Source organism: Papaver somniferum, unplaced genomic scaffold, assembly GCF_003573695.1.
Source record: "Papaver somniferum cultivar HN1 unplaced genomic scaffold, ASM357369v1 unplaced-scaffold_18, whole genome shotgun sequence".
Lineage (NCBI taxonomy): Eukaryota > Viridiplantae > Streptophyta > Magnoliopsida > Ranunculales > Papaveraceae > Papaver > Papaver somniferum.
In genome coordinates this window covers 209,239-281,327 of record NW_020627707.1, presented here as the reverse complement: position 1 = coordinate 281,327, position 72,089 = coordinate 209,239, and the positions used below count along the sequence as shown (strand labels likewise).

At 35.5% G+C, this 72,089-nt stretch overlaps 2 protein-coding genes and 1 non-coding gene across 3 annotated transcripts; 2 read left to right on the top strand and 1 right to left on the bottom strand.

Moving 5' to 3' along the window:
- The first annotated feature begins 17,996 nt into the window (after window positions 1–17,996).
- Window positions 17,997–18,731, top strand: LOC113337794. Its single transcript, XM_026583380.1, has 2 exons — window positions 17,997–18,347; window positions 18,396–18,731. The coding sequence occupies exons 1-2, from the start codon at window positions 17,997–17,999 to the stop codon at window positions 18,729–18,731; spliced, it is 687 nt and encodes a 228-aa protein (XP_026439165.1).
- An 18,054-nt stretch (window positions 18,732–36,785) lies between these two features.
- Window positions 36,786–36,949, bottom strand: LOC113338153. The gene has a single exon (XR_003354648.1). It is a non-coding gene; the product is annotated as a small nucleolar RNA snoR143 (small nucleolar RNA).
- Window positions 36,950–55,060: 18,111 nt separating this feature from the next.
- On the top strand, window positions 55,061–57,181 carry LOC113337793. The gene is made up of 7 exons (XM_026583379.1): window positions 55,061–55,309; window positions 55,593–55,632; window positions 55,758–55,918; window positions 56,008–56,215; window positions 56,332–56,504; window positions 56,611–56,790; window positions 56,903–57,181. Exons 1-7 carry the CDS (start codon window positions 55,061–55,063, stop codon window positions 56,993–56,995), a joined length of 1,104 nt encoding a protein of 367 aa, XP_026439164.1. The 3' UTR covers window positions 56,996–57,181.
- Window positions 57,182–72,089: the final 14,908 nt, after the last annotated feature.

Below are 72,089 nucleotides of genomic sequence, written 5' to 3'. Positions count from 1 at the left end.
AAATTTGGCATATGAAAATTCTTCCCAGAAATAATCTTTTTGTATGGAAAATGGCTGCAGATGTGTTGCCATTTCGGGCAAAAATGCATGGTGTTCTATAGCATGTGGATCCTTGTTATGTTTTATGTAATGATCCTCATGATGAATCTTCTGGTCATATTTTTACCTCTTGTTCCTTTTCTAGGGCAATGTGGTTTGGATTGGGAATTCAAATGCCTAGTTTAATAATGATTTCCTAGCTTGGATTAAATCTTGGTTTTCAACTTCTTTAAAAGATTGGAAGGAAATTTTTAGTATAGTTTTTTGGCATATTTGGGATCATCGAAACTCTGTTGTGTTTAACAAATCCAAACCAAATCCAATTGAATGTATTAATACGATACAAAAGTTCATGAACGAATGAGAGGTGTATTCATGTAAGAATGAATGTAAAAAACACTTAGGAAGAGACCAAAATAGTCGCAGTCAGGATGTTTTGGATGAACAGAAACAAAATGCGTTTTATGTTGATGCTTCATTTGAAAAATTAGATGGCTCGTATGGAATTGGTATTGTTCACTGGTTAAATAACATGATAACTGACATTCAATTCTTTTCAGGAAATACCACAAATGCGGCGTCAGCAAAAGCACTAGCTATTCAAAGAGCAGTGGAATGGGCAGCAGAGTTAAATGTCCTTTTCATCAACATCAGAGCAGACTGCAAAGAAGTTGTATCTGTTTGGAACAATAAGTCAGTTGACTGTGACTTGAGAACGCAGACAATTCTTCAGGATGTGCCAATCTTTTTGGGTGCTAACAGGCATGTTGATATTAAATATGTACCTAGAGATATTAATGGTGAAAAAGTCTTTTGTATCTAATAATCCTCAGATTAATATGTTAAAATCTACTGTATTAGAAGGAATTATAAAGGGTCAAAACGTTATGATGTATAACGCTTAAGTTCAATATATTATTTTTTCCATAAAAAAAAAGAACGCATTACACAATGGAAATAATGAGGATTATATGATGGAGATGCGATTGATAATATCTTGCCACGTGAGTATCTAAAGTGAGTGGGTCTAATTGGATGTATATATTACTGGTTGCTTCTAGTACAGAGAGACGCCACACGCTCCCCTCTCCAGTAAAGGCTACAAGTAAGATCTGCTCTGCTGAAAAGTGCGACAATGGAAGTGTTTGCGATAAAGCTTGCCTTTTACATTCTGACGTGAAAGTTTGTGAACACATCATCAATAGAAAAAACAAACAATGACACTTTTACTTTTTTGTGGGGAATACCAGAGTCCAACTTGTTTTGGTCACTCCGGGAAAGAAGAAAAAAACATTGTCTTGGTCACTTGAGGAAAAAATAAAAACAAAAACTTGTTTTGGTCGCCGGGTAATCGGTTGAATTGGTGAAAATACTACTCTTGGAATTGAGTTTCCAAAACTGCCACCCTAACCCCAAACCTACTAAAAATGTCACTATATGATATTTATACCCCTAATAGTAGAGGACCTTTAGTTGTTTAATATTATTTCCAACTTTCAAAATTAAAATAAGTGTTCTTTTGTGTCGTTTTCAGTGCAAGGATCCTGAAAAAAGGTCAGGACCCGTTACTGGACTCTAACATAAATAAAAAAATCTTATTTTTTGAATTGAAAATTTAGAAATAATTTTTTTAATGGTATTTAAGTATTATGGGTCCTTTAAAGAGGGTCTAGACTCTGAACTACACCTTTTTGGATCCTACTCTAGTCTTCTAATAGAAATAAGAATATTAAAATAAGATAATTTTTGTTAATATTTTATTGTTATGGTCCAGGACTCGTTACTTGACCCTTTACTGGATCTTGGGTTTAATAACAAAATAATCCAGTTAATGGAATTAAATAAGATTTCATGGGTCCGGACCCTCGGCATGTAGGCCTGGACCATGTCGCTTCAGACTAAGGACCTTTCTAACTTGACCACGTAGGCGTCATGTAGGTGACAGGTAGGATGAAGGAAGTGGGAACCTTTTTACCAGGGTCTGGACCTTTTCCTTCTATATCGGGACCCTACGCCAAGGACCTTTCTTAGCTCGACCACCTAAGCACCTCCGTTGTCAGATGTGTTTTATTTAAATAATTCTTTTAAGTATAATGATAAGCATGTAAATGCTACATTTTATACCCATATTTATATTAGTTAGGATACAATATTTTAGTTACTAATACTATTTTAGTTCTTTTATAGAAAGTACAGTGAATTCGATCATCCAGCGAATAAACAACGAAATGAGAGACTTAATGGTGTTAGCAACCACAATGATCAAATATGTTGGCCTGGTATTTCTATATATCAGCAGCACTTATTATGATGGCCTGGTATTTCTATATATCAGCAGCCGGGTTGGCCTGGTATTTCCATATATCAGCAACCACAATGATGAAATGGGTTGGCCTGGTATTTCCATGTATCAGCAACCACAATTATGAAATGGGATTGGCCTGGTATTTCCATATATCATCAACCAAAATGGTTGGCCTGGTATTATCATGTATCAACAACCACAATGATGAAATGGGGTTGGCCTGGTATTTCCATATATCAGCAACCACAATGAAAAAAATGACAAAATATAGCTGGCCTGGTATCTCCATATATATCAGCAGCATAGAATTGTTTCATAGGCGAGGCACAAATGCATCAAAGGAATTGAAATCAAAGTGGGGTTGGCACATGCAAACTGAAAATGAGAAGTATTTATCTTTCTTACTTTATTATAAATATATTCCACCGGGAAAGATAATTTATTTTCCATGTGAAGAATTAATTGAGGTATATTTACACGTGAAATTATTTTGGAAATAAAATAAATCTTGCTTCATCTGGGAGATTTTGGAAATAAGGAGAGTTTATTATTTCATTGGAAGAACGAGGTGACAACAAATAGAAAATACTACTTATAACTAATAAACTCTCCTTATTTCCAAAATCTCCCAGATGAAGCAAGATTTATTTTATTTCCAAAATAATTTCACGTGTAAATATACCTCAATTAATTCTTCACATGGAAAATAAATTATCTTTCCCGGTGGAATATATTTATAATAAAGTAAGAAAGATAAATACTTCTCATTTTCAGTTTGCATGTGCCAACCCCACTTTAATTTCAATTCCTTTGATGCATTTGTGCCTCGCCTGTGAAACAATTCTATGCTGCTGATATATATGGAGATACCAGACCAGCAACATTTTGTCATTTTTTTTTCATTGTGGTTGCTCATATATGGAAATACCAGGCCAACCCCATTTCATCATTGTGGTTGCTGATACATGATAATACCAGGCCAACCATTTTGGTTGATGATATATGGAAATACCAGGCCAACCTCGTTTCATAATTGTGGTTGTTGATACATGGAAATACCAGGCCAACCCATTTCATTATTGTGGTTGCTGATATATGGAAATACCAGGCCAACCCGGCTGCTGATATATAGAAATACCAGGCCATCATATTTGATCATTGTGGTTGCTAACACCATTAAGTCTCGCATTTCGTTGTTTATTCGTTGGATGATCGAAATCACTCTACTTTCTACAAAAGCACTAAAATAGTATTAGTAACTAAAATATTGTATCCTAACTAATATAAATATGGGTACAAAATGTAGCATTTACATGCTTATCAACACCCCCACACTTATATTTTGCTAGTCCTCGAGCAAAATAAAGAATTGACCCGCTACACAACTGGTCATATCATAAGAGAGAGTTAGACCCGCTACACAGCTGGTCATAAAATGAAAATTTGAAATACCATACCAGGACCTGCTACACAGCTGGTCATGAAAAATACCATACACAAGACCCGCTACACAGCTGGTCATAACCCTAAAAATCATAATGATTTTTTTTTAAGACCCGCTACACAGCTGATCATCGTTTTCTTTAAAAAAAAATTTTAGACCCGCTACACAACTGGTCATAACATTTTTTTTATTATTGAAAATTCCTAACGAAAGTGCCACACCCCCACACTTAAACATTAAATTGTCCTCAATGTAATGGAGTCATCCAGCGTAAAAATTAAGGCGGGAAATTTTAAAATACAATAAAAGTAAAAGATAGAGTGCGGGGAACAAATCTGATGGGTTGACTCCCATGAAGCGAAAGGTATTTGTTTCACTGTTGTAGGATCAGAATCTCGCAACAATTATATCTCAGCGAAATTATCAATAGTATTGCACAATAGCGTCGCAGAACAATTTCAGAAACGACGTTAGCAAGGATCATGAGAAAGATGTGATAGTCTTGCGAAGATTAGAGAGCTTGCGAAGATAATATTTGTAAGGTTGCGAGAATGTTGCAAACCATATCCGAAAATAAAGGACAGATTAGCTGTCATCCATTATGTATTTCCTTATAAATAGTCATTCGAGTCGTAAAGGAGAGGGAGATCTTTTTGAGTAAAAAAACAAGTAAATAGGAGAGATAAAGTCCAGAGCAAAGTTCATTCTTGATTTATTTATCTTTCTTGTAAGAACATTCAAAAATTAATCAATAAAATTAAGAGTGTAAAAACCTAAAAATGAGTTGATGAACAATGAAACCATATGAGGGGTGTAGTGTAGGATTTCCTGCAACTACATAATGGCGCTAGAAACAGGGACGAGTAGAAGATTATTCTAGAAAAAACTAAAGATTGATATTGAGATTTGTGAAAATTTAAAGTAACTGATTAAGAATTTTTCATAATTTTTTGAAATACTGTTAGCATTGAAGAAATGGCTAGAAGAAGAAATACATCCGAACAACCAACTACTATTAGAAGAAGCAAAAGAATTGCTGGAAGAGAAAGAAGTGAATGGGAGAATCTACTAGAATGAGAAATAATAGAGAAAATCTAATTCAATCGCCAATTCAACAAACATTAGTTCAAGAGAGGAATACAGATTATGACAGAGTGAGCGGACACACTTGGCTATCAAATTCAGCAGAAGAAATAGAAGAAGAGCAACAAAATAGAAATTATAGACAGGAAGAGATAAATCAAGAAGCAGATGAAGGAATAATTCATGGAGGTGAAGAAATTGGAGCGTTAGAAACATTGAGACGAAGAATACATGAAGAAAGAAGAGCTGAGGCAGAAGAACGTGCAAATTTAACAAGACAAAATCACGAATTAGGGATGGAGAATATTAGATTGCAGAATAGAAGATCGAGAAGTATTACAAAATCACATTCCAGATCAACCAGAAGAAAAATGAGGCAAAATTCACCTACGATCAATGTTGGAAACAATATTCAAGAAGAAATGTCAAATCCTAATGAAGAATATCGCGAAAATAGAGAAAGAATTGATGATCGTTACATTTCACAAAATGAAACTTTTGATGATAGCAAATTGGAAGAAATCAAGAGAACGGGCAAATTCAGAGACAAAATAACCAAGATGGTGAAGGAAATCAAGAGGAGGGGAGAAGTACTTTACATGTGAGAGAAAATCAAAGAAATCAATAGACAATTGAAGAAGAAATTGAAAGGCATAATGCTGAACAAGCACGTTTAATCTGCGAATGTGAAAGGCTGAGAGCGGAAATGGAAGAGCAAGAGCTTCAGGAAACAATTCGCCAGAATAATCATGACAACCGAGAAAGAAGGCGTATACAAAACCGGAATAATGATAATCTCAATGAGGAGTATGATAGAGTGAAGAGAATGGTTGAAAGACAGCGAATTGAGTTGATAAGAAATGAAAAAAATTATTGAGGGGAAAATGAACGACATCATCATTTGCGAATTCAAGATATGGATGAGGAAGAGAATCGCAGAAGAAGACGAGATAAGGATAATGAAGAAGAGATACAAAATTTCGCAAGAGAAGATAGACGTGAACGCAGAAGAAGAGAAGCAAAATTAAAGAGACCAATGGGTCAAGATTCAGGAGTAAATAAACAAATCTTGAAAGAATTAGAAGAAATGAGAGGAATGATAAATAACAGAGGAGAAGTAGGTAGAAGACAATTGGATGAAGCAATAGAGGAAGCGGCGAAAACTCCATTTACAAGGGAAGTACAATTAGGAGGAATACCACCGAAATGCAATTTTACCGCATTAACCAGAGTTTTCGATGGAACAACTTGTGCAATTCAACACATTAAATCTTATGTGAGATGCATGTTACAATGGGAAAATCATGATGCGGTATTGTGCAAATATTTCGCATCCAGTTTAACAGGAGAGGCGTTAAAATGGTTTGAAGGTTTATCAAAGAATACAATAACCTCCTTCAATCATTTGCAGACCACATTCTTGGGAGCATATATAAGTAAAAATTCCTCACGACCTGGTATAGAAGATGTGTTTGGATTAAAACAAAGGATTGGCGAAAGTTTGAAACACTTGACTAAAAGATGGAGAACTATGTGTAGCGAAATGGCTGGCCGTGTAGATGAGAGATATCTCATATTATCATTCATCAATGTTATGTTTGCAACAAACCTGTTGTATTTTCAAATTTCAGAGTCAAGAATACGATTACAATGACTGAATTGCGAGAAATTCAAGAAGAATACATTGTTTTAGAGGAAAAACAAAATGAAATGGAATCATATCCAGTTGCGAACACCAGCTCACAAGCATCAAACGCAAGCTTATTACCCAAGCTAATAAATATAGTGGTGAATACTTCGCAAGTACAACAAGAAAAGATGACAGGTAATAATCAGCAGAAGTTGGTAGCTATGGGAAGTCGAGATCAAAAAGATTATGAAAGAGAAAGAAATTTCTACAGTCGTGGAGGAAATAACAAGATTCAAAGACTCGATCAACCGCAAGAAACTTATGGAGGTCAAAGACCAAACTTTAATAGAGGACAAGGAGGTCACAAGGTAGTATGGGAAGAAACCAAGATTCCACCTCTAAATGCAAGTGTGGAGAAGATATGGGAGGCTATAATCTTTATGGAGAATATACCAACACCATGGAACATGGGAACGGAACCGCTCTCAAATCACAGAAGTCATGAATTTTGTTCTTATCATCATTTTCATGGACATACCACAAATGATTGCAGAAATGTAAAGAGAATTATTCTGAGAATGATAGATCAAGGAAAACTAAACCACTTTCTGGTAGGGCACCCACAATCTCAACCATTACTACAACCACCAACAGAGCATCACAGAGTAAACACGGTGAAAGAGAAGGAAACATTCTTCGTAGAAGTTGGAGCAAAAGCAAAAAATATATTCTGTCACTCTATCGTACGTTCATACAAGACAGTTGAAGATTTTCATGAAAATTTTTTGAGTAGAGTGTTCGTAAGAGACAGTGATGGAAGAGAAATTATGAATATTGCGGAAATCTCGCCGCTAGAGGAATGACAAAAACAGACTATTTCTCTTACCGCATAAGAAGTCCCTGAAGTTGAATAAGTACATGACAATCCATTAGTGGTAAAATTAGAAATTAATCCAAAACCGAAAGAAGATGAAGATGATGAAGCTGAAGACTCATGGGAAATTAATAGGATTCTAATTGATACTGGAAGCTCTTGAACATCTTATTCTATCATACTTATAAAACTATGGGAGGAAGAGATAATGATCTTATACCATCTACATATAAGATATATGGTTTTAATGGTACTTCCAACAATCCTAAAGGGGAGGTTACTATGCGAATTCCATTGAAGGGAATATCTTCTGAAATCCTGTTCTGTGTTGTTGACATAGAGTCACCCTACAATGCATTAATTGGTCGACCTTGGCTACATGGGATTCTAAGTGTAGCTTCAACTTTCCACCAATGCATCAAATTCTCTCACCCCAGCGGTGTAGGGATCATAAAAGGAGATTGGGTTGAAGGAAATAAATGTTACGAAACTGAGGTAGAATCCCGCGAAGGAAGAGCAAACAAGAAGGAAAGTTGGCGACGCAAAATCAAAGAGACACAAAGAAGTGAGAGATTGATGGTGGATGCAATCGAACGAAAAGAAGTAGAAATGTTGCGAAACTAATGCTAGATCAAAATAAGAAATGGTGAACATACCACTACCAAGGAAGCAGTAGCAGAAAATAACAAAGAAGCAGAGAATGACAAAGGTAATAAAAATAAGAAGTGTATGAAGGAAAACTAAACGACTTTGTGGTAGGGCATCCACAATCTCAACCATTACCACCACCACCAGAACATCATAAAGCGAATACGATGAAAAAGAAAGAAACATTCTTCATAGAAGTTGGTGCAAAAGCAAAAAATCTATTCTGTCACTCTATCGTACATTCATATAAGACAATTGAAGATTTTCATGATGATGTTTTAAGTAGAGTGTTCGCAAGAGATAATAATGGTAGAGAAGTTATAAATATTGCGAAAATTTCGCAATTAGAGGAATGGCAGAAACATATCATTTCTTTTACCGCAGAAGAAATTCCCGAAGGATAAGAGGTGCATGACAACCCATTGGTAATAAAATTAGAAATTAATCCAAAACCAAAAGAAGATGAGGATGATGAAGCTGAAGATTCATGGGAAATCAATAGAACATCTTATTTTATCATACTTATAAAACCATGGGTGGAAGAGATGATGATCTTATGCCTTCAACATATAAGATATATGGTTTTAATGGTACTGCTAACAAGCCTAAGGGGGAGGTTACTATGCAAATTCCATTGAAGGGAATATCTTCTGAAATCTCATTCTGTGTGGTTGAGGTAGAATCACCCTACAATGCATTAATTGGCCGACCTTGGCTACATGGGATTCTAGGTGTAGCTTCAACTTTCCATCAATGCATCAAATTCCATCATCCCAATGGTGTAGAAATCATAAGGGGAGATTGGGTTGAAGGAAAGAAATGTTACGAAACTGAGATAGAATCTTGCGAAGGAAGAGAAAACAAGAAGGAAAACTGGCGACACAAAATCAAGGATGTACAAAGAAGTGAGAAGTTGATGGTGGATACAATCTAAAAGAAAGGAGAAGAGATGTTACAAAATCAATGCTAGCTCAAGATAAAAAGGATGAACATACCATTACCAAGGAAGCAGTAGAAGAAAATCATAAAGAAGCAGAGGAGGGCGAAAGTAATAAAAGCAAGAAATGTATGAATGATTAAGTTGTTGCGATAATCTCGCAATAAGTAAAATTCTCAAAAATACATTTGATTGAACAACAAAATTGAGATTGCGAAATTCAGATACAATATTATGAATTGCGAGACTCTCGCAGAGATAATGAATTTTACATAAAATAATCAGAAAAGAATGACAAAAGAGAAAGATGCGAACCTTTATGGCGTACACCCTAGTTCGCGAATAAAATTTCGCAAGAGGCAAATGTAAGACCTAAAGTACGTCAAATTAGGAGGTACCTGTTACATGGCTCAGGGAAATGCTACACCGCCATCGGAACCTGAGTCATGGAGATTTAGGGTCAGTAAAGCCCATCCGGGAGAGGCACCTTGGATTCTCAACTTAAGCATATGACTTAGGTTGGGCGACTAAGGTAATAAGGACTCTCCCAAGGAGTGCAGATCTGATCAAGGCGCCGAGGTACACGGTTGAGTCAAGAGTGCCGAGGGCGTTTGAAGCGTCCTTGCCATTCTTGACAAGTCTTGTCTTATACTGCACTCGGCCTGAAGAAAACCCCACTTAGGGTGCAGTCTCGTAACCATAAGCCCTATAGGTAAAAGGGATAAGAGGCTGCGAAAACAACTTGTTTTTGTTAAGACTGGATGGGAGGAACTAACCTTGTATGGTAGAAGTACGCCTCCTTGAAGGGGCAACCAGGGGGAAGATAAGGGTGGCACCCTCCATTAGGGAGCTGATAAGTGTCTTAAGACGCAAATGTCATGAGGCTTATTAATCGCAAGGATAATTAAGGCTTGTCATATTTGTGCAACAATCCTGAAGAGGCAATAATACAAAAAAAAAGATAAGATGAGATCAATGGGTTTTCGCATGAAAGTGCGAAGATGTCCAGCGATTTCATCGCAAGACGGCAATGTCATGGGGCTTTATTTTCGCAAGAATATTTAGGCCTGTCATATTATCGCAATATTCCTGAAGAGGCCATAATACAGAAGAAAAAATTAAGGCAAGATCAAGGGGTTATTGCATGAAAGTGCAAGGACGTTCTGCGATTTTGTCGCAATGACAAGAGGTGGCATAATAAGACCTTTAATTAGGAAGGCAAAATATGACCACACAGGAATGAGATTTTGAAAAGAAACAAAATTTACTTCTCAAAAGGTTGCGAAATTATACAATAAGAAAAAGTTTATGATATCTCTCATTTGGATTCAAATAACAGAGGCAGGTATGGGAATGTATGAAACTAGAAAATGTTATTTGTCTCCATATGAGAGATTTACTCAAAAATTCAAGAATTAATGATTATATTGATTAACTGTACTGCAAAGAAGAATTGTTTTAATTTACGCAGGTCAAAATGAAAGAAACACAAGTATACAGAAAGAAGAAATAAATGTACAAGTGTTACAAAGAATCAAAGAAGAAATAAAGATTATTTCTTGGTTAATCCTTCATTATCTTCATCAGAATTATTTCCTTCTTCACTTGCGTCAGAATCCTCATCACCATCAGAACTTCTATCACTATCAGATTCTTCATCGTCAGCTTCACTATCAGAGATAATCAAACTGGGAGTATTCTGTGGGATTTCTTCTAAAAGACAAGGGTAATCAGAATGTGGGATATTATGGTCATCACAAACCATCTGGATGGTTTGATTGCGAAAATGCATAGCGTCATTCTTAAAATTCTCAATGGTGATTTTGATTTGATTCTTCAATCTAGAATACTTGTCGTTGCGAGAAGAAAGATTCTATGCGAATTCTTCTTTTTCAGCTTCAAGTTCTTCAATCTTTTCACGATATTTAATTTCAGAATCTGCGAACAAAAGACAACCAATTATTAACTTGATGAAAATCCATAAGAAGCAAAAGATTAGTAAAGAAGAGAAATTATCAACCTTCTCTGTCAGAAATCATGTCTCTAATCAAGGTTGTATGTTCAACTTGGAGACTAACATTTACGCCTAAATCTTTTCTAGCATCATCTAAAATTTTCACAGCCCATACAAATTCATCCTCACTACTTATGAGAAGATGAGAACGAATTTGATTTTCCCTTTCGCAGAGTTCAATATTCTTGCGGTTAGCTTCATCTCGCTCAAGTTGAACTTCAAGAAGAGCCTCTTGGAATTTCACTAAAGCCTTTGCACCTTGATCAGAGATACGATCTTTATCATTTATGAGACCGTTAATTTTGGTTTTTAATTCATTGGTTTTCTCTTTGGAATCAATAAGAAGACGCTTAAATCTGTTGGCTAAGCCTAAACTGGATCTATGATCAATTTCTAAGAGGCGAAATTTCGATCTAAGTTCATATAGAGAAGGAGATGAAATTCTATCATTTGAAAAGCTATTTAAAGAATTGTTAAGACGTTCAAGAAGGGTATCATTATCCAAGGCATTAGGAAATGAACGAAGAAGGGTGGCTTCATCAGAAAGACCATAGATGTCTGCAAAAAGGATTATTTAAATAAGATAAAACAACATGATGAATGAATAAAGAGAAAAGAGAAAAGTAACATACCATAAAGCTGATTATTAGCTTGTTGAAGACTAGAAATTTTATTCTTATACGAGGAAGAATCAATTTCTAATTGTCTATTTTTCTCACGAAGACTTTTAACTTCAGCTTCCAATTCTTCATTCTTTTTGTGAAATTGAAGATTTTTCTTTTCAAGATTTTCGCGTCTTCTCTCCAGATCTGAGGCAACAACAAAAGAAGATTTTCCAGCCTGCGAAAAGAAATAAAAAATATTAATATAGAAAGAGATTTTGAGTTATAGCAATGAAAAAGTAAAAAGATAAAAGTATACCAGACTATTGAGAGAATGCAAAAAGTCAGGAGTCACGGATCTAGAAACTCCACGAAGAGAATTATCGCTATCCAGCAAAGGGACATCACAAAACTTTCTCTTATGACCTTGTAGAGAATCAGAAAAGAGGCCAAAAAGCTTAGCCATAGAAGATTCAGGGGGAGAATCTTTAGGTGCAGCAAGATCATCGTTATCCTCATCACCCTTATCATTTTCAGAACTTTCGTTAGGAAGAGCATTTGAAGGAGAAGGAGAACGAACTTTTCTTTTCTTTGGAGGAGGACCACTTGATTTTTCCCTGCGAAGAGTACCTTTACCCTTATCACCAATCTTTGCAGCATCAACAGACTCTTCTATTTCAGCAATAACCTTCACACACAGATAGAAATAAGAAATGAAAGCATGGAAGTAACAGTACTATTCAAAGTCATAAGAGAAAGTTTCTTACCTCATCTGTGTATGAGCGAAGACCTAATAGAGTACTAGATTTCCCAGTCCTGTTATAACTATCCTTTAGTTTTTAGAACTGCCAAATGTCGCAAGAGTTAGCGAACAGAATAGTAAAAATCAATAAAGAAATATAAAATGAATTAAAGGAGAGAAACATACCTCTTTCTCTTTCTCGGGCCAAGAGAAGACCCAAGGTTGATATGCAGCGAGATTCGCAGGAAGAATGTTTGATCCAGAAATGTAGGGACCCTTTAGCATTAAAGGAAAGATACACCATTTGTCATCTTTGGACTGGCGAGGAGTTGTATTTTTACCAGAATGCCAGTCAATATCTTGCATAAGAATTTTGGCTTCATCAATGTTATCTTTTCTTCTTAATCGAATGCCCCAGCGAGTATTCTCCTTCTTCATGGAGATAAGTTCGTAGTTTTCAAAGAAATTCGCCACTGTATATTTCTCAGCAACTATCTCTAGGTCTGTGAATTTTGGATCTCTAAGTTCTGTGGAGTAAAGAGATCCTCTACCAGCACCACGATTAGCGAACTCTGGCATCAGACGGATGCAATCCCCACTTAATTGGAAAATGGCTCGCAAAAATTTCGGATGAGCGAGAATTTCATAAAATAAAGGAATGTCTGGGTTATAAAGAGGAATAGGAAGACCTGCGAGAAGTTGACCTAGCGAAATTATGATTGATTGATCATCACAATTTTGATTGGAGAAAAGCTTGATAGAAAGAATTGATTTAGCATTCACACCAGGAATGGGGGAGAGTGAAAGACCTTTATAAGCAAGATCTTTTTGGACATCTTGTAGATTCTTCTCATATCTATGACCACTTGGAGCCATGTTTAAATACATAGTATGGGAATGTATGGAAAGTAAAAGAATTGAAGGAAGAAAAAATTACAGCAGCAAAATTTACAGAAGAATGAGATAGTTGCAGAGATGAGAGAATAAAAATAGAAGAGAAAGTAAAAAGAAAAGTGGAAATAGGGGGGAGAAGAGTATATAAAGAAAATTTACTTCTCGAAGAAATAAACACCATTAAAACGAAGAGACTTGAACGGTTGAAAGGTAGTGGTTACAGAAGACGTGTCAAGAAATAAATGGAAGAGAGAGTACATGTGATAAATGTGGAATATAAAAAGATAAGCAGTTGCGGCATTTCTAACATCATTCTCTACTTTGCAGAGAAGATATGAGAAGAGGCAAGATGTAGGATCAGGATCTCTCAACAATTATATCTCAGCAAAATTATCAATGGTATTGCACAATAGCGTCGCAGAACAATTTCAGAAACGACGTCAACAAGGATCATGAGAAAGATGTGATAGTCTTGCGAAGATTAGAGAGCTTGCGAAGATAATATTTGTAAGTTTGCGAGAATGTCGCAAACCATATCCGAAAATAAAGGACAGATTAGCTGTCATCCACTATGTATTTTCTTATAAATAGTCATTCGATTCGTAAAGGAGAGGGAGATCTTTTTTGAGTAAAAAAACAAGTAAATAGGAGAGATAAAGTCCAGAGCAAAGTTTATTCTTGATTTCTTTATCTTTCTTGTAAGAACATTCAAAAATTAATCAATAAAATTAAGAGTGTAAAAACCTAAAAATGAGTTGATGAACAATGAAATCATATGAGGGGTGTAGTGTAGGATTTCCTGCAACTACAACTGCTTGCCAGTAGCACGTTCTCAAATAATGTGGAGTTGGTACCCCAAGGTAAGCTGCGAATCATATATATAAAGCCTGAAGAGTTGGGGATCAACCCAACTAATATGATTAGTCATAAACATGAACCTGCAGTAAAAAATATTAGTACCCAGAGAGATAAAACTGAATTGAAACTTATTTAAAACATAATTCGAACCTTGAATATGAAGTAAATCAGGTTCGCAGATAATTAGTAAAGATTGTTTAAAGAATTGAATAGTTTTTGTACTCCCTAAATCAGGTTCTAAGTCAGCGGAAATAACTTCCACGACTGATATTTGTACACAAACATATGTTGGTTCAAATGCACTCTCTGAACAAGGCCTCAATGGAGTAATAATATCACGACTTATAGACCCATTATCATCTAAAACGGTTTCATTATCAATATCATCAAGACGAAAAAATTCAGAACTTAATGGCTTATGGGTCAAGGTCGGAGCATCCTCGACTGATGGAACTAGTCGAGACTCGGACAAAACTAGAGGTTCTAGTTTGGGTTTCCATTTATTAGTGTCTAACAGCGGTGTGGAGTCTAACAAGGCATTGACTTTACAAATAACACTATCGTCATCAAAATCATACCCAAAATGAGCTAAGCAAACCTCTAATGGATCTCCCAAGTGGCTCTTTCAAATGTCTTGCGAGTGCATACTTTCTTTTCGCCCGCATTTCAGACTAAAGTACCTAAAAAAAATCTAACAAACTGCGTAAAAAGAACTAAAAGAACAATAAAAATAATTTATGTACAAAAATTAAAAATAAGCTATACACAATGATATAACCTAGTGAGTATTTTGCTACCACTCCCCGGCAGCGGCGCCAAAAACCTGTTATTGTTTTTAGATAACCAAAATCAATGATTAAATGAAACCCAGTTATATCCGCAAGCGCACGGGTCAATAGTAATATAGATAGCAAATGCGGTTCGTTCCCACAGGGAGTGTAAAATACTCTACCAACTAATACCAAAAATTAAATAATCAACAAGATAATGTTTTAAGGATTTTTAGAAATTCGGAACAAAATGAAACAATAAATAATTTTAACGAAAAAACAGAATGATAGAAGGTTGTTAGGATTTTTGTTTTCCACCAATTAATTATGCAAACTATACTAATCTTTAAAAATCTATTCCATGCATTTTCAAATATTGTTTCTCCGCTCTGGTTTTCTTCGCTTCATGAGTAGTGATTCTAAAGCATTACCTATCTATCCTTGCATACCACGTCTAGGGATTTAACCGAAGCACGAAATATCAATTCAAAAGCATAAATAATCAAGAAAATCACATGAACAATAAAATACCAAGTTATATGAAGAAAAACTACTAGTCATTTAAATCATTATTGAGCATATAAATGTAGAGTTTACACAATTAAATTCGTTTCTACCCAAACCCTAACATAACTCTAGCTAGCCATGGCTTTCTCAAAAACCATAAACATATTAAAATCAAACTTTAGCTAAAGATAAACGAAGAATCGAAAACAAAACTCCAAAATCCTTCTCCTGTTTCTCTTCCAGCTCTGTGGCCGGGCGCCCCCTCTCAAATAGTCGACACACCTTCTTATACACCTTCCTCTCCTTTATTTCATTAATCAAAGTATCAAAATAAATTATTCTATGAAATATACTGCATGCAAGTTGATGTCGTCATCAGTATCTTTCCCAAAGTAATGTTGCCACATCGCTCTTCCAATGAAATAATAAACTCTCCTTATTTCCAAAATCTCCCAGATGAAGCAAGATTTATTTTATTTCCAAAATAATCTCACGTGTAAATATTCCTCAATTAATTCTTCACATGGAAAATAAATTATATTTCCCGGTGGAATATATTTATAATAAAGTAAGAAAGATAAATACTTCTTATTTTCAGTTTGCATGTGCCAACCCCACTTTGATTTCAATTCCTTTGATGCATTTGAGCCTCGCCTATGAAACAATTCTATGTTGCTGATATATATGGAGATACCAGGCCAGCTACATTTTGTCATTTTTTTTTTCATTGTGGTTGTTGATATATGGAAATACCAGGCCAACCCCATTTCATCATTGTGGTTGCTGATACATGATAATACCAGGCCAACCATTTTGGTTGATGATATATGGAAATACCAGGCCAACCCTGTTTCATAATTATGGTTGTTGATACATGGAAATACCAGGCCAACCCATTTCATCATTGTGGTTGCTGATATATGGAAATACCAGGCCAACCCGGCTACTGATATATAGAAATACCAGGCCAGCATAATAAGTGCTGCTGATATATAGAAATACCAGGACAACATATTTGATAATTGTGGTTGCTAACACCATTAAGTCTCGCATTTCGTTGTTTATTCGCTGGATGATCGAATTCACTGTACTTTCTACAAAAGCACTAAAATAGTATTAGTAACTAAAATATTGTATCCTAGCTAATATAAATATGGGTATAAAATGTAGCATTTACATGCTTATCATATAAATATGGTCAATATAAGCGGTGCTTTTCTATTGGTTAACTTGGACGACAACTTTCTATTGGTTAATTTGTGCGGCACCTTTTAATAATTCTTTACCCTCATTTGCTCATTGTTCTTCTTCCTGCTCTTTCATCTTCTTGAGGTTCTACTGCTCTATCAGGGACACCTCTTCTTATTATTCTATTTTTGTTCTTCTTCTTTCACCATCTTATATATTTCTTGTCCTTTTTATCGTGTTCATATCATGGCAGCTGCTACACCATGAAAGCTAGGGTTTTATATTTTACTAAGCATCCAACTGAGATAGAGAAGGAAGGAGGTATATACGGTGTTCAATAGGTGATCTTAACTTCTAGCTCTTTAAAAGTTGATATTAAATTTTGTTTAATTTCAATTACAAACTCAAAGTTAGGATTTTTAAATATGTACATTAGGGATTTAAATCCATGTTTATTTATATAGTTCACAGTGAAATAAGGTATGGGTTATCTTTAATTTTGTGGTTTGGTTACTTAATTTATGTAGGGTTTATGATACAGGATGATCTTAATTTTGGCCTCTGTTTATTTAGGATGTGTTAACTGCAGCTAAATTTTTTTATGGTTAGGTTACAGGGTAAAGTTGTGTGATTTCAATGTTCATTTAGGAATTGATTGGTAATTCACTTTTTGCTTAAGAAGTTTATATTGTATATAACTGATAGTATGTTTTGTGAAATGCAGTTGCTTTTAGAACCCTAAATTGTCGTCGCCATAATGATAAGCAAAGTTATTCTCATCCACTACAATGGTGAATGGGTGCACAAAAAAGGTAATGATGACTACAAAGGTATGACACATCTTGCGGGGGTACCTCATAAGTACACTTTTGAGGATGTGAAGAAGAGAGCAATGGATGATTTAGGTTTCGTGCACAAACCTTTTATTGATGTGTATGGCCTCATAGATGTCTCGGTAACCTTATTTAAGCAAAGGATTAAGATTGTTAGTGAATAAATGTTGAGTTTTTATGTTGGCCAGACATGTGGAGTCCCAAGATTTTACACAATAAAATATGGAGAAGAAGTAAAAGTAGATATTCCTCCCGTAACTCCCAAAACAACTACTGGAGATTACAGCGGATCCAAGATGCTTCCCCACACTCCCTTGACCCCTCTTAACAATCTCACGTCGTGTTCCAGTGAGGATTATCAGTCCAAGAATGAAACCATCATGGGAGATAATGGTGTTAAAGGTACGTTTATTTGTCCCTCTTATTATTGTACTTTTGTATTATGTTTTTCCTGACCAAATAGTCACACTAATGTTGAATGTTTTATTTTTTCAGCGAGTAATAGTGGTCCAAAGGCTAGGAGATGTCTTGAACCAGTAATGACTCCATCAGCCAAGAAACTCCGATGTCTTCATGATACGCCAACAACTCCAGCGCCGGTTCTGGATATTCCTAACCCCCGAAGGATATGAAGTACAATGATATACATGTGGGTAACACTTTCAAAAGAAAGGGGGAGATGAAACTTATACTTGCAATAGGCAAATTAGAAAGAAACTTTGAGTACAAAGATTTTAAATCCGACAGCCAGAGGTTTATTGCCAAATGCAAAGACAAGACATGCGAGTGGCGTCTGCGAGCAGTTCCCTTAGATTCTTGTGGGTGGTGGAAACTCACAGTTGCAAAAGATGTGCATACTTGTGAAAGCAACAAAGGGACTGACCCTGAATTAAGAACCAAAGCGGCCGCTACTGGAATTGCAGAGCTTTTCAAGCACAAATTCAAAGAACTAGATACGGCCTTTACGCCCAAACAAATGGTTAAGGACATAAAAAGGGATTATGGAGTGGTTATCAATTAACGGAAGGGATACAGCGCTTGCAAGCATGGTATTGAGCTGATCAAAGGTAGCCCCGATGAATCGTACCAACACCTCGTTGGTTTTAGTCACATGCTTGGTGCTCGTAACAAGGGTACTGTTACCGAGATTGTAACTGATTCAGATGATTCTTTTCTATATTATTTCTTTGCTTTTGGAGTATGTATTGAAGGATTCAAAAATTGTTTCAGACCCGCATTTGCGGTTGATGGTACACATCTTACAGGGACACACCAAGGAGTTCTACTGTCAGCAGTTGGAATGGATCCCGACGAGTCGATCTATCCTATTGCTTTTGTTGTTGTTGATTCAGAGAATAATTAATCTTGGGAATGGTTTATGAGAAAGTTAGTCGGAGTACTTGGTGATAAGTATGCTATGAATAAAGATGTTGTTGTGGCAACAGACAGGCACCCATCGATCGGTAGAGCCATAAGGTTGGCATTTCCTTGTCTTAATCAAGTATACTGCATCCACCATCTTTCAGGTATTTAACAAGACTTTATATACTATAAACACACGAGTTTTGTGTTTAAATAGATTTGATGTTAGTTATCTGAATGGATACAACGTTAACCTTGATTTGTGTTTAGTGTAACTTATCAGACTGTAGGTCTTTATATGTGCGTATCTAGATAGAGTTATGAATTCAATGACAATAGCATCATATTGCATATAATGTACTTGGTACGGCATTCAGGTCCATGACAGTAGTACCAGGGTCGACCCTGAGTTTTTGCTGCCCCGAAGCCTGAGAAAAATTGTTGCCCCATTAGAGTGTATCGTTCTCATTGATCGTTTAATATGATGGGGCTTTGTATTGTATATCCACAACGTAATTTGACATCAAATAGGGATGATTTAACACTTCAAAATTCTATATTTTCAAAGCACTGACATGCCATACAGTTCACTAATCCCAACCTATCAGATACTACATGGGAAACTAAACTAAATCCCTTGTACATTACCTGCAAATGCAACTCTTCCATCTGAGAAAGAAGTGTTATATTTGCATCAAGTAAAATATTTTTGCGTACTTGAAGTTCGGCTAGTTTTAATTGTTCATCAAGTAAACCATGATAAGACACTTGAAGATAGTTACCATGGACATTAAATTTTAAAAGGATTCACACAAATAGTATATTTTTAACTGCATGATTGGTGGACTCAAAATGACGACATCATTAGGATTTCGGAATTGGTTTTCTAAAGTAGCATGAGACAGCATTAGCAGCAAGTAACAAGTCTATCAAAAGTAGTATAACAAATTGATAAAAATTGAGAGTATTAACAACTAATAGAAAATAGTTCATGATTTTAATTACCTATATGCTATATAAATGATGATAATCTATGATATTTTTAGAGTGATTTAAATCACCATCAAATTATATTGGGAGTTGTTGAGTGTTCAAGAACAGGAAGGAAGAAAGAGTGCTCTTGGGATAAAACGATGTATGAAATATTTTTGAGTTTTTGTCTTCTTTTTTTGCTAGTTACTAAATATTTATCGTGAACCACTAAAATCTATTCTCTATTTGCATCATGCCCCCTTAATCTCTTAGAAATATATACAATAGTGGCCACATATATATGTACAGTCCAAACAAGTTTTGTTGTCCACCCTGTTGTATGATACATTTTAGACATATATATATATATATATATATATATATATATATATATGCATGCTTCATGTTGTACTTATAGGTCAGTCCTGTAATGTTTGACCTTGGAGAAAATATCAAACAGACCTACCACAGCGCCGCGACTTCGGTGGAATTTACAAGAGCTGCAAAAGCGTTTAGCAATGATGAGTATGAACTTGCTATGAGAGACCAAGGTTTAGTGAGCCCCGCTGCTTTAAAGTTTGTAGTGGATCTTGGAACGGAAATGTGGGCCAGGGTGAAGGCTAGAACAGGTCGTTTTACTCTCATGACTACAAACGCCTGTGAAACTTTCAATTCAAGAATAGCTGATGTTAAAGGGTCTTCCAATCTGCCATTTAGTCGATTACATTCGCAGGTTACTTATGGAATGGTTCTGCGAACGTAGAAAACTAGCTCGTGATTGGCAAGATCCTTTGAGTCAACATGCACGGGATATAATCAAAGAACGGTGGGCTGTGGAAAAAAGGTTTGTGGCTTTCCATGTCGATGGGGAAGAATATTAAGTGGACGAGGGTGACTATGAAGAGAAGCACACCATCTATCTTAACCGAAGGTCTTGCACGTGCAAAGTGTTTGATTATCAGCATCTTCCGTGTCCCCACATACTTGCAGTGTGTGAGACATATAAGATAAAAGAAGGAGGACTTTGTGGGGAATATTATAAAACATCGGTTTGGAGATCTATGTATGAACCTAAAATCTACGGTGTGCTGAGCCCAGAAACTTGGGATGTCCCAGCGGAGGTGGCATAACGGGTGGTTCTTCCTCCAAAAATTACACCGAAAGTTGGTCATCGGAGCATCAAGAGGAAAAGGTCTTCCATTGAAAAACCTAGAAAGAAAAGATATTGTTCAAGGTGTCACCAGACAGGGCATTATGCTAACAGCAAACGTTGTCCCAAGGCTTAGAATTGGAGTGATTTTGGTTGCTGACATTGCTTACCTTGTTATGTTTGTTTGAAATAGTTTAGGCGGCATCATTAGTAGAGTGGTTTTAGTCATATTTTCATCCTCAGGGTAAATTAGTTTTTCTCAGACTTGATATTAAACCTTAAATTTCGGAAAGTAGGTCTTCTGTAATTGAATTTGGGGATTACCCTTTGAAAAGGAATTCCTTAGTTTCCTTATGTTTATTAATTGTAAATTCTACTGGCATGTTTCATGTGAGCTGATTACAAGAATCAAAAATCATTTACTACCATGTTGTTTTAGTGATTGGTAGCTAGGTGATGCACTCTTTTAAACGTGCTAATTTTCATTTACTTTTCTTATTGAAACAACGAAAATTATATAGCCATAACTAGGACAACCTAGAAGTAAAAACAGTTCCATCGTACCTAATAAAAAGGACTTCAAATATAAAATAAACTAATCAGACATTATCTTAAACCATTCTTCATCACTTTTCTTTTCAAGTTTTACGTTCTTGTGCCTTCGGATATCGCTCTTCATTGCACCATTCATCAGCTCAACAAGGGCAAGATCTTGAAACAAACTCTGTCCAAAATTCTCTTCCTTGATCCATACGCCGCTGCCATGATAAGGAATGATACATGATTCCGGGACTGATATCCTTAACCTGTTGCGTTCTTCACGTAACTGGCGATCCTCCTTTACTAACTCAAACCACTCCTTACTGAATTGGCTACCATTTTTTGTTGTGTAGAAATTAGTTACTACACGCTTAGCAATAGGTTTTTTAGAGTCAACAAACTCATCACCATCCGACGCAACACTATTCCTCCCATATATGGTAGTATATTGATTTCTTGTTCGGGCAGTTGAATTAAGTGAGGTTACGTCAGACTGTTGAGAGGATCCTGCCATTGTTTTCGGATGATTTGAGATAAAAACTTATAAACAAATTTACCTAATAACGGTGATTTTCTTTACCCTAGAGATTATTAAGCACAAACGAATCTGAATGATGTCCATTTATACTTATGTTGGCAAACATGTAGAATTTAATGCCAACTAAATATAGCTGGCGCCTCTCATGTTCACCTCTTATGTGTAACTGAAAAGAAAAAAGCAAGTTGTTTTTGACTAATTACAAATAGTCAAAAAGTTTTTATTTTGTTTTTTTTTTCACGTTTCCCAATTAGTCTTCTGTTGGCAGCTTATGGGTTGTGTTACCTATCAAAAACAAAAGAGATAAGGAAGAGAAAAAAGCAAATTTAAAGCTTGTCCCATTCTTGGGTAATGTACACACATTGACAACATTCCCTTCAAATCCTCTCATCTGTACCTGAAAAGTGAAAACCAATTTCTTTTCATCACATTAGCCACAACACCTCCATGCCATAAGGGGACAAACCATTACCTCTATCACTATTAAAAATTGTGCATAAAAATGGTCCAATAAGGGACAAATTATTGCCTCTCTGACTAAAAAATAAGTGCAGAAAAAGGTTCAATAAAGGACAAACTTTTTCCACTTTGACTAATAAAGAATGTGCATAGGAAGATCCAATACGGGGACAAACGGGACAAACTATTGCCTCTGACTAATAAATTAAAGAGAGTCCAGATGGTCATTGTGGCGGTCGATAGTTTATTTTAATTCAAAGCAGGTGGGAGTGTGGGAGTTGGGAAGTAAATGCTTATTCAAATTTCAAAGAAAATGGGTGAGTCATTTAACATAAAAAAGAAAAAAAATTATAAACAAAAGGAAAATCAAACAACTTAGATATGAGTGAGGTAAGAAGATGCTTTCTCAGTCTACAATTCTATATATATATATATGACATCCAAACCTTAGGAGTGATTCCTTACAATTTAAACTACTCACTTCGATCACATGGTATCAAGATCAGAGAGCAAATCATGTTTGGAAAAATGTTTTTCTAAAATTCCTTCAAAAAGAAGACGTCAAAGCAACCAACAAACCAACAACCTACCAAAACCAGCGGATGAGGGTTCTTCAAGTATGTCTTTAACAAATCTGGATACTTCTGCCAATGGAGTTATGTCCTGTGAGGAATGGTATGACGCGATTGAAGAAGGTCGTAGATTAAGAAAGGAAACAGCTGAGTTGGGTTTTCCAGTTACGCTGTTGCCACCTCTTAGAGATCTATTACACCATACATACAATGATCTGGTCAAATGTGTTAATTCTATAAGAGCTGAGAATAACATACTTAATAGGAGATTGATTAATCGGAAGAAGTATTTTGCTCTACAGGGGACTAATATGTAACTGGAGTGGTAGTAAAATCAATCATTTTCTCTTGCAGTATTATGGTAAAAAAAAGTTTATTTAGAGCAATGCTATGTATGAGTGGTAATTCAGTATACCTTTTATCTTATGTTCAGTTTACTTGATAGTAACTGAAGTTGTTGTACAAGTGCAATGCAGCAAGATAGTACTTCAGAGTATAAATTTACGAACAATATCGCAGTTCTCCAAACAACCCATTAGATTACGATGATAGTGATCGGTTTAATATCTAACACCATTAACAACCTTTAATATCCATTGCTACTTTGTTGCTCTCCCTTTGTATTGAGCGAGCTTCATACTGCACAACTGCGACAAACAAAACCATCAGCTTAGGTTTGATCCAGAACAAAACTATCAAAATACATCCCGAATCAAACGAACATACATTTTCATAAAATATAGAAAGGTATTTATCTACCATAATTCAACTTCTTCAACATAGTTTTCTAAGAAAACTAATGCATACATAATGTTCAAAATGTTACCATCTCAAAGGGGGTCAAACACCCATCAAAATTATATTTAGATATCCCTTTGTTAGCAGAAAAACCATAGTATCTTTTCTATAATTCATATATTGGTCAACGCCTAACTATATGTTGGGAACTCAATAATCATCACACAATAAGTAAATATAGCAATAAGGTATATATACTTCCAATAAGGAAGTATATACATATGCAGGTCTAACAGGAAACTATCCACTAGTTAGTAGTTACAAAGTTCCATCCAATAAGGTAACAAGAGGATTACACAGTCCTAGCAACTTCCCCTTTTTGCTACGTAAGCATCTACATACTTAGCGGGTTGAGACACTGATGGGGTCATTTAACCCTTAAGTGGAGTTCAGGATCACCGGGCATTAAATCACGATTATAAAGAGTCACATAAATAACTCTTCAGGAGTTTCAACTTCTTTCCTTACATTCTCAACCTGCAAAAACAACAAAAAAACAAAAAATATATATCATCAACACCAATCCACAAATTCCAAATCAATTTCTCAGCTTCAGTTGAAGTCCTTACATTCACTATCTTCAAATTGGAGTCCTTCAATTTCTTCTCAGCTTCAGTTGGGCGTGTTTCCATGTTCCTAACTTAGTTCTCTATTCATCTTCAGATTCATTTTCTTTCTTTAGTTTCTCAACCTGCAAAAACAAAAAAAAAATCACACCAATACATAACTTCCATATCAAATTAAAGTTCAAGTCATTCAATTTAAGTAACTAACCTAACAACAAACCGATAAATCCCATATTAAAACTTAACTCCATGCATCTGCATAAAAATACCAAAAAAAATAAATATTGGTTAAATTCAACAGCCAAACCTAACATCAGTATTATACAAAAGGTAAAAATCACCTAAATCGAATAAAATCAAGTATACCCGATATGAACTGCGACTAAATATGTTGAGATCTACCTGTAGAAGATCTGAACTGCAACTTAAGCTGTTCCATCTACCGGAAACCAACCAGAAAAAATAATTGTTAAACCCCCATTAAGAAAATCGACCAGTAAGAAATCAAGAAGAGAAAAAAAAAATTTAATAAAAACCCTAACTGTACCTGCTGATTTTGTAAAATCAAACATAATTGTTGCACAATTGAGAGATGTTGAAGGTTAATAATCATAATTAATTTTAATGAGGTTTTGTCATATAGGGCTTAAATGGTTGGTAATGGTAGAGTTCAAAGAGAGGAGGAAATATTTTTGGCTGGTCTGGTTTTCGTTTGCAAATGAACTGATGAAGAGAGAGGGGAAACAACAGGTAAAAGTGATAATCAGGGTTATGGTTTGCTATATTGGTGGCAAAGGTTGTAATTACTGTGAATCTTTAGGGCAAATTCGCGACATTTAGGGTTTCTCCCTAAATCGATGGCCAATAACCATCTATTGTGTCTCATACAGATTAAGAATCCAATGGTTTACATGGACCTATTTTGTTCATACATATCATGAAGTTTGTGTTTCTTTGCTAAATTGTGTTTCTTTGTGTTTCCTTGCTAAACTCAATTCGTGTTTTCGGGGTATTAACAAGCTTCATTATGACCAAGTATATTAATAAATGGCGTGTATATTTTAGTCCACGTCTAGATATGGATCATATTTCACATTGTCATATTTCGAATTAATAGAGATGAAATATATCATATTTCAACATCTCGGGTTCAAAGATTACTAGAGTTAAAACAGAGGTTCTCATTTCGATGAACAGACTATGAAATATATCGTATTTCGACATCTCGGGTTCAAAGATTACTATAGTTAGACACGAGGTTCTCATTCGGATGAATTGAGGATGGATTATATGAGTTCTTATCATCCCGGTTTCGTATATTACACGAGTGAGACTGGAGTCTCTCACTCGGATGAACTGAGGATGGATCATATGAGTTCTTATCATCCCGGTTTCGTATATTACATGAGTTATACCCGAGTCTCTCACTCGGATGAACTGAGGATGGATTATGAGTTCTTATCATCCCGGGTTCGTATATTACATGAGTTAGACCCGAGTCTCTCACTCGGATGAACTGAGGATGGATTATGAATTCTTATCATCCCGGGTTCGTATATTACACGAGTTAGACCCTAGTCTCTGATGCAGCGGTAACGATAAGAAATAGCCTTGAATCCACAAGGTGTGTTTTGAATCCACATAACACTATTCTGAATCCACAGAACAAGGTATAATCTCAAGAGATTTGTTTTGTTAATCCATAAGAACAAATAGAACTTGATCATAGTCATGTGATAATAATCTATACTCAAAGAAACGCTCTACTTCATTAAACCAATCAAGTAATTCTTCTATGTGTAACTGGCCATTAAAAGGTGGAAGATCAACTCTCATCTTGAAACCACCATGGTTGTCTTCTTGTTCTCCTCCATTTTTTCTGCCTCCATCATGTCTTACACCACGATTGTGCGGAACCATATCAATAATATCTTCATCACTGGAATCATCACGATTATGTTGTCCATGTAAATCACGAAGAGGACGTTCTCTATCACGTATTTGATTTCAAACCATCATCTCTGTCAAACGAGTCATGGAAGTCAGTAACGTCTCTACGGACCTCATCATTTGTGCTTGAGTGTTAGCAATCTGCCCTAACGTCGCAGCACTCTCCTGGACATATTCAATCGAGCGGTGGACACCATCTCCATCATTGTTAGAAGCCATGAAACAAGGATCAAACCTTGCTCTGAATCCAATTAACGCAGCGGTAACGATAAGAAATAGCCTTGAATCCACAAGGTGTGTTTTGAATCCACAAAACACTGTTCTGAATCCTGCACACAAGGTATAATCTCAAGAGATTTGTGTTTTGAATCCACAAGAACAACAAATAGAACACTTGAAAATACACAAACAGAAAACTAGTTCCTTTTAAAATAACAATCATCAATAACGTTTTACAAATCAGGATCCTAAGATTAAATACTAGTAGGTAGTTGTAGGAAGTTAACACACACATTAGACACACAAGATAAGAAACTGAAACTAGAAACTGAAAATAACTATTAGATATTTTCTGAAAGTTGCAACTGTCAGGTGTGACTATCCTTGTTCTGCATCAGTCTATCACTCGGATGAACTGAGGATGGATTATACGAGTTCTTATCGTCCCGGGTTCTTATATTCTTGAAAATACACAAACAGAAATCCAGTTATCCTCCCATATATTGACTTTCATTCCATCACCTATTTCCCAAATACTGTTTTTTTCAACTAAAATTATTCCTTTGTAGATACATTTCCACATCCAAGAGCTATAGGAAAGGATTTTATCTCTAAAAGCAGAGTTTCTCTGTGTTCCATTTTTTCTATTATGCTTTCAAACAGTTTTATTTTGGTTTTATCTACAAATAGAGGTGTTCCTAGATAAGAATATTTCAAGGCTCACTGGAACAAAAGGTGAAATTAGGGATTCAAGAGAATCCCCCCAAAAAGGCGAAGAGAAAGATAGTCTTCTTGCAACAGAGATATTATTATCAGATAAAGATGGGGAATCAGTATTTGGTACCGGGTCTGGAGAGTCCGACCCAGATCCGACTTCAAGAGTAGTCATGAGACCCGCATAAGCTTGGTTTTGTGTTTTGTTTTTTTGTTTTGTTTTGAAAAGACCACCAGGGAAGGGATAGAAAGCCACAATTAATTTTGACAAATCAAGACAGAACTAGGTTGCATGCAAAACATATCATTCTGCCGCACGTCCTAGGTTAATTAAGACTGAGAGACTAGGAAGAGGTAGAGGAAGCTCAGACAGCAAAAGAAGGAGACAAATCAGCAAAAAAAGATTATAGGATCCCGAGATGATCTCTCTCAGGATAGAGATAGAAACGAACTAAGCATGATGAAAATATTGTAATTGCAGGAAATCCCGCAACACACCCCTTGTATTATCATGACTATAACTTCTAGATCTAAACTTATTTGATATGAAAATAAAGATAAAAATAATGAAAATAGAAAATAAGACACAAGATTTACGTGGTTCGATCAATTTGATATACATCCACGGAGTTAGGTTTCACTACGATTGTTTGTAATTACATATGGATTACAATTGAGACTCCATTAATGAGTATTTGGAGCTCTCTCTCTCTCTCTGGTTTTTGGGGAAGAATAAAAAGATAATAATACCAGTTACTTTTCTCTCTCCTATCTTTCTCTTTATATAGATATTTACATAGTGGATGAAAACTCGTATGTGGTGGGATACAGCTAACATTTCCCCTAATTTCGGAATCACCGTGCGAAATGTTGCGAAGTTCCGGAATATTGAAAAGTACGTACTTGCCTCTATTCTTATGTGAAGTTCCGGAATGTTGCAAAGTAAATAAGAAGTATCATCTTTTGAAGTATGCGAAGTATGAAGTATCCTTGAAGAAGTATAAGAAGCATGAAGTATCCTTGATGAAGTATAAGAAATATTCAATTCTCGAAATGTAAGAAGTATCCGTCCTTGAATGAGAATAATAAGTATTTCCTCTATTCATGCGAAATTATTACTCCATTTTTGGTGATTCTTGCCGAGAAGATAAAGAACATAAAATGTTTTCTTGGTAATCCATAGTTGTCTCTGTTCTTTATCCATGAGAGTAGAATCTTTGACAAAATGTTGAATGTGCGAATTTTTTCTTCATGGATAAAGAACAGAAACAATTCGCACATTCAACATTTTGTCAAAGATTCTACTCTCATGGATAAAGAACAGAGACAACTATGACAAAATGTCTCTGAGAGTTGAATCTTTACAAAATGTAGAATCTTTGACAAAGAATAATTCGCACATTCAACATTTGTCAAAGATTCAACTCTCATGGATAAAGAATAATTCTGCGAAATTCTGCGATATTATTGCGAAGTTCTGCAATATTATTCTGTACAGTTTTGTAAAGTACTTGTGCGAATATAATGCTTATGTGATGATTATGTTATGAAATGTGTATGCGATGTTTATGCTATGAAATGCTTATGCAATGCTTTTATGATGCGAGTATGATGTTTGTATGATGAGAATGCTTATCTATTGCAATGTATAGATAATGTTTGCGTTACTTAGCTCACTTTGCACGCTAAAATTGATGTAGATTTAAATTGCCTCCATTCTCCATTTCTCTGGCTTTTTCTTTAGTGTATGCATTCCTCTTCGTGTAGTTATTGTTCCTCACAAGTCCTTACTTGTGTTTCATCTTTCCATTTTCCTGCACTATTAGTATCTCATAATAGTATGATCATAATATCAAGTCTGCGGCATTTTCATTGCCTCAGTTTCATTTCCATGTACATATTCGCAAGCTTGTTTGCTTACATATAATCATTCTCGCAAGCTTACTTGCTTACTCATTTTATTATGTGGTCTTATTTTGCCGTCCTAGTTAAAGGTCTTATTTTGCCACCTCTTGTCATTGCGAAAAAATCGCAGGACGTCTTTGCACTTTCATGCAAAAACCCATTGATCTTGCCTTAACTTTTTCTTATGTATTATTGCCTCTTCAGGATTGTTGCGATAATATGACATGCCTAAATATTCTTGTGAAAATAAATCCCCGTGACATTGTCGTCTTGCGACGAAATCGCAGGACGTCTTCACACTTTCATGTAATGACCCATTGATCTCGTCTTATCTTTTTCTCCAGTATTATTGCCTCTTCAGGATTGTTGCACAAATATGACAAGCCTTAATACCCTTGCGAGTAAAAAGCCTCATGACATTTTCGTCTTAAGACACTTATCAGCTCCCTAATTGAGGGTGCCGCCCTTATCTCCCCCCTGGTTGCCCCTTCAAGGAGGCGTACTTCTACCATACAAGGTTATCTCCTCCCATCCGGTCTTAACAACAACCAGTTGTTTTCACAGCCTCTTATCCCTTTTACCTATATGGCTTATGGTTACGAGACTGCACGCTAAGTGGGGTTTTCTTCAGGCCGAGTGCAGTATAAGCCAAGACTTGTCAAGAATGGCAAGGATGCTTCAAACGCCCCTGGCACTCTTGACTCAACCGTGTACCTCGGCGCCTTGATCAGATTCTGCACTCCTTGGGAGAGTCCTTATTACCTTAGTCGCCCAACCTAAGTCATATGTTTAGGCTGGGAATCCAAGGTGCCTCTCCCGGATAGGCTTTATTGACCCCAAATCTCCATGACTCTGGTTCCAGGGGCGGTATAACCTTTTTCCTGAGTCATGCTACAGGTACCCCCTTGTATGACGTACTTTAGGTCTTACATTTGCCTCTTGTGAAATTTTATTCGCGAACTAGGGTGTAAGCCATAAAGGTTCCCCCATTCTAATCTTAGATTTTTATGGATCTTAGATTATCTCTTGCGAAATTTTTGCGTTTCTTTATTCTTTTATTCTTTCATTCATTCTTTCATTCTCATAATATCATATCATTTGAAGCAAAGTAAATATTCAAGTGAAGTTCTAATACATTATAATTCTAAAATCTTTGTAATTGTGAAATCTTTGTAATTCTGCGATTGTTTCGCATTTTGTAAATCAAATCAAAAATCTATTTATTCTCTGTAAAAGAAATATTCTAGAGAAACATATAAATTAAATTTTCTCAGTTTTTTGTAATTTTGAAACCTCGCAATCTTTGTAATTTTGAAGTCTTTGTAATCTTGAAATCTTAGTAATCTTTATAATCTTTGAAATCTTTGTAATCGTGCGATTGAATCGCTTTTTTGTAAATCAAATCAAAAATCTATTTATTCGTTCTTAGTATAAAGTAAAATGTTCAAGGAAGTGGTACTTATCTTTCATGTGAGTCGCTGTTGTTGTCAAAGAAGTGAATAAATGCCTTGAAATGTATGAATTTCGCGCAGCAAAAAGAAGTGTGAGAAGTGAGACTTGAACCCTTGATCTACTTCTTGGGTTTTCTTGCACCATACCAACTGTGCTAAGCCTCTTTTGCGAAATAATCAAAGTTCTTGCAAAGTAATCAAATTCCAACTGTGTAAGAGACAATTCTGTATAAATTTCGCATAATAAAAATAAACATGCGAGAAGCAAGAATTGATCCAGCGACCTGCTGCTTGCATTCATGCCTCCTGACCAACTGTGCTAACCCTCTCTTGCGAAATAATCAAAGACTGTGCGAAGTAATCAAATATCAACTCTGTGAAATGAATATTTGTGAAGCAAAATTTATTTGGTCGCAGGGAGAATCGAACCCATGTCCTCTAGTTTGCATACTCCTTCTCTGACCATCTGCGCTACTTGTTGCTTGCGAAATAAACACACAATGATGTACTTTAATCCATTTCTTCGCCTTTAGGATTTCAAAAATGTGCGAAAAATTAAGCTTGATGAGGGATTCGAACTCGAGTCTTACAACTCACTCTAACGAAGCTTGACCAACTGTGCTACCTCTTGTTTTCGAACTAATGAAACAATATTGCAAAATTATTCATTTTTTTGATATCTGTAAAAAGAAGAAAACTATGCTCGCAGGGAAGTTCGAACGTGCGACCACGAACGTACATATTGTTCTCTTGACCAACTGTTCAAGAATCTCTTTGCGAAATAAACGCACAATGTTTTTCTCTTATTTCTTTATTCTCCCATGCAAACGAAAGGAAAATGAAAAATACGTGTCTCTGCGAAATTCGAACCCGTGACCTATCGCTTACTCGCTCCATCTCAAACCATCTATGCGAATTTCTGTTTGTGATAGAAATTGCAGCATCTGCCTCTTATCTATTCTTCGTCCTTCCTTAACTTCTTTCACATTTGCCTTCTTCTCCTGCACATGAAAATCTTCCACCGAAACTTCAATTTTCTCCTTAAATTTCACCACAACAACTAATTTTTTCTCTCACTCTTTTCATGTCTTTGAATTGTTGATGATGTTTACTCCCTGAAAGTGTGATTTCTTCCATAAAATTTCCATTTTTGAACCTAAATTTTGTAGATCTAGAAAAATATGAACATTAGCTAATCTTCATGAAAATTTCTTGAATCAACAAGTTACAGGAAGGATAAATCATTTACTCGTCCCTGTTTCTAGCGCCATTATGTAATTGCAGGAAATCCCACAACACACCCCTTGTAATCATGACTATAATTTCTAGATCTAAACTTATTTGATATGAAAATAAAGATAAAAATAATGAAAATAGAAAATAAGACACAAGATTTACGTGGTTCGATCAATTTGATCTACATCCACGGAGTTAGGTTTCACTATGATTGTTTGTAATTACATATGGATTACAATTGAGACTCCATTAATGAGTATTTGGAGCTCTCTCTCTCTCTGGTTTTTGGGGAAGAATAAAAAGATAATAATAATACCAGTTACTTTTCTCTCTCCTACCTTTCTCTTTATATAGATATTTACATAGTGGATGACATCTCATATGTGGTGGGATACAGCTAACATTTCCCCTAATTTCGGAATCACCGTGCGATGTTTTCGCAGGCTCACGTTGGATCTTAATTTGCACACATGCTACATTCTCTCGCAAGCTTCCCTATATTCTCGTGAGATCTTATTATTGTGCGATATTTGGATCTTACAAATATGATTTACTATTCGGGAATGATTCAGAGAATTACTAACTAGGTTCTTTGGATATTTTTACTACCTATGTATTTTATATTGTTTTTAAACTTTAGTGGATTTTTTATACACATTTTTCCTACCTGTGTATTCTTAGTTTTTAAATTTCAAGTCACCCAAACCAGTGATCTTTAGCTGACACTAAGTTGCTAACTCCCTTCAAACAACATGGAGTAGATAAAATATCTAAGCATCAATTTTTAGAAGCAGACACGTTTAAAAGCAGAGACAAGTCGTTATACATACATAACTGAAGGATCATAACATGATCAACAAAATATAAACAGATATATCCAGGGTATAAGAGTCCATCGCCACTAACTTAGATTTAGAACTACAGCTGACATCTTTTTCAACTATACACATCCAAAAAACAGGGACCAACATGCTGGCCAGGAATTATACTACAAGATCATATGATTACAGGTTATTATTCACCAGTTGTCCCATTTGCCTCTATGAATTATTTCTTGAATAGATACACCGCAAGTTCGCATCGATAACGAGTAGCGAAAGCAGGTTCGACTTCACAAACAGGAATCTTCCTAACCATATGCTCGATAAACTTGAAAGCAAACACCCTACAAGAGTTACTGCATAAATAGTATATGGATCAATTCTCCAAATATAAGGTTAAAAATTCAAGGTTAAAAATAGATTTCAAGTAAGACTCACGTATCATTTTTCTTGGGGGTTTTTAAGTCATATCTACACCACCATGGACCGCGGTTGTATGCTTTCTCCAAATAATCACGAATTTGACCGACTTCCGGGTGAATTTTGCTTGAGCGATTATTACGATTCGGTCTAAGAGAATCATAAATTGTAATTGTCTTCTCCTTTACTTGAATAGAGACTGCGACCCAGTGAATATTTTGAATACAAACTACACCATATACGACATCAACCTTATCCCAAGAAGGTAAATGCTCACTAGGTGGTGAACAACGGCGTCCTGCTAACCCTAATCTGAATCTGTCAACTTGGGAAAAATCACCATTCGCAAAATGTTGCTGTTTCACGAGCAAGGCAGCTCAGTCACAATGTATTCATGCAATAATGTAAATAAGTAGAAAATATCCAATCTATTCTGCACAAAAACTTACCGGTAAGTGAGTTTCAAAGTATGACCAGGTACCAGTCGATTTGTTAGAAGGATAAGACTTGTGCAAAAGCACCAATTCACTGTCAATAATCTGCAGGAAGACCAATAAACATATAACTTCTCACAACCCAAATAATGTTCTCATTATCATATTTAATCGTCAATATCAAATGATGCAATCTGACTCACTTTACCACTTAACCAACCAGTTGAACGTAGTAGTAGTTTATACTCATAGCAAGACAACAATGATTTTCCATCACCATTATAGTTATCGCCATGTTCCTTGTTGTGGTAAATTAAGATCCATTACAAGGCAACACCATGATTGTTAGTTTACACATATACAACAAGACAGAGAAACAAAAGGGTATACTAGGGAGGAGAAACAACAAGACACGGAAACAAAAGGGTATACTAGGGAGGAGGATAACCCGAGGTTTATGACTCTGTTCACATCATCTATATCCTTCTTCGTTATTCTCTGATCCAATACGTATTCTTCAAAATAATTCGTGATAACAGGCTCTTCGCTTGTCGGAACCTTTTTTGTGTTCTTTTTCGCCACTTTCCATGTAGGAGTATACGGGGGCAACAGGGAAGGTGCAGGGTTTACTTTCCTCCTAGCCCTTCCCTGACCTTTTGTAACATCATCAGAAAGAACGATAATGGGTGCAATAGGGCCAGTGCAGGGTTTATTTTTCTGATGCTTTCTTTTTTTCCCCATTGAGCTGTTACAAATGTTTTCTCCCTACATATCAGACACAGTCAAAAAGTCATACCATGATAGTCTTCTGAAAAAAGTACGAAAGATATACGTGCTAATGTAGCAACAAAACTAGAGATGAAACAAATACTTACAACAGGTCGTCTCACATCAACTTAGTTATTTGGAGGATTGTACGGAAATCGTGGACTTAACTCACTACTGTTGGATCCATTGCCAGGAGTCACATCTGGCTCCTGCATTGCCGCACCATCGAAACCTCCTTCTTCGTTATGTCCTCCATGTGGAGTCCCCTGTTAAAACAACATAAATATCAATAAAACTTCAATATCAGAATAGATGTGACATCCTATCTATCTTAATACAAAGAATTTCCAATTGACTCACCGTTTTTGTCTTTGACAATGCGTTGTACGTCTGGGTTTCACCAATCTTATCCTTTATTGATTTGATCTCGGCAGTTAAACACTCCACATGATTCAACATTGTTTTATGGCTATTACTTACCTGGACGCTTAACTCCTCCAACTGACCCTTCACTGCACTTTTAAGTACCTCCATTTCACCAATCACTGTCTTTTTCAAATCCTCTGTATGACCAATCATTGCATTTTTGACAAAAGACTCGAAAGAAGCAATAACTGAAGCTGATGTCCTAGAACAAAGAGCATCAGGATGGGAGCTATGAGGTGCCGCACGTGTTATGTCCTCCACCACATTTTCATTCCCTAACAGATCTTCTTCGTCCTCATCATCATCCATGTTGCTCTCCTCCGAAACCTTTTCATCCACAAAAACATTTTCAATCTCTAACATATTTTCTTCCTCATCCTTCTCAAACGGATCTTCTTTCTCCACCGCATTTTCATTCTTTAACGAATCTTCTTCTTCGTCATCTACCAAGGGACCTTCACATATCCCCAACATTACCAACCGCTTTGCATCTTCTCTATGCTACATAATGTCATTACACACTTCATCCTGTAATTTTATGAAGTCACTCGACCAAATTAACAATACAGCAAACAAAAAAATAAAGTAACTAAGGTAGTTATTACTTCATATCTTTGAGTCCTCCAAAACCTTAAGTATATCAACATGGTGTATTACTGAATTGAATGTAATACTATGCATATGGGGGGCCAATTTTCAAAAATAGTCTTTTTTCCAAACCCGCTAAGCAATCTCGACAACACTTCCAGACCCCAAACCTTGGTAAAAAAAGGAAAAACTATAAAACAACAATCGCAAAAAATTAAACTAGAAAATATCAACCCAACTGATTCTTACCACCAGGACATGGGCCATTCCTTGACACTTCTAAGTCACCTCGCTGCCAACAGGCTTGTCGGCCTCAATCTGATAAACTAAGGCAGCATTTCTACTATCAATAGTTCTGTTGAACGCTATTTCACCCCAAGGATAAGAGTTGAAGTCGACGAGGTTATCCACCAGGTACCAGTGATCATACTCAACTACTTTGTCATCTCCCTTTCCCAAGACATACCTGTGGACAACGTATAGTAACGACAATTTCACCTTGTCATCAGATTCCAGTGGGATTCTGACATTTTCACATTTAGTATTAGAGTTGCTTGATTGGTGACATTCACACAATTTTTCCTCCTCCTTTTTGCTTGATCGGTGACATTTCCTCGATTTTTTTCGTCGTCCTCCTCCTCTTCCACCTCTTTGCCAAAAAGAAATAATTTCAAACATTTTCCAGTTACTGGTTTTCCTTCATCGGGGAAATGCTTCATCTTAAGGCAGGGCTTCGTGGCGGGACGAGAAAATGTTTTGTTCGACTTCCTAAAACTAAGCCCTGAAATCAATGCAAACTCTTTCTTTCCGAAGGAGAGTTCCTTTCCGCAAACCATTACCCGCATTTCTTCACGGTTACCCTTATCACTTTCATCACCCGTGGAGATCTGACTAGCCAATAAGAAATGAAATAAGGAACCATACCACTTTTGCATGGGCAGCTGCAGTAAGAGGCCAATTGCAGTTGATATAAATTTATCTTTCTTAGCAGGAGCTAGCAGGTTACGCACCCACTTCAAAACCTTCGGGCTTGAGCCCGGTACCTGGAAGGGTGAAGAAACATCCTACAATACAGAAATAAATAGTTACACCAATAACAACATACAAGTTCTTAGAATAAAGTATTTGAGAGCGGCAAGCATGAACATTAAAAAAAAAGATAAATAGTTGTAAATTCAACCTAATCCAATAACCACCTATATTCAAGCTTTAAAAGTGACTCAAGGAATGACCGGCCTAGTTCCCGTTTACAAGTGGCTTATACCAAATACACCTAGAAAGAACAATGCAGCAACATGGAAAAAATAGGATTCGCATAGAGGCATCTAACTTTCTTTTATATATAAATAACTACACTATTGTTATTGTTCAAATTTAACTTATAGGCTATTAAGAAAAACTAAGTTCCTATCTACCTAAAACTACGTGCAACACACACATACCAGCACCAACATAAATAATCTGAAAGGTCTATTGACCAAAACAAGCTAACAAAGAAACAAGACTAAAATTTGATGAAATGCATTATACATGTGAGATGTAGTTAGTAGAAAAAACATGGCTGAATTAAACGCGTTATCTGTGGATACCACATCCCTACGGTTGTCTGACCGCTACCAATTGAAAAATCAACTAGTTTTTACTGTGAGCATCATTGGTATACACCAGTGGAAGGATAGATCCTTCACACTCAACAAGCCAAATAAATGCAATCTTAAATTACAACAGGAGGAACAACTTATGGATCAAATTTTAAAATAGGTACAGGCCAGTGTTTTAAGTTGCAAAAGAATCATAGTTTATGGGCATACATCAGAGGAAAAAAGATACTATGACAGCGTTTAATCTTACCACCAAGAGCCAATGTCATAAGCACCATATACAATTTAGTCATATAATGCCCTAATTCTTCAATCTAAATCATGTTATAAACCCTCATTTTCCAGAGTCTATTGTAAATTCTAAAATTTAACCCCCACATACCCATTGATTTGTAAAGATTAAACCACAAGTTTTTCATTACAATAAGCATAACTGAAGCATCATTTACACATCTTATCACAAAACATAAAAGATAAGCATGTTGTAACATCAGAATAACAAAACCAGAAAATGATAATCTATGGTAATACCACAAACTAACATTACAACAAGTTTGTTATTAAGAATGTTGTAACAGCAAAATAACAAAATGATAATATATGGTAATACCAGAAACTAACATAAAAACACGATAAACAAACTAAGATTCAGTTTCAGAAACCCCAAAAATTTAAAGACAAAATCTCATCTTCAATTAACCAAATAAAGTTTCAGAAAACCACTTGTCATTCAAAATCTTAAACACCTAACCACAAATTGCCGACTTTCATTTCATATCCACCAAAATTGAATCCTAATTTCAGATTGATGAAAGATAATTTTAAACCCTAAATCATACCCTTTTTTTTTTCTTCTGCTGGGGTTATATCTTTCTATCCGGCACTCTCTCCGCTCTCCGTTTATCCAAATCTTCTTCCCTAATCTCTTCTTTCAAATACCTAATTTCTATCTGTATTTATTAATTCTTCATAGATGGCAAATTGGGTATGTAAAAATATAGGGTTTTTCTGGTTTTTCAGTTATGGGGTATTGGTGTTTTGCTGTGAATCATCCACTGTTTGTCCTGTATATCAATAAAAGATTCAATCTTGTAGCGGATTTAATCTGAGAAGAAACTGAGAGAAAAGTAAGATAAAATGAGGCAAGGGTTTGAGAGGGTTAGGGATGAAATAAATGAAATTCAATCTTGCAGCGGATTGAATCTTCTGAAACTGGGAGAGAACTGAAGAAGAACAATGGAAGAGTTGGAGAGGGAGATGAAAGGAGAGAACTGAAAATGACGGTAATAACAATAGGACGGAAATAACGAGAGATTTGTCTCGGTGACATCTATGCTGAGGTGGTAGCTGACTCATTCGAAATTTTTGCTGAGGTGGTAGCTGACTCAGTCAAGTGGTGTGTGGACCTTTTCTAAACAAGGGTATAAAAGTCCATAAAACCCCAAAAGGGTATTATCTGTATATTTCATTTAAGGTGGCAGTTTTGGAAGCTTGTTTCCAGAGGGGGCTATTTTTACACATTAAAATCGGGGAAATCTGAAGAACTAACCAATATAGACAGGGTTAGAGTTGGGTTTGTAATATAGGGGGTACAGAAAATTTCTCTATCTAGCAGGTGTCACGATAGAATAGTGATAAAGCTACTGGATGATGATACCAGAATTCGAAACTTGCCAACACTAAATTCTCTTTACCAATCAAAAAAAGAAAATTTTGATATCTATATTTTAGGAGTGCAAAATAGGCTTGGAAAGCCATTTGTACTAAAAATCCCATTATAAGTATAGTTTGGCTTGCGAGCGCGTTGGGTTGGGTGTGCAGTTCTCTAAGCTAGCTCCGCCCCTGAATGCTGAGACCGAAGTATACAAATTTAATGTGTATTTTTTTTACTCGGTCCAAATTTAATGTGTAATGCATGCAAGTTGGGGTGTGTATTTTCTAGCTGCGGTGATAGCATAATTACTACTCCCTTGAAGTCCGGTAGAACAATTGAACACACTCCTGTCTTTTTTCTTTTTAATAATAGACTATCTCATCTTAATGGTAGTTGTTTTTTGAAAATAGACAGAATAGTGAACCGTTGTAACAATGCATGCTTGGAGCTCTTCAGCAAGAATTCCAATATTTTTTTGGAAAAGATAAAATCCATTCAAAATTCCAATATTTTTTATTTTTTGGAAAGATAAAATCATTCAAAAGTCCAATAATAAGTGCAGAGAAAACACTTAAAAGATATAACATATATATATATATATATCTAATCGAAGTGGATCGGTGAACAAATGGGTTTGACAAAGGAAAATGAAAAATCATCTCAACCATCATTTATTTTATATCTAAGGGTCCAGATTATTGATGATGTGTCAAATTTCTCGGCTCATATAACGTGATATAGGTACGACTTATTGGCTTAGCCGGGCCAGTTTTTAATTGAAGAAAATCCATTAAATTCTTTCGAATCGTATCCCAGAATTTTGATTTTCTCGGATTATAAAAAATTAGAAATTCTTCAAATTCTTAACAAGTAGCATCAACAATCTCAAGTACGTCGATTAACTTTCTTCTTGGATATAGAAATATGTTCTTCTTTTCTTTCCCTAATCGATGATATAAAATTTTGTTTTAGCAGCAGCCTGAGATAGTTGGAAAACGCATTAAGTACAGGTTAGATAGATCAAAAATCATCAAGATCTTTTTGGTTCCTGGGGAAAGGAAGAACACTGAATACAAGCTAGAGACTTTCTCCGGACTAGAGTTTACAGAAAAGATGTTGTCTTCGAATACCCCACTACGGATGCTAAAATTTCCATCCATCGATTATGTAGTTGTTTTGATTGTCACAATTGATGCTTTAAGCGACAAGATCATCGTTAGTACTTACAACCCACTATTTCTTTTTTTTTTTGGGATATTTTGACTTAGGTGCCCATAAAATGGTATACATATACCTTTGCGCTTGGTGCCTAACTTTGTCCCACTTTGAGTTTGGTGCCCAGTCAACCGATTGACCATGTTTGACACTATCGACCATTCATTTTACACTTAAAACTGTGAAATGACTAGATGAATGGAAGAAAGTTATTTGTTGGCCATGAATGGTTGAACGTAGATGAATGCAAAAACTATTTGAAGCACCTTGAATTTTACAATTTTTAAGTGTAAAGCGGATGGTCAACACAGTTAAACAAAGTCAATCAATTGACTGGGCACCAAACTCAAAGTTGACACTAAGAAATGTTTTTAATAAGTTTTGTAGCTTGCAGTACTGTTTGAGTTTTGAAAGTGTTATTAGCATTCTTTTTCTCTCCCGGATTCTTTCTTTTTAATTCATTAGCATCTGATCAGAATCCACAGTTAATTAAAAAGTCGGGCAATTCCATTTTCGCCGAAATCAGATATCAAAAATAATATTAAGTATCAGTAATCACGAAAACAAAAAACGCAAGTATTGAAATTGTGGTTCAATAATGTTCGGATTTGCATTGTTTTTTCTTGAAATAGATCATGTTATAGAAGAAAAGATAAAGTACACTCGATTACGCAATTAATTGTCGTATGGGTTATCAAAGAATTTTTTGATCACGATTGTTGTATTGAACTAGAATACGTACTGTGTACTACAGCTAAAAAAGAGTATCTCGTACCTTTGATTTTTGATAACAGTTGTTGGATTAATAGAAAACGATGAACTAGTTTTAAAATATATCTCTTAAAAAATTTCTACTAAGAAAAAGAAAACGATTAGGGTTTTGTTTCTTTTTTTCCTTTTCTTAAGTAAAGATATATGGCTCGGGTAAGCCAATAGATAAGGCCGTATAGCTATATCACGTTATATAAGCAGATAAAGTTGACACATATCAATAATCTGGACCCTTAGATATAAAATAAATGACAGTTGAGATGATTTGTCATTTTCCTTTGTCAAACCCATTTGTTCACCGATCCGCTTCGATATATAATTTAGGCCAGAGCCTTATAGGATAAAAGAATCATTTCCCAGTTGCATGATTATGATGATACCGGTTACCGCTTAAAAACCCTACAATCATGGATGAAATCTGCAAACTTAAATTGTTTAAAGGACCCGTGAATACTTTCCAGACGAATAAAGAAGCTTTCACTTGAATAATAAAACCCTCTCTATTGTTTCTTCTTAATTTTTTTACGAAAGGTTCTTTCGTTCCTTTCTTTCCATATTTGTTGTCATAGCGATAGACAAATGAAATTTGAGGATTTCAGTAGGTTCAATTATCAATTTCAACTTGCCATGAGACAAAAAAATCCAAACAAGAATTCGACGGGACCCATGTTAAGTCCAATAAGTTTAGGAAAAGCTCCCAAAATTTCTAAGAAAATACACAACGAATAAATATATGTATGATATTGATTGGGGTTCTTGATGACACGGATAATAATTCATATTTGCAATTGTCATACATACCTCTTCTACAAAGACGATAAACCGTTAGCTAATCCATTAATATATTGCAGCAATCCAAGCAATGAACGAAACTTTGTGTGGGACAGCTGAATTCCATATGTACTTTGACGGCATTTTTCTTCGTATTTCTTGAGCTTGTATTCGTTGTTGTAGTTTTTCGTGGATAATTTTGTAACATAAAGAAACCGAGAAGTATGTCTTCACTGGTCCCTCCAACCCATAACCTTATATCCTCTTTTCTCCCTAAATATTGAGGGTCCATGATTGTTTCGTTGAAGGCAACAATATCGCTTATTTCTTGTTCTCTATAAATCATTTTAAAACCCCAAATCCCATGCAGGAGTTTACGACCCGTTATTAGCCACCTTTTATCACTCTTCCTTTCTTGCATGATATTCTCCAAAATTAGGAAACAGTTCCTTGTTGTTCTCTAACAATCCTCTCCAAAACGGACATGTTTACATATTAAAACTACTTGTTTTGTTCCTTTTTTTTTTTTTAAGATTTCGATTGCTTGAGGATGTTTTTGCACATACCACACCCTTGATTCCGATTTTCTTGTGGCTACGCCTCTTCGTTCCCTCAAAAAATTTCTTGAATGATTGTACGACATAGACTAGTTTTTTTAATTTTCGTATCTCTATAGCCACTTAGTTAAAAGAGCTTGGTTCGTTGATCTTACAGGCTTTATGCATAAGCCACCTTGTTTTTTAACTTGTGCATCTTCAACCATGACACCCAATGAACTTCTTTTCATCCCCTCCCCCCCCCCCCCCCCCCCCCCCAATGAAATCCACGCATGTGTTTTATCTAATGTGTTTGTTAGAGCACTGCTCGTCCGAACTTCCAAGTTTTGTTATCTCAAGCTTGTTGTCAATGTTAGATGCAGAAAATTATATGTTGATTTCGGATCTACTAAACTCAAGTCTCAGACTAGGATTTTAATATGTCAGTTGAGTATATCAGACATCATTGAATAACCCTCGAAGATTGAAGACTTAAGATCAGATGAAGACATTTGAAGAACTTCATCGACAAAGAGGTATGTGAAGATTTAACCATTCTATTTACTCATGATATTTACATTCTATCTTATGAGACTATGTCGTCTGATTTTTATAGATCTAATATTACAAAGAACAAATTTTGAGCCAAGCTTGTCTTGAAAAATATCTCGAAATATGATTAAAGCAATGGATGTTCATAGGTCCTTAACAATCTTTGTTAAGAACAATTTATTGTTCATGAACTATTTTTGTTTCAAGTAGATCGTTTGGAAAATGCCTAAGCAATGATATTTATTAACTATGGCGATTGGAAAAGTTTCAAATTGGTTAAAGAAAGTTTTCAAAACTACTAAAATTCTGGACACATGGTAGATACACATACCCCAGGGATATGAATTCGTGAATTTTTAAAGGTACACATACCCAGTATGCGTACCCCAACAACCTGAGTTCACATACTGGTCCATAGGTATGCGTACCCCTATGCATAGGTAACCAGTACTAAATCCGTGGATGCTCATAAACTATTTTCAGAGATATGTTTGGCATTGCTATAACTCTTTAAAACACTTCTAAGAAAATTTTTATCACTAAGTCCCTTGGTGTTTATGAATCATGAGTTAAGTCTTGAATGTTCATGAACACGATTATGCTTCAAAGTTTTAAAGGCATATTTTCTAATACAGAATATCATTGTACGCGGTTCCATAACCTTGGACCATAGTTTATATTCTTCAATGTAATTTCAAGGAAAACTTCTCACAAGCTTACATAAATTCCTAATAAGCATTCATCTAAACTGAGAAAGTGTTTGCCTAAATCAAAAGTTATTTTAGATTGAATTTAAAGCTACCCAGAGTCTTGAAAATATATAAATAAAGAGACTTGTACAACTATATTTCTCATTACCTGACACTTCTATATCCTAGTTGCTTGCTAGAGTCGTCCTTTATTAACCTAAGTTTCCTCTGAGAAACATAATTAGGTTTACGATTAACGACTTAACTTAAGGATTCGTGAAGCCAGGTCCGACTATATTTTACCTGATATCTCATGATGTATCCTGATCTTGTTCTTATTGATTTACAAGGTTCTCGTAAATCTCTGGTCAGGATCAAGATATTTAGAAATCGTAAAGTTCTCTTCGTCTCTGATTTACAAGCAATGATATTTATTATCTACGACGATTGAGAAAATTTTAAATTAGTTAAATAGAGTTCTCATAATTACAGAAATGCTAGATCCAAGGTAGGTACGCATACCCTGTACACGTACCCTAGTGATCTGAGTTCCAGAAAAAGGCAGGTATAATACCCAGTACGCGTACCTTAAGGTTTTCAGTTAGCGACTAGGGGGAAGGTATGCATAACCAGCACACGCACCCCTGGGATATGAATTCGTGAATGTATAACGGTACACATACCCAATACGCGTACCCCAACAACCTGAGTTTACAGACTGGTTCATAGTTATGCGTACCCCTATGCGTACTTACCCAATAATGAATTCGCAAATGCTCATAAACTATTTTCACACGTATGTTTGGCGTTGCTACAACTCTATAAAATAAATCTAAGACAACTTTGATCACTAAATTACTTTGTGTTTGTGAATCATGGGTTAAGTCTTGAGTGTTAATGAACACGATTGTGCTTGAAAGTTCTAAAGGCATGTTTTCCAATACGGACTATCACTGTAAAAGGTTCTAGAACCCTGAAGTGTATATTCTTCTATGTAATTTCAAGGAAAACTTCTTACATGCTTACATGAATTCCAAATAATAATTTCATCAAAAATGAGAAAGTATTTGCTTGAATATGAAGTTGTCTTAGCTTGACTTCGAAGCTACCTATAGCCTTGAAAATTCATACATTGAGAGACTCATGCAATTGGATTTCTCAATCCCTGATATTTTCTTGTCCTAGTTGTTTGCTAGAGTCGTCCTCTATTAACCTAGGTTTTATCTAAGAGACATAACTAGGTTTATGCCTTAAAGACCGCACTTAGGGCCTCATGAAGCCTGGTTCAACTATCGTTTACCTAATAGTTCGTGAATTCATATCTTATTTTTGTTAATCGTCGAGGTTCTCGAGAATCTCCGATCTTGAACGGGATAGATATAACTTGCAAAGTTCTTCGGTCAAAAACGAGATAAATAAAACTCGCAAAGTGCTCTTCTTTTCAGACTTTGTGATTCCCCGTGATATATACTTATAGCTCGTCTTCATTGATTTGTTTATATTGTCTTTGAGAGATGGTTAGCAATCTAGTATTCTCATCCAACTAAGTGTAAGTGTTCCTTATTTGTGAGGTTTGCTAGACTTTGTCTATTGCACACAGATTCCCATATCTAAATCTTAAGATCAAGTAAAATAAAATAGGCTTATCTGTTAGAGGCAGATTAGTATCATAAGTCTTCACTTATGTTGAAGCAACTCTTAGGCTTTAAAGGACGCCAACTATGGGAATCAACTGTGTAGAGCGTAGCGAGGTTCAAGAGACGTAAGGATCACGACTGCAGTTGAATTTCTTGGAGGATTAACTCGGTTTCAGCTATATTCCAGTCCGAAATATGATAGTAGGCTAGTGGCTGTAGATGCGTAATACAATTTGGTATTTAAAGTTGGACGATTTCCCAAGGTTTTTCAGTGGGTACAGTTGTCCTCCAATACAAAACTTCTTGTACGTCTAATGTTTTTCCTTTTATGCATATTATATTTTTTTATTTTTACAATTGGAATGAAAAGAAGTACATAATCAATCTAAGTAGTTTAAGTCATTATTAATTGTTATCAATACGAAGACTTGTTCTTGTTGAATTCGTATTTTGAAAGATAGATTACAGCTTTCATACTTGTCAGAATTCGGATCATCTTGATTTGAATGCGACTAGATTGATCTTGGATATTGATTCGTGAGATCGTCCCAGAGCTCTTCTACATAATCAGGTTTATGGAGTTCTTAGTCTAGACATATTGATTGTGGAATAGATAATAGAAATACATATCGTACAAGGATCTTCAATTAGATCTAATTGCAATTGTATTAGGTTTTATCCATACAAGTTGCCTAAAATAGTGCTGGTGGTGTACTTGGTACCCTCTCCTTTTCAGCGTTTTCTACCAAAGTTGGAATTGTGATTAAATATAGATAATATATGGGCATCGAGATTAAGACACTCTTAATAATGCTCAACCTCCCACCTTTCGGAAAACTAACGATTCTATGACGCTAACTGTTTCCTTATCCTGTCAATAACTGGGTCCCAAATACTTACCATTCTCAAAAATCTCCAAACAGTCGGTCCAAGATAAGTCATTGGAAATCTTCCAACTTCACACCTCAACACTCTAGCACATTCTCCACAGTCGTTAGCACAATCTCCTACCCCATAACTGAAGACTTATTTAAACTGATATTCAAACTAGTAAATTGTCAAGTATGATATTTTTAATGTCCTAAAGTGTGTTGGATTTATGATAATATTTTTTCAATGATGTTGTAGTAATGAGGTTCAAACTCTCGGATTTGTGAAGATTAAATTTAAAGATTTAATAAAATTATATACAAAAATATTAACAAAGTGGGCGAGAGGTAACCAAGACACTAGATTCCACTATGACGCACAATTGAATGATACACATTTCAAAACTCTAATTATCTTTTAAGACTCTTATTTCTTAATTCACAAATAATCTGGAAAATTCTCAAAAATTAATTGTATCCCCTAAGCATAGATTCTCTAAACAAAGCATAACCTATCTAATTGAATCACAACTAATGAAGAAATTTTTTGCAAACAATTAAAAACTCTGCAAAAGCAGTGATTGAGTGAATTATAAATTATAAATTAGAGAGAATAAATAATTACCAATTATTCATGCGTAAATAGCTTCCCCATTGCCTTGGTTGTGAGAGAATTAGCCGCTCATCATGTTGGAAAACCTCTCAAAGAATTTCATTGATGCTCAAAAATGGTTTACAAATGATGAGAATATGAGAAATACAATAAAACCGCGTTTGTAACAGTTATAAGTGTTACAAACCAGCTGTTACAGAAAACGACAGACAGAAAGTGCTGTAAACACTGTGCTGCGACCCTCGCCTCTATGTCGCTGACACTGTTAAAAAACGACTGTCTCTGCAGGTCCGTTGTTCGTGTTCTTCATGTTCATCAGCAGAAACAGCAGCAAAAACCGAGTTTGGGAAAACTCGAATTTCTTCTTCTCTGGCTCTCCTCAGCCCCCCAGACTCTCGACACCCCTTCTATGATACTTCAAGACCCTTTTTATACACCTACAACACAAGAAATCTCCTCCATAACTCGAGATAATCCTCCTTTACTCGGGTGATAAAAAAATATTTTCGGGAAGATTTTCTTCCCTGTTTTATGATTTTCACGCGTTCTCAACTGTGTTTCTTTCCTTTTGTACCTTCTTCACGCTCCAGAATATTGATTAAGTCTTCCAATCACGAGCAGTACACGTTTAAACTCGTGTAAGTTTGTGTTTATCCTCCAACTCAATGTTTGGATTAAACCAAGTTATCCAGCCAAATTTGATTGAAACAAACACCTATACCAGCTTTTCTATGACATATCACATCTACCCATGAATTTTCAGCGATTGAATCGCACAAAAACTCCTCCAACATCCGATCGAAAAATCTGCCTGTGAAAAGAAATATTTTCCCGCCAAAATATTTTTTTGAATTTGTGAAGAAGGTCACCCCTTATCCAGTGGTCTCCCCTTATCCATTGCTGGAGTCCGAATAACACATGTCTTTTGGGGTGCCTTAAGTAATATTTCTAGGGTGTTTACATATTAAAACACCCCAGAAATCTTAGTCACCTTTTATCACTCTTCCTTTCTTGCATGATATTCTCCAAAATTAGGAAACAGTTCCTTGTTGTTCTCTAACAATCCTCTCCAAAACGGACATTTTTACATATTAAAACTACTTGTTTTGTCCCTTTTCTTTTTTTAAGATTTCTATTGCTTGAGGATGTTTTTACACATACCACACCCTTGATTCTGATTTCTTATGGCTACGCCTCTTCGTTCCCTCAAAAAATTTCTTGAATGATTGTACGACATAGACTAGTTTTTTTAATTTTCGTATCTCTATAGCCACTTAGTTAAAAGTGCTTGCTTCATCGATCTTACAGGCTTTATGCATAAGCCACCTTGTGTTTTTAACTCGTGCATCCTCAACCATGACACCCAATGAACTTCTTTTCATCCCCTCCCCTCCCCCCGCAATGAAATCCACGCATGTTTTTATCTAATGTGTTTGTTAGAGCACTGCTCGGCCGAACTTGCAAGTTTTGTTATCTCAAGCTTGTTGTCAATGTTAGATGCAGAAAATTATATGTTGATTTCGGATCTACTAAAGTCAAGTCTCATACTAGGATTATAGTATGGTAGTTGAGTATATCAGACATCATTGAATAACCCTCGAAGATGGAAGACTTAAGATCAGATGAAGACATTTGAAGAACTTCATTGACAAAGAGGTATGTGAAGATTTAACCATTATATTTACTCACGATATTTACATTCTATCTTATGAGACTATGTCGTATGATTTTTATAGATCTAATATTGCAAAGAACAAATTTTGAGCCAAGATTGTCTTGAAAAATATCTCGAAATATGATTCAAGCAATGGATGTTCATAGGTCCTTAAAAATCTTTGTTAAGAACAATTTATTGTTCATGAACTATTTTTGTTTCAAGTAGATCATTTGGAAAATGCCTAAGCAATGATATTTATTAACTATGGCGATTGGAAAAGTTTCAAATTGGTCAAAGAAAGTTTTCAAAACTACTAAAATTCTGGACACATGGTAGATACACATACCCCTGTGATATGAATTCGTGAATTTTTAAAGGTACATATACCCAGTATGCGTACCCCAACAACCTGAGTTCACATACTGGTCCATAGGTATGCGTACCCCTATGCATACGTAACCAGTACTAAATTCGTTGATGCTCATAAACTATTTTCAGAGATATGTTTGGCATTGCTATAACTCTTTAAAACACTTCTAAGACAATTTTTATCACTAAGTCCCTTGGTGTTTATGAATCATGAGTTAAGTCTTGAATGTTCATGAAAACGATTATGCTTCAAAGTTTTAAAGGCATGTTTTCTAATACAGACTATCATTGTACGCGGTTCCATAACCTTGGACCATAGTGTATATTATTCTATGTAATTTCAAGGAAAACTTCTCATAAGCTTATATAAATTCCTAATAAGCATTTCATCTAAACTGAGAAAGTGTTTGCCTAAATCAAAAGTTATTTTAGCTTGAATTTAAATCTACCTAGAGTCTTGAAAATCTATAAATAAAGAGACTCGTACAACTATATTTCTCATTACCTGACACTTCTATATCCTAGTTGCTTGCTAGAGTCGTCCTTTATTAACCTAGGTTTCCTCTGAGAAACATAATTAGGTTTACGACTAACGACTTAACTTAAGGATTCATGAAGCCAGGTCCGACTATATTTTACCTGATAGCTCATGATGTATCCTGATCTTGTTCTTATTGATTTACAAGGTTCTCGTAAATCTCTGATCAGGATCAAGATATTTAGAAATCATAAATTTCTCTTCGTCTCTGATTTACAAGCAATGATATTTATTATTTACAATGATTGAGAAAATTTTAAATTAGTTAAATAAAGTTTTCAGAATTATAGAAATGCTAGATACAAGGTAGGTACGGATACCCAGTACACGTACCCTAGTGATCTGAATTCCAGAATAAGGCAGGTATAATACCCAGTACGCGACCTTAAGGTTTTGAGTTAGCGACTAGGGAGAAGGTATGCATACCAAGCACACGCACCCCTGGGATATGAATTCGTGAATGTCTAACAGTACACATACCCAATGCGCGTACCCCAACAATCTGAGTTTACAAACTGGTTCATAGTTATGCATACCCCTATGTGTGCTTATCCAATAATGAATTCGCAAATGCTCATAAACTATTTTCACAAGTATGTTTGGGGTTGCTACAACTCTATAAAATAAATCTAAGACAACTTTGATCACTAAATTACTTTGTGTTTGTGAATCATGGGTTAAGTCTTGAGTGTTAATGAACACGATTGTGCTTGAAAGTTCTAAAGGCATGTTTTCCGATGCGGACTATCACTGTAAAATTTTCTAGAACCCTGAAGTGTATAATCTTCTGTGTAATTTCAAGGAAAACTTCTTACATGCTTACATGAATTCCAAATAATAATTTCATCAAAAATGAGAAAGTATTTGTTTGAATCTGAAGTTGTCTTAGCTTGAATTCGAAGCTACCTAGAGCCTTGAAAATTCATAAATTGAGAGACTCATGCAACTGGATTTCTCAATCCCTGATATTTTCTTGTCCTAGTTGTTTTCTAGAGTCGTCCTCTATTAACCTAGGTTTTATCTAAGAAACATAACTAGGTTTATGCCTTAAAGACCGCACTTAGGGCCTCATGAAGCCTGGTTCAACTATCGTTTACCTAATAGTTCGTGAATTCATATCTTATTTTTGTTAATCGTCGAGGTTCTCGAGAATCTCCGATCTTGAACGGGATAGATATAAGTTGCAAAGTTCTCCGGTAAAAAACGAGATAAATAAAACTCGCAAAGTGCTCTTCTTTTCAGACTTTGTGCTTCCCCATGATATATACTTATAACTCGTCTTCATTGATTTGTTTATATTGTCTTTGAGAGATGGTTTGTAATCTAGTATTCTTATCCAACTAAGTGTAAGTGTTCCTTATTTGTGAGGTTTGCTAGACTTTGTCTATTGCAAACAGATTCCCAAATCTAAATCTTAAGATCAAGTAAAATCAAATAGGCTTATCTGTTAGAGGAAGATTAGTATCATAAGTCTTCACTTATGTTGAAGCAACTCTTAGGCTTTAAAGGACGCCAACTATGGGAATCAACTATGTAGAGCGTAGCAAGGTTCAAGAGACGTAAGGATCACGACTAGAGATGCACATGGACCGGTTTGGACCGGGTTTTTGATGGAACCGGTACCTGTACACGGAGTTCACCGGTTCCTCAATTTGTGTACCTGTACCTGTACCTGGACTTGTACCTGTACTGGTAAGACCGGTCCGGTTCCAGACCGATACCGGGTTTTTTACCCAAATTTTGAAACACAAAGGCTAACAACAAACTAACTTAACATATAAAGTTCAACATTACAACTTAAGTTCAAAATAACGAAGGTACCTGTACCTGTATCTGTACCTGTACCAAGACCAGGACCAGTACTTGTACCTGGAGTTGAAGATGAGACTAAACCTAAAAGGGACGGCTAGGATGTAATATCTTAAAAGATATCAATGAATCTAATTTACCGGGTTTTTCGGTTCGGTACAGACCGGGGAATAGCCCAGAACCGGTACCTGTACCGGTCTATACCGGGTATCAACATTCAGAACCGGTACATGTACCGATAACTCCGGGTACGGATCGGTTCGAGTCCGGGTCTTTCGGGTCCGGGTCGGTACAGGTAAATCGGACCGGGTCTTGTGCAGCCTTAATCACGACTGCAGTTGAATTTCTTGGAGGATTAACTCGGTTTCAGCTATATTCCAGTCCGAAATATGATAGTAGGCTAGTGTCTGTAGAGGCATAATACAATTTGGTATTTAAAGTTGGACGATTTCCCAAGGTTTTTCTGCGGGTACAGTTGTTCTCCAATACAAACTTCTTGTACGTCTTGTGTTTTTCCTTTTATTCATATTATATTTTTTTTATTTTTATAATTGGAATGAAAAGAAGTACATAATCAGTCTAAGTAGCTTAAGTCATTATTAATTGTGATCAATATGAAGACTTGTTCTTGCTGAATTCGTATTTTGAAAGATAGATTACAGCTTTCATACTTTTCAGAATTCGGATCATCTTGATTTGAATACGACTAGATTGATCTTGGATATTGATTCGTGATATCGTCCAAGAGCTCTTCTACATAATTAGGTTTATGGACTTCTTTGTCTAGACATATTGATTGTGGAATAGATAAGAGAACTACATATCGTACAAGAATCTTCAATTGGATCTACTTGAAATTGTAATAGGTTTTATCCATACAGGTTGCCTAAAATAATGTTGATGGTGTACTTGGTACCCTCTCCTTTTCAGCGTTTTCTACCGAAGTTGGAATTGTAATTAAAGATAGATAATATATGGGATCGAGATTAAGACACTCTTAATAATGCTCAACCTCCCACCTTTCGAAAAACTAGCGTTTCTATGGCGCCAACCGTTTCTTTATCCTGTCAATAACTGGGTCCCAAATACTTACCATTCTTAAAAATCTCCCAATAGTCGGTCCAAGATGAGCAATTGGCAAGCTTCCAACTTCACACATCAGCACTCTAGCACATGCTCCACAACCGTTAGCACAATCTCCTACCCCATAACTGAAGACTTATTTAAACTGATATTCAAACTAGTAAATTGTAAAGTATGATATTTTTAATATCGTAAAGTGTGTTGGATTTACATCAAGAAATAAAATAGTTTTGTCTGCAAATTACAAGTGTGTTATTTGTGTTCAATTTCTTTTGACGCTAAAACCATTTATTAACCCACTATTTAGGTCATTCTTCATAAAAACTGAGAAGACCTCTGCGATCATTAGAAATAAGAATGAAGAGATTGGGTCTCCTTGAAGAAAGCCTCTTGATCTCTTAAACAAACCCGAAGTTGCCACATTAACAAGAAGTAAGAACCGCGTGTCTTCATAGAAGTTTTTCATCCATCTTATTCACCTCCAACCAAACCCCATTTTGCATCCAATGACCTATATTACTTTCTAGTTTACACAGTCGTAAGCTTTCTCCTTATCTATTTTATAAAAACTCCTTAGTTTCTTATTTTTTATTCGCGAGTCTATCCATTCATATGCAATCAAAATGCCATCCAAAATTTACCTCTCGCGAAGGAATACCTCTTGTTCTTGAGATATCACCTTGGGGAGGACATCTTCTACCTATTTGCAAGAACTTTTGCAATTATCTTATAAACACCAGCGAGAATACTTATAGGCCTAGAATCTTTTAACCTTGTTGATTCCTTCTCTAACCGACATTTATCCTCACTACTAATCTTCATAAATTCTAGATTACCCCCTGGTATATTTATATTTTCCTCTGTGTATAGCTGTTCGTAATAACTCACTATTTCTTATTTAAGTCTCGCCTGGTCTGTAATATCTTATCCTTGAACCTAAAGCTTGAAGACTGTGTTTCTCCTTGACTAAAAGTTCCACATTGTAATAGGAATTCATGCAGTTATAATGATTCATCCGGAGCTGGCCTAATAAATCTTGATTGTTTCCTTACTATTTTGAATGATTGGTATGTTTGTTATATTATGAATAAAATCGTTAGACTTGTATGACGAAGGAAGTAACTGTAGTAGGAAAATATTATTACTACATACTCACTGCTGCTACTACTGCTAATAAGACTTACCAAAGTTTCGTGCTTTCTTGAGTCGATTGACGATATGTGTAACTCCCGCATTTTTCACATGGCGCATGCTCAAAGATTCGTCATTATCTTGAGATGAAGCTTTATCTCAAGCATCCATTGCGTGTTAAGGGGAACATTGGCCTAGGTACAATAGTCCGCGAAGTATGGCGCATTGCATTGGATATATTGTCCAAGAGTTAATATTACACTATCATGGTGCATTACGAGGGTTACATTGGCCTAATGCCCATAATGTGACATTATGGCGCGTCACTCAAGCTACAAGAGCCAATATCACACCAAATGGTGCATCCCAGTTGGGAGGACGCCGTTGATAAAAGTAGAACTACCATGGCTCATTACGCGGGATATTCTCCTAGAGCCAATAACACCCCACAGTGGTGCAACATGACATAGCAGGATTAGCGATACAATGTACAACCATCATGGCGCAACATCTGAATTGGCCGATGGCCCATAACGAAAAAAAAAAAACCATCACGACCGGTTATTCAGAAATATATTGAACAACCATGAATAGTGAAGCAAGCACGACAAATTCCTCCCCAACTTTCAATTGTAGAAATGTCCTTAAGACATATATAGGGAGTGATAGTTGGTTGAAGGTGCATATCGCGGATATGTGCCTAAAACTTTCTAGATTACCATATATGATGTCGAAACATCATTTTGGCGCGTGGATTGATCATGAGAGCCTTATGATGCTTATAGGCATCAAAATTACGGCGTTGGAATTTAATATTGTCGCCATGGTGCAACACGAGGGAAAGAACAATGATGCATATTCTTGTGCATCATTTGGAAAGGTCCCTTTTAGCCTATACAGACTATGCTAATATTTCTTGGCCAAGACCTTGCAACACAATTTGGATTAGGTTACTTGTCACAACACCGTGGAACTATAGTCAAGGAGAAACACAGTCTTCAAGCTGGGAGTTATGATTTGCATTTTTCTGGCGAGTAAAGAAGTTTTGAGGCTCATTCACTAGCATCAGAGTGGCGTATCTGAGAGTTATGGCTTGCGCCTTGGCGCGTTAGGCGTAATTTTCCAGTCCGTCACAACATCGATATGTTGAACTGGTACTAACATGCATGTGCACTCTCCAATAATCACATGTCGACCACCACCCCTGTTCTATTCTCTACTAGATCTTCTTACAAGTCCTACCTGTAGCTATAATAGATCCCATATTTATAGTTTAGCTTTGGCAGACTTGATTTATAATTCTAGAGAGCATTCTCTTATTTAACCAATCATCTTTGTTACATATTACTCTTATGTGATTGCTTTTGAGTCCTTGCTTTGAAGTATTCACCAGAGTTCATTATAAAATCGATGTTGCTATCTTAGCACCTTGATTATTCATCTAAATGGGTTGACTCACTGGACTAAGTTGATGGATCGATTCACTGAGTCAGTAAATCACTATAGTTGAGTTGATCATTATTCCGTACAATCAAATTGAGTGGCAAATTTAATTTAAGAAAAAGAGACATTATTTTCTCATGCCCGTACAATACTTTTACCCACTGTTGAAATGCCCGAATTTTTTTATTGCAATAAAATCCCTAATTAGAATAGAGTTTGATTTAAGTTAATATGATGTCATAATCATCTAGCTTTAAATTTTCACAATATAATTAAAATTTATTTCGTGATTTTCTGCAATAAAACAAAATGCATAAAACATAAACGATATATAAAAAATCCCTCCAAACGTTATACTCTAACGGGGATGATGATAAACCCGTTAAAAACAACCGACCCCTTACTACTGCCATGAAACCCGGCAAAAAGAAAAAGAAAAAAAAACAAGCACGCCAATAGCGGTTTTAACATTGTTTGTTTGATCGGTTTCGAATTTTTGCAAAAAGTTACACCATGAAACTTATTCTTCCTCTTAAAATTTTACCACCTTCTTACTTTCACCGCGGGTCATGCCACTCATGCCCCCTCACTTCTATCCCAATTATACGTGGCAATAAACAGAACCATACGATAGAGATGCTATCATTAAGATCTGGACACGTGTAACCGCCTCAGGCGTAATAGAATCCGAGTAAGTGGGTCCATTTCGTTGTTTAAAAAGCAGGATCAAAAGAAAAGAAGGGCGTAACCGTTTCACTCTGCTCTGCTCTGATTTCCGTCTCCACTCTTTCTCTCTCCAAAAACGTTTTTGATTTCATCTTCTTCTCTAGAAAATAAAAACCCTGAAGCTTGAAGGTTGTTTGTGATGGAAACCCTAATGAGCTTTAATTCTTCTTCTCATCCTCTGCTTCTGCAGAGCAGCAAGAACAGAGCATTTTATCCTTTTAAACCATCATCATCAGCTCTTCTTTGCTCAAGTAAGAAGCCTGAGTTTGTTGGTTTTCAGCACAAACATAATTACAACTCGGTTTCACTACAAATCAAAGATGAAATCAGTTCAGTTTCTTGCAAATCTTCAGCTTCTGATCAATCATCTTTTGATCGACAATCAGAGGTAGTTTTCTTATTTTCTTTGATATTTTACGGATTCTCTGGTTCTTTATTAGTAGCTTCTAGGTAATTTGTTGATTATTTGATACATTTGCAGAGGTTTAATTTGTTGATTTGTGGTTTAATTTCATACATTATAAGAATTTGATTATTATACTGTTTGGTTTCCCTCAGATTACATTCTGAATCTTATGTTATTGAAGAGATTGCGTCTTTAATAATCCTTTATGTTGTTTAATCAAGAAATCGGGTTGTTAGTAGTTTTAACACTGAAATAATCTTTGCAGAATAATGCTGGAAGCACCAAAATTCCATCTCAGGAGACGCGTAAGTTGATCAAACTATTGCGTTTTTCTGGTTCTGTTATTACTCACGCTACGATCATTGATTATCCATTCGGTTTTTAAATTTATGTTTTTTTTTTTTTTTTTTTTTTTTTGCAATATATTCAGTTCAATCAAAGGTGGTCCGAGTGGAGTTTCAATTGATTAGAGAGTGCTTGTTTGGTCAACAATTTCTCGTCGTTGGCGATGATCCCATCCTTGGTGTTTGGAATCCTTCAAAAGCAATACCATTAAAATGGTCTCCAGGACATATCTGGACAGCTAAACTTGTAAGAATGGATTCAATGAGACTAATCAATGCTCTTGTTCTAATGTTGATTGCAAATTTTGATATAGTATTGTTCAATCTTTTTTGTAGGATGTGCCTATTAATAAAAGAATCCAGTTTCTGTTCATTCTCAAAGATCCAACAGGAGAATTTACATGGCAACCTGGCCCACACAGGGTTTTCAAAACAGGGGAAACTAGTAAAATGATTGTTCTCGAATCCTGGGACTTTGAAGGGCTTCAGAGGACCAGTGATGAAGAGCCACTGGCTAACCCAAACGTATTAGAGGATGTCACAGGTAATTCGAATATACAGATGACACCATTCTAATTCATGTACAATGGAACCCTTGGACAATTCGGTATATGTACATTGCAGTTCTAATATCTGTGCTTCTTCTTTTTGGATTTTCAGCTCAATCGAAGACGGTCAAAGTGAAATTTGAATTAAGGTCTCAATGTTTGGTTGGTCAAGGGTTTTTTCTCATTGGCGATGATCCAGCTTTAGGTGGTTGGAACCCTTCAGGTGCAATACCACTAAAATGGTCGGAAGGAGACACTGGAGACATATGGACGTCAGCTGCACTTGTAAGAATGAACAGATTCAATGAGACCAACCCGTGTTCCTGTACTGTTTATACGTTATTTACTGAAATGCAAATTTTGATGTAATCTTGTTCAATCTTCTTTGTAGGATATGCCGATTGGTAAGACAGTCCAGTTTAGGTTCGTGCTCAAAGACGCAACAACAGGAGAAGTAATTAAATGGCAAGCAAGACCAAATACGTTTTTTACACCATGGGAAATTGATGCTGATCAAAACTTTATAGTGAAAAATAACTCTGTCTGTGTGGTTAACACTAAAAATTCTGAGGTAATTATTCTTTTCTGAGTCTTTCTTTCTTTTTTGTCAAATTGGTCAGTCCACTTTTTTGTTCTCACTGTAATTTGTTTTTAATACTTGGGCTTTTACTTGTATCATGTAGGCAGAGTCGAAAAAAGTGCCTACCCGGCCCGACCCTTTCAAAGATGAAAAATATGATCCTAGACCATTTTTGGATGGACTCTTTAAAGATTAAAAGAAACAGAAGAAGGTCCTTTCATATGCCGGCGACATTTGCTTTCAACACTTCTTTGCTGGTCAGGGACACCTAATACTGGCAAGTATTGTGGTCATGTCTTGTGCACAAACTTCTTTGTTTCATCTCTTTTTTTTCCTTAAATGGCAACCTCGTGAGATAGTAGCAATATTAGCCACAGGCCAATTGGTTCTTTCCGTTTGCAGACATTTTGTTGACTACTCGTATCATTGAGATGTAATCTTTGCTAGTCTTCCATTCCTCTCGGCCCTCGACCACTTTTTTCACGGCTTGAACTCCTGAGCAGTCTAACCACGCTCTTGTGGCTCACATCCTCTCTAGTTAAAATTTAAAAGTAATCATATTGTATAGAAACTGAATAAAACTCGACTTCCAATCACCTCATGTCGGGACAGCTAAAGATGGTTGAACAACGTATCATAGATTCGGACTCATTGTTCCATTTTAACTGTGTTAACCTTACAGATGGTATCTGTAAAATGTTACATCCCACCAAGAAAAAACATGCGAATTACCAAAAATTGCTAACGTAATTAGCCCTTCATAAATGAGAAAAGGTTGACATAAATGACAAAAGGAACTAGCCTCGGTTGTGGCCATTCTGGTGCATGCCTTGAGCACAGGCTTGGTTTCTATTTGGGCTTTCCTTGTCTTTGACTCATAAGCCCGTTAGTCTCTCTTTTTGTTATAACATTCTCACCACTCGGAACACATGTTTTAGGGCATACAAGAAAATTTGGGCATACAAATGATTACCCAAATTAGGATGTGGTGATAAGGTGTATTCAAGGATAGGTAAATTATTTAGTTATCCCTAATAAATTTATTAATTTACTTACTTGTTATTTATTTTGTCATTTAATTTTTTCTTTGATTTTTTTTTAAAATCACTGTAATAAAAAAGGTGGTGTTTGACTCCTTGATCAAAGAGTCATTAGATGGTCAGGATTCGCCAAAGAGGGTCATCTCGCGGTCCCTATCATCCGGAACGAGCTTTGATTTGGACGGCTGGGAATGACAGGTTGTGTTATGATCAAATTCACCAAATCAGGGCCACACTTAAGCCCTTATTAAACTCTGAGTTTTGATTTTTCCTTTCCAAGTTTGGTTAGCGAGGGAGGGAGAGGCGGACAAAACGAAGAAAAACAACGGCAGTCTATATTGAGAGGAAAAGTAAAACAACTGTATTTGATATTCTCTTTTGAAGATAAGAGATCTGAAGAACAAATATGAGAAGAAAGATGGAGTCACGTTTAGTAAACACAAATTCTAGGGTTTTCTCTCTTAATCTTTATCTCTTGTTTGATGTTTTCACGCGTTTGCTTTCTTTTTATCAAGACCTAATTATGCTTGGTCAATTGTTCTTTTAGTTGAGAAATTTATTTAATCGGTGAATGTTATGATCTTCTTACTAAATATGTGTAAGTAACCTCTTGAAGGTTAAGTAATTGTGTGATTTGACATCAAAATATAATTTGATATTCTGCTTTGAATTGAAGTTACTTTTGCTTTGATCTTCTTCCAATTGCAATTGAACTAGACACTAAATTAGACTCTTATTTACTTGAGTTTGAAAGTTTGTGATGCCCAGAATCCAGCAATTATAACTTTTGGGTTTCGTTATTTCTTGGCAATTCAATTTTGGAAGTAAAGCATAAAGTTTGTATCAGTGCAGTAGTGATGTATTTTTAGATATTTTTTTATGTGGGTCTCTCTATTTTTTACAGTTATGAATTCCCGCAATCAATTTTAATTTAATGCGGGCTTCCACTTAACTATATTCACAAAGATAATCTCTCAAGTGGACTTTGTATTTGTTCTTAAAGTGATTGAAACTAACAAAGGCAGTAGCATATTTAACCTTATCTCAGTGCTTTGTGCAGGTACGCATCACGTGCATCTTCACCACAGTTTCCTGAAATGGTTTAGTAGCATCTTCACCATGAATTGCTGAAATGGTTTAGTGACAGTAATGCTTTGCTCTTCCCATTGAGATTCCTTTGCAGTGTGAGAGCCTAACTAAAATCAAGGCATCGTAAATAGTTCTGCACTCCTACATCATCGAATTTCCTGGCACTCCAACAAGTAAGTGATGATTTTGTTTAAAACACTGCTAAATTTTTTCAAAGCAATATCTATTGCATGTTCAGCTTCTACTCTATCACTTAAGAACTACTTGTTAAAGAATCCTGAATGTTTGCGATGTAATTTTTAGTACAGAGTTAAAGAATCTTGAATGCTTGCAATGTAGTCTTTACTCTTTAGTTCTTTATAGTTGTTGGTATTATAAATCTTTATATCGAGACAATGTTTTCCTGAATTGACCGTTTCCAACAAGGTTATGTGAAATCATGTGTTTTTATCAAATTCTTCGAGAGTTAATTTTTCTTTTTAAGTATCTGTTGAACCTTTCAGTGATTGCTTGCAAATGTTGGAAATAGGCTCTCTATCCGGGCTTGCTAATTAAAAAAAACAAAGAACATAGGGGTTGTGAAATCTGCATAACATGCATATTTAACATCATAGAGCAAGATAGCAATCCCTTTTGATATTTTTTTTAACTTTCAATAATAAAATGGTTTTACTTTCTCTAAATCTTAAGTTGGAGATGGTATTCCATGGTCGACTTCAAATAAAATTCTCACATAATATGTTGGCTGTTCTTCTTTGCTGACTGAGTTATTTTCAGCTTAGTGGATGTTGAGCTACTTCTTTTTCTCTTCCTTGATACCACCAGGTTTATTTAGCCAGGTTGTAATAGGATATGTTGTCACTAATGTTCTGTTATTACTTGATTTTACATGAGGATGCATGGAACGACTTCATCGTAAGGCTCAATTGTGAACAATTCCGCGTTAAGTATAGGAGAATGAAGAAAACGTCGTGCATCTTTGTCACTAGGTCTTTCTGAGCAGACAAACATTGTTCAGAACTATATTATGAGGTGTACTTTTAATTTGTAAGTTAATTATGGTGGTGAATGTTGTCTAAGTCTACCAAAGGAGTGTAGGTAGCAGGATACTGTGTGGGACATAGCCATTATAATTCTTGAAAACATGGGGTAATTACTACCACTGTTTAGAGTTACATATGAAGATGTCCTGTTGTTACTGCTGCCTATTCTCCTTTGTGGTGGGGTACTTGCTAACAATAGTATTGTAATTTGTGTTAATTTTTGTTGCATTATCGATTATATTGTAGGAAATTCCAGAGGCTTTTATTCTTCCAGATGAAGCATATTTTGTCAGGGGTATAGCTAGATAGGCACATCGATCGTCTTTCAGTATCATATAACACTTGGAATTGATTGTGTATATTATGATTGTGTACAAGTAGGTAACATCAGTTCTATTGGACGTGTTGTGAATGGAGAAGTATACACATGGGTTTGAAAAGAGTGTGTTCCTTCAATGACTACCTCATAAGTGAAGAAGATAAAGTGGTGTACTTTAATGGAGATAGTCTTCTTCTGAAATTAGGTCTTACTGATGGATACGCACTAACTTTTGATGGTGTTCACTGAATCAACATTTTGTACTTTTCTCAATCATCACAATTGCTATAAAGGTGTTATACCTTTCAGTTTGTGGAATTTTTATAAGTACTGATTAGTCATATCTCTTGAGAATAAATCAGTTATAGCCATATAGTAAGGTCTTTGATGTTTAATAATTTCAAAGTGAGATTATATGTTATCCGGACTTTGTTTGGAACAGATCAGGGGTTGGTGTTTGGTTGAATTCTCTTTATAATATATTGGTTACTGATTTATTTCTGTTTTCATTTTGTAGGTGAAGAGAAACTGATTTGAATAATGGGTGTTTCATCATATTTGATTCGTTTTTCGTGGTAATTTCTTCTCTCTTTGATTTATTCAATATGCATTGTTAAAGTTTTGATAATTTGTAATGATTTCTCCTTCTCTCATCTCTATCATTTCAGCTCTTAGCATTTGATTGTCCACTCTTTTTCACTGATTTTAATTTTTTTATTTATTTTGATCAGGTAGTCCTCTTATATGTTTTCTCATTGTTTTAGTAAAAAGTTTTCTCATTGTTTTAGTAAAAAGAATGCTTGCCATCACTCTATGAAAATGTTGAGAAGGTAGGATTAAGACGAAAATACGGGGCACATTACAACATCATTACAAAAACGCAAGACATAGTAAGACCATGCATAGGTAACCATGCAACAACCAGAAAATTCCAATCCATAAATTAAAATTTCACTAAGCTTGAAGATAGTGGTAACCATGCATAGGTCATGTAATTCATCACGAATATTCCTTAAATTGTAGATACGCCAATGTTGTATTTATCTCAAGTTGTTGTCTATGCAAGGCAGATAAAATCACAGGTAAACTTATAATTTCTCATGTTATTTTTATTTATTTCTTGGATTTTGAATATACCGATTAGGTTTTTTGGATATCATTATGTATTTCCCTTTTCCATTATAGGTCATTAATTGATGCCTCCTTAGCGTTTTTACCGATTTTAAGTCAGCCATTGATATTTGTATATTTGCTTTCTTCTTTGTTTCTATTGATTGATATAAATTCATTATTTTAGAAAACCTTAAGAACGCCGACATATAACAGTTGTAGATGGGGAACTTCTATTCATATATCTAAGTAGGTGCAGTGAATATGTCAATTGAAGTTGCTAGCATCATTGAATTGCCATTTCCTACTATTACGAATGAAGAAAAATAGCTCTTATCCTCATTCAGATTAAAAATTGAAAAAAGAAACAAAAATTTCTAACCATCTAACTCTTGGTAGAAAAAAATATGTAACCGAGTTACCTCAAAAGCAGCATAGATTAGATGTACATACACTAACCAATTATACGTACGTAAATAGTAGCCAATTATCATCCATGTAAGGATGAGAACTGCATAGTGAACATCAGTTGGTACTGCACAACATGTTGCCTGAGGTTAAGAAGATACTCTTAGTGGTGAGGCAAGGGATGTTGGAAAATATCTATTAATAGTTACTTTTGCCGTTACCCGGGGATGACCTCAGTTGTCAAAATAGTCATGTTGGTAGTCCCATTATTAGATTAAGCTAATCGGTGTTTAAGAATGAAATTTTCACCAAGAAAAAATATCTTATTTCAACCACGGACACACTAATTCCACAAAAACTGTAGCCAGTTATCTCTTTATTATAGGTTGTGTAGGTTGTCGTGATGTGGTACTGATTTAAGTTTTGTATTTGAAAAAAGTTAGGGTCGTCTCTAGAGATAATTGCAACCGTAATTAAGTTCTCCTTGATGTCAATGACATAGGACATTCAATTCGCACAGTTTTTTACGAATTACATTAGGACAAGATCCATCAAGCACTCCAATACCCATACAATGCTAGCTTATGGGTGTTTTTCTTTTTGCTTTCTCTCATGTGTATGTACAGGTGTATGTATTACTTCGTATCTGTTCCAAATAAACATTAGGACAAGAAACCACCAGTACATACACAAGTTTTATAGTAGTTCCCGGCAGGTGAGCATTTTAAGGTTAGTAGACTTTTGCTTCGTCTCATGTGAAAATGTTAAGGGTGTTTCAGTTCTAAATTTAATTTATGCAATTTGGTATATGGATGGTTGGTTTTTAATCTATGCAATTTTAGTATGTGAAACTCATGCAGTGGACTATTTTACAACATTTGTTCGACTGATCCAAGTTGGTGCACGGACGTTTATAGATTACAATAAGCAAAGGTAATAAATTTTTAACCAAATTAAAGGTCTAAGTTTATCTTCGGTAACTATTTCGGTCTACTTGGTGCAGGGAGGCATATCCACAATAAAGGTTTATACCCCAATATGCGCTTTGTTAATTTGCATGACGAATGTTTTTTTATTTTATTTTTATGTGTGGTCTTTGAGTTGTGTAGGCTACATTGTCTGTGCTAGGGGCGGACAGGGAGCACAGATGTTGGACTTTGTGTCCTGCAGGGCTATGCAAGTGTTGGGAAAGGTTGGTTACAGGTTACCATATGGATGCAGCCAAGTTATTCCATCCCTTGCATAATTTTGCTGGATTGGATACCGTGGAATCCTGAGTTGGTTTTGGGGATGGGTGCGTTTTTATAAATTTCCCATTAAATTGGATAAAAGAGATGTTATGGGCGTTTTTTTTTGGAACCCTTCCATCTGTTTTGAATATCACTAAAGCATTTTTGAGGTAATGATGTTAACTCAAATAAACATGATTTGTTAATGTTAATTGAACAATTTCCAATTTAACAGATGCCGCACATGCCTGACAATTTTTAGAGTTTGTTATAGGAAATAAAGTAAATTTGTATTTTCTAGATTAACCATTTTTTCACTTGTACTACATGAAGTTGATTCCTGAGTTAGCTTACAACTAACATAGGAAGGGTGTATCTCTAAGATTCTATGGTTCCTCTCATATTCCTTTCGTACTATCTCCAGTGAATATCGACTCTCAAACATAAATTTACTATTTTGATTTTCTTTTCATTCGCAGCAAGTTTTTATGAATAACGACTTATAGTTTGTTTGATGCTTTTTTTCCTGAAACATTCTTGCAGGAAGTAGAAGCAGCTAGGATGCTAATAAACTATTGGAATGAAAGGGAATGAAAGACGTAGTCTTCCATGTCCTAATAATACTTGAGTTTCTCTTTTGACGTCGTATTCAGAGAAACATGTTCAAATTGCAAAACACCAAAATGACTTTCATCCCACCGAAACAACTTGATTACAGATAGCAGCAGTTATGAAACTAATCCTAGGTAAATATGTTCATGTCTATTTAAGGGTTATTTCCAGCATTTTCTTACCGATTCATGTCATTTTTAGTTCCTCGATATGGGTTTTTACTGTAACTAGTACCATGCTACAATTCTTTTCAAAAAGAAAATTAATGAAACAATTAAACATCGTTTTTGTAGTTATATTTTTTTTTCTCTTTAATCAATAAACGTTAGCCCGACTTTATTGGAGAGTTCTCAAAATTGACTACCAAAAGAAATGATAAAGGTGATTGCAGTTTTTTCTTGCAGGTTTTTTTTCCAGGTGAAGTCAAATCACCATGGGTTCTCCACTGGGTCAGAAGGTGTCATATTGGGTTTTCCATTTATGCCTTTGTTCTGTTCTTAATATTCTCGTGAACTGTTTTCCAATCATAGTTTTTCCTGCAAAATTTTCAAAGATACAACTCCCTTGACGAAATCCCAGGTACCTATTCAGTAATCACTCTCTTGATTATAGTTTTTGAAGAGAAAATCAAAAGGTCCTTCAGTTTCTTTTTTTTGTTAGTATTCATCTAGATTTCTATTTTAAACTCTCTTTATGTTACTGAATTAGCAGAATATCTGGAGGAGCCTTTAAAGGATATCCATTAGTGTTGAGTACAGTTTAAATGCAGTCTCCACTCTGTATAAGTAACCCAAGAAAGCTATCTTTCATTACACTTAGACATCACATAAGAAATATAGAGTTAAATTGAGATACAATTGCATTAGTATCCACGTTTAGTATGATACTATTGGAAAATTGATGAGGCATTTAATTATGTGCATGTTTTTGCCACTTATGATCAATTTTGGATTCACCTTTCCCTAAAATTTTTTTTACCGACAAAATAGTGACAGTGGTTGGAATAGAGATTTTATGTTTTACTAACTGTGAAAGATGTTGATGCACATGTGCATTTGTTACTTTACTTTCACAAAACATTCTTCCCGAAATCTGAACTCTAACCAAGGATCCTGAGTTACAAATCAGTACATCAATTTTATCGTTCGATGAGTTTCAGTATCTCAGTTCTATACGTAGTAGATGTGTATTCTACGTAACCAGAAGCCATATAACCAACTAAGTTATGTCGATCCCATGGCTGGACCTTCTGGGAATCCCTCACTGTCTAAACTAACCCATGATTGATGTGCACGAGTATGAATCTGTGGTGCAATGGTAGCGCGTCTGACTCCATGTCAGATGGTTGCGTGTTCGAATCACGCCAGATTGTGTTAACTGTCATTAGTTCTTACGGTCTTACTTCTTTTGGCTGAACATACAAGTTAGTGATGAATATATTCCAGTCTTATTAATTTAAGTTTCGTGAATATATACTCTCTTTTAGGTATCTCACAATTTCACACAATTATTTGACTAAACACTCAGCGTCTCATCGGCTTCATCGACACCATCGACATTCCCGTTTGTGACCCAACCAATTAACTCACCGGTGCATATGAAGAAATCCAACATGATAAAATTACATGCTTTGGAATTATAGTTAGGTAGACTGAGTTTTTTGAAAGAGAATGAAGAATCAGTAGTTGGTCTCTTACCACCACCACCATACCGGTTTTGATGGGATGTGAGTAAACCCGAACTGTCTCCTTCTTTATTCCCTTTCGATGCTTCTAAACTACTAGAAGTTGTCATTCCTAAAAGACTTGATGGTGGTGTCACAAAGCTCTATCATCTTATAATTATAAGCCAGGGATAGTCAGTTTTCGCTTCTTTGTAAAGCCAAATTCACTTCAAATTCGATGAGGAGGGCATGTCTGAGACTAGAGTATTTCAATCTAATTTATTTTTAATCGTGAAACTAAATTTGTCCCGCCAGGTACGTTATTATCTTTCATCTTCATATTTTACACTTTAAATTTTTTTGTGTTTTATGTTTAAGAGTCTTCCATCTCTGTATATAATTAGTATTCTTCATCATCATCAAAGGTTTCTATGGTTCTTCGGGACCCAAAAATACTTGCTAAATATAGGTAATCTTTGTTAGCATCTTGAGTTGTGAATATTCTGAAAAAACATTTCCAATTATCATGATTGTCCTTCCATTGATGTAATAAGTTATTTCTTTTGATGTCCAGCTTAAAATGTTGAACCTTCTATTGACATTTTTTGTGACATCTCAATATTTCCCCTTGCTTAGTTTTTATTTCTCTCTTTGGGAGCAGCAGTACATGAAAAATTAGAAACCCAACATGACAGCAAAAATATGTCATATTTTCCCACATCCATGTGCATTTCACTAATTTATTTGGTGTTGATATTCCTTTTCATCAGGTTTGTACTTTCTTATATTTATCCATGTATGTTTGGCATTAACTGTATATATGTGTTGTTGTGCACAGAACAATTTACGGCCTGTCGGATGATGAAGACGAAGTCTTGGTTGCAAACTGGATGACAAAGCTCTAAAGGGTAAGGGTCCGAAATGCTTTTCAATACCGGGAAACTACGTCACAGGACTGGAGCGTCAGTACCCGACGAGGGAAAATACCAATTTATTCACAGCTATAGATATATGATCTTAATCAGGCCCTGGACTTCTGTGCGAAACGAAATCCCCAGCTGAAGAGATGCTCTTTTCTCTGCTCCTTTGTCTCCGAAAGTGTAAAGCTGTTGGCAGATCATTGGAGTGCGAAGTTCGTTGAATGATAGTCAGTCTAATTTCTTATTAACATCCGGGTAAACTACTTTTGTTTTATTATATTTTATTTTAAACTTTTTTTGTGGAATTGCTGCGAAGAATTCTTTGCTTGAGTATAATATTGTACATAATCGAAAGCAAGTTAACTATTGTAACAATAAATATTTGAATATAAAGTCTTATATGGCAATGGGCGAATTCAAGATTTGACTTTTCTAAAGTATTAGATGGCAATGGGTTCAGAAGAAGATGGGATACAATCTCACATGGGCGATGCTTTCTAAACAATTCATAAAGGAAGGAACTGTTGTTAACAAGATGGGGTTAGTGTATTTGCATCTAATCTGCACTGTTTTGGAAGCGTTGATATTAGATGTATAAATACCAACCCAATATCAGTTAAAAAACAGTAACTAATTATCTATTTGTCCTGGGTTGTGTAGGTTGTCGTGTTGTGATACCATTATCTATAAATACCAACCCAATGTCGTGTTGAAATATAAGTTGCATTTCAAGAAAATTAGGGCTGCTAAGTTTCCCGTGGCCTAGAGATGGTGTTTGAGTACGTAAGTTTGTATCTCAGATTCTAAAATGTTATCGAATTGGTCATCATTTGCATGTTCAGTATGGTTATCATGGACATCTTCTTTCGTACTTAAGTTTCATATGTGCAAATTGTTTGGGCTACCATATCTTTGAAGAGTTTCTCCGACAGCTCCAATGATTATGATAATCTGATAAGTGACATATGTTAATTGATGGTATTTCTGTGTACCACAACAAAGGGAAGGCATAATATTCATTTGTTTCAGTATTGTTATCAACTGTTAGCTATTGGCCAACCTTTTCTATCCCTGATGAGCAATCACTTATTGTTTTTAGTTGATTTTGAATCGGAATTAGATATAGTTTAGCATGCCAAGGCTAAAACTCATGAAAAAGGAGTTGGAGGAAGCCTGATCTACTTATGTTTCTCCTTGTACTCCAAGGTTTGATCTTTAGATCAAATGCAAGATTTTATTTATGTGTTGGAATGAAAACGTTAATGTGGTGGTTGTTTTATTTTGTGGTACATTATTTTTCTTGAGCTGACAGTATGAAAATTATAATTGTATTCATATATGTTTAATACTCCTTAAATTTTTGTTTAGGTTGCTTCAGATAGAACTTACTGCACCAATTAAAGTGGCGAGCCACTGACATCCTACAAATTCTGCAAGACTGCGGAGGTTCCTAGCAGTTTATACGACATCAAGCTTGGGGATTTGAATAAGATAGAAAGCTGAAGACATCAACGGGGACAGACTTCTCATGCATAACCAAGATGGTGTGGAAAAACTATAGACTTTTGTAACATTTTGGGATGGTGTTTTTGTCTAGAGCCCTCATTTATGAAACTATCAAGGTATGTTGTTTGTTTGATTCAAAGCTTTATAAATGCATAACTAAATATAATTAATGTATCCAGATCATACCTATGATTATATTACTTAATTTTATGATAGCATCTGTAACTGCAGAGGGAATATCACGACTTCGAGGATGAAGATTTATATCGACATGCAAGATTAGTAACATCAGCTGCTGAACTCCCCAAAAATAGACACTCTAAAAGCTTGGCCTTCTTTTCTTTATCTTCTCAAGATTAGTAACACTCTAAAATAAGGTTAGGCTCTCTGTTGGCTTAAACTGAAGAAAGTACAAAAAGAATAGCTAACAAGATATTACTATTATAGTATGTGTATAGACTATACAGTCATTCAATAAATAGCTTCTCTGATATCTCGAAATCAGGCAACACATTGAAACAAACCATGATTTTTTTTATTTAGTTGTATATTTGCTGGATTTGCAGTCGATACATATCTCTGGAGTATGGAATGCCTGAACAATTTTATTAAATATGATATCTTCAGCTTCAACGATTTAATTGCATGACAGAAGTATTCCAAGAATCAAAATTTGTATTAGATCTTCTTAGCTAGGCGAGTACAAAGAGTGTTTTTCTTTTGTCTCTGATCCATTCTCTTCTTTCCAATTAATGATTGTGAAGTGAGGAAATATGAAATGTTTCGAGCCATAGAGGCAGTGTAAAAACAAGGCATGTCAATGGCATAACAAAGACTTTGGGTTCAACATAACATCAGCCTGTTGGGAATTAGACTCAAAGTCGGTTTGATTATTATTAGACTCTAACCTTTTGTCGAGCCTGTTTAGTATGATCCATTGACATAGGAGAAACAAATCACATTTAAAAATTGGCGGAACGAGTTTATAGTATACAAGATAGTTAAACTGAGTTAAAACTTAAAAGTTCATGGTTACTCTGGGATGGGAACGATAATAATTGCTACGAGAGTAGTTATCGACGTTTTTAATCGGTGATAATATGATGGTATCCAAACTCATTTTGGTTGATTCACTTATGGGGGAGGAACGGAATGGAAATCTACACCAAGCTCGATATATTTTGCTAGCAGATGAGTGCTCTAAACTAAAAATAATAATTGTAGGAATACCTCACACATAGGATGTACCACATATACATCGTCCAATTACAGATCATCAAGATATTATTTTCCTATCATAGTTTCGTCATGCAACACATATATTACTTCAACATGAATTAGAAGACCACAAAAGGTAAGAAGATTACCCAACAATCAGTGAAGTGCTAAATTCCTAGGTATGATTTTATTGTGTTTAGATAAAAATTAAGAAATGCAACATCATCAGCCACAAACACCATCCAAACAGGATAAGAAGGTTGTGCCATGTCATGACTATTAATTATGTTGGAATCTGCCAACAAGATAGCTGTAGCGATTAACTAAGATGACTATTTTTATTTTTGAACATAGAAGATGAAAACATATAACATCGTTCCAACTTTAACAGTGGAGAAATTCAGTGGTAACCCATGACACAATTTTTGTAGATTATATATTGGTTATTTGTTCAATTGTTTTCATTAGTTGGTTGTACTAGGTTGGATTATCTATCTTCTAAAAGGCAAATAAGAACACATGGTTAACTAAAACGATAAGAGTTGTTTTGTCAAGTTTTTGTGTATGTAATAAATAAAAACCGCGACAACTCAATGACAATGGTAATCCAACAAATCATTAAGGAAAAAATGCAAATACTTAGCAGATGTATATGCAGGGAGATCACATTTCATGAGATTGTGATGCCACCACACTCCCAATACCACGGAGAAAAGCTACGTGGATAAACCAATACGAGGATACAATGTGATTATACTACAAACCTGATAAGCACGAAAGTGCTACATTTTATACCCATATTTATATTAGCTAGGACTCAATATTTTGACTAATGACACTATTTTAGTGCTTTTGCAGAAAGTACAACTGAATTCGATCATCCAGCGAATAAACTTCAAAATGTGATACTTAATGGTGAAGCGAGTTGATGTCAGCACACTAATGCCACCTAAGATTGGTCAAGAGTGACTTTATTATTGGTAGCATAAGAATGGAAGAATATCACCTCCATGACCACGTGCAAATGAAGAAAAAGGAAACATTAATATATCTTGTCCTTACATAAGTTCTCTTGACATATTTATAAAAAGAATCTGAAGGAATATTTGAAGCCAACTGACGTCATTTTGCAAATACAGTTAAGGTGGGACCCAGCACATGCAAGAAAATATCATGCTTTCTAAATGAAATTCATATACTATGGAAAGTGGAGATTCGGTGATACTTTACAATGTCTCGTCATATTATGACACGCGGCACAAGATCATTGGGCGAATTTATATTCTCATGACATGTGGCAGACTTCTATTGTGAGGTGATGTGGCGACGAAGAAGAAAAACGTGAATTCATTTGTGAGCTATATTTATGTGTTGTTTCAAAATATACTGGGGGGGCGCCCGGCCACCGAGCTGGAAGAGAAACAGGAGAAGGATTTTGGAGTTTTGTTTCCGATTCTTCGTTTTTCTTTAGCTAAAGTTTGATTTTAATATGTTTATGGTTTTTGAGAAAGCCATGTCTAGCTAGAGTTATGTTAGGGTTTGGGTAGAAACCAATTTAATTGTGTAAACTCTACATTTATATGCTCAATAATGATTTAAATGACTAGTAGTTTTTCTTCATATAGCTTGGTATTTTATTGTTCATGTGATTTTCTTGATTATTTACGCTTTTGAATTGATATTTCGTGCTTCGGTTAAATCGCTAGACGTGGTATGCAAGGATAGATAGGTAATGCTTTAGAATCACTACTCATGAAGCGAAGAAAACTAGATCGGAGAAACAATATTTGAAAATGCATGGAATAGATTTTTAAAGATTAGTAGAGTTTGCATAATTAATTGGTGTAAACCGAAAATCCTAACAACCTTCTATCATTTTGTTTTTCGTTAAAATTATTTATTGTTTCATTTTGTTTCAATTTCTGAAAACTCACTAAACATTATCTATTTGATTATTTGGTCTTGGTATTAGTTAGAAGTAGTATTTTCACACTCCTCGTGGGAACGACCTGTACTTTCCATTGTTCTACTAGTGAGATACTGTGCACTTGCAGTATTTTATTGTAGGTATCCGAACCTACCAAGTTTTTGGCGCCGCTGCCGAGGAGTGGTAGCAAAATACTCGCTAGTTGATATCATTGTATATAACTTATTTTTAATTTTTGTAAATAATTTATTTTTATTGTTCTTTTAGTTTTTTTTACGCAGTTTGTTTGATTTTTTTTAGGTACTTTAGTCTGAAGTGCGGGTGAAAAGAAAGTATGCACTCGCAAGATATTTGCAAGAGCCACTTGGGAGATCCATTGGAGGTTTGCTTCACTCATTTTGGGTATAATTTTGATGACGATAGTGTTATTTGTGAAGTCAATGCCTTGTTAGACTCCACACCGCTGTTAGACTCTAATAAATGGAAATCCAAACTAGAACCACTAGTTTTGTTCGAGTCTCGACTAGTTCCATCAGTCGAGAAAGTTTCGACATGACCTTTAAGCCATTAAGTTCAAAAAATTTTTGTCTTGATGATATTGATAATGAAACCTTTTTAGATGATAACGGGTCTATGAGTCATGATATTATTGCTCCATTTGATCCAACATATGTTCGTGTGCCCTATTTTGCTCAACTGGAACCAATGTCAGCCTTAAAAGTTATTTCCGCTGATTTAGAACCTGATTTAGGGCGTGCACCTCAAGTAGAAGCTATTGAAAAATTTATACCTCTTTGTGTGAATGATTTACATATCCTGACAATGCATGAATTGATTACTAAGGATTTTTATTTATGGGGTGATTATAGTTTTTGCAGGTGCATATTTTCAGCTGACCGGATTGGTTGGGTTGATCCCCAACTTTTCAGACTCTATATATATGATTGGAAGCTTACTTTAGGGTATCAACCTCATTTTGTTTGAGATTATGTGCTATTGAAAGCAGGGAAACAATACATTTCGCTTCGTGGGAGTCAACCCATCAGATTTGTTCCCTTTTCTCTATCTTTTATTTTTATTTGTTTATTTTTTTTGCAATTTATAATTTCCCACCTTGATTTCTACGTTGGATGACTCAATTACATTGAGGACAATGTAATATTTAAGTGTGGGGGAGTGGCACTTTGTTTAGGATTTTAAAAAAAA

Coding starts and splice junctions, on each gene's coding strand:
- LOC113337794 (XM_026583380.1), top strand. CDS start 17,997: ATGAAGTACAATGATATACATGTGGGTAACACTTTCAAAAGAAAGGGG. Junction 18,348..18,395: donor CCTTTACGCCCAAACAAATG/GTTAAGGACATA, acceptor AATTAACGGAAG/GGATACAGCGCTTGCAAGCA.
- LOC113337793 (XM_026583379.1), top strand. CDS start 55,061: ATGGAAACCCTAATGAGCTTTAATTCTTCTTCTCATCCTCTGCTTCTG. Junction 55,633..55,757: donor AATTCCATCTCAGGAGACGC/GTAAGTTGATCA, acceptor CAATATATTCAG/TTCAATCAAAGGTGGTCCGA. Junction 56,505..56,610: donor TATGGACGTCAGCTGCACTT/GTAAGAATGAAC, acceptor TCTTCTTTGTAG/GATATGCCGATTGGTAAGAC.